Genomic DNA, 72,089 nt, shown 5'->3' with positions numbered 1-72,089 from the left:
CCCTCTTAAATTGACTCTGTGATACTCTGGGCATCACGGATTGGACACTGGCTTGGTTGACCTCTTTCCTTTCGTATCGGCCTTCCCAGGTTCAAATGGACCCTTCCTTCCCCTTACTCTCTGGCAGTCCTCCTTGGACCCCCTCACCCTAATGTGAGGAAAATAACTTGGGTATCATCTTCGACTCCACTCTCTCCTGCTCAGCTCTTATCACTGACCAGGCCAAGAAGGCTCACTTTCAGCTTCACCTTCTCAGAAGCAATCTCCCTGCCCTCACCTTCCCCAGAAACTCAGCTTTTCTAGAGCTCTGGTTTTCTCCAGGCTGGACTACTGCAACAGCCTCTTCATCAGTCTGCTGCCTCTTTCCTCCCTCCACCCTCTTCAACTAATCCAGAATACGATTGCAAGACTTATCCTTAGGCTCAAGCCCAGGGACGGCATCATTCCAGCCCTAAAATCTCTCCACTGGCTCCCGATGGCCGCAAGGATCAAATCCAAGACCCTCTGCATCATCCACAAGCCTTTCTAGGGCCTGGGACCACGCTACATCCAACTTTATCTCCCTAAATAGCGCCCTGCTAGAGTCCTTCGCTCCTCACGCTCTAATTCTCAGGTGAGATGTACCTCCAAGCAGAGAGTGGGGGGTAGAACTCTTTCTTCGACAGGAGCCTCCCTCTGAAATGGTCTTGCTGCCCCTCTTAGACTTGGGCCAGATCTTCTTAAGTTCTGTAAGCTTCTCAAGATCTTACTTTTCTCCTCCTCATTCCCTATTCCCCTTCCCTGCTAATGCCCCCCACCGGCTTCCTGGTCCCTTCTGAGTCATACAAGGACCAGTCTGCCTCACAACCCCCACTCTACCAGCACTTACTTTCAGGCACCCTTCCCGGACTAGACTACTGAGTCTGGCCCCCCCTCCTCGCACTAGTTGACCCCTATCCCTCCCCCAGCTCACTTGCCCTCCAGACTCCCCCTATCACTTACTCAGCCCTTGGGGCCCTTTCTCCCCTGTATCCCTACCGCCCCTCCCCTTACCTTCCCTTCTCACTGACCTGCCCCTCCCCCCTGCACTTCCTATTAGCTGCACTTGCACGATCCTAATGTCACAAGGCCTAGTAGGACTGTTTACTGCTGTTTATCCTCCTATGTTCACCCTTAGTCTTGTGGCACCTGCAAACAATTTCTGGTGTATACCATACAAATGTTCAATAAATAAATAAAAAAATAGATGCCCTGTAAATAAATGTCTTAACCCAGTGATACATGGCTAGACTGGCTTCACCAAAACACCAGTCTAGCCACATAATAACACGTATCATGCTTGCTTTATTATAAATGCCCAGTAAAAGAAAATGGCATGCCATAGTGAGAAGTGGCTAGACTGGCTGTATCAAAAGGCCAGTCTAGCAATGTAAAAACACATATTGCACTTGCTTCTTCATGAGTGGATGCCCATAATAGCGCAACTACTGCCATCCACCACTGCTCCTCACCCCCCACCTGCCAAAGTCTACTGCTCAGTGCCGGCCCAGAACAAGCACACGTATACGTGCACAAATTCACTCCCTCATTCAAACGCTTACATGTAAACCATACACTCATCAGTCACATGCACACCCAGCCATCCACACATCATACACTCACTTATTCATACATGCATTACATAAAGCATAACATACACTTATATCCACACAAGCATACATACATGACGAACATGGAACACTCTCGCATGTACGCACCTATACACTTAAAACAAGTAGTTTATTCTTATCAGCTGTTTCCCCCAAGGGCTTCCTCTCCCAGCGCAGGCTTCCGGCTCCCTGCCTTCTAGCCTCCACCGCGGTGACAGGACCCATGAAGCAAGAAGAGCTTGCTTGTTCCTGACCTGCTCAGCGGAGAGCCGGGTACCGCTATTCCCATGTTGAATTGTCGTTGAACTGACATTAACTCTTCCTCTTTTGAGCATGCCACTATGAAACACCTGCCTCCTACTCATCTCACTGTTCTGGCTCTCTATCAACCCCTGGTTCTCTTAACTCCTTTTTCTCTGATCTGACCCTTCTCGTTGAGTCACTATCTACCGACATAACCCATTGTCATGCTGGGGGACTTTAACCTTCTCAAGCCCTCTGCAGACAGCTGCTTTGAACATAAAATCCTTCATTCTACTCACTCACTCCACGACCAGCCTTCCCACTCCGGTAGGAACTCTCTTGACTTTCTGATTCACTATCCTCTCTGACCCCTTCATTAACCCCTCGCCCTCAGATCACTCCATTGTTCACTTTAACATGTTGGTCCCTTGTTGGGAAAGGGAAACGATCTTCCCAGAACCCCCAGCGCTTTCGTATGAAACAGGCTTGTGAATGTACAGTAGGGGTTAGGGTAGGTTACAGCGGGGAGGAGGATGTCGCTAGAGGCCATAGTGTGGGGAGGGGTGTGCATGTTGTTGCCCTGATATACATGGGGAATCAAACACCATCTTAGATAGTAGCAGCCAGCCATATTGGAATCAAGGCCTAGTGTTGTCCTGAAGCGAGGGCCTCAGACCCAAATCACACACATAGAAATAAAGTGTATGCATGCGGTAATAGGTTATAGCTTGGGCACCGGTGAGGAAGGCCAAAGTTGCAGTGATTTATAGACCCTTCATTGTCTCATGTTGCTAACATTTCGTATCCCAGAAAGAATGCACTCTGCAAAGACACGATGGGTTGAGAGCTCACTGTGGAAAGAGATCCCACTAGAAGGAGGGCACGAGCCTCTAACCCTTCCTGTCCTAGCTCTAAGTAATAGTACATGAAAGTCCCAATTCCAAAACCACCAGCATTCCAAGGTACCAGTCAGTTTCAGACCACCAACCATGAAACTGTTAGACCCTCAATCGATCAGCAAAGAACTAAAAACAGGGATAAGCTTCTTTCACCATAGGTCGCATGGTTGGTGCTGCGAGGAATAAAACAACATAGCTAAAACGAGGGTGGGGAACTATGGTTTGGCACCAACGTGTTGGGGAATCAAGCTGTAGTTTGCAAGAAGTGATGGCCTTGATGTATCCTCTTAGTCAATGTCTGCAGTACCAGGTGCCCGTCAGGTTAGAGATGGAGCTTGTATTGTTTTTCTTCACATAATTGCCAATCAGTGGTAGCTTCATGCCCAATAATGCGAAAGGAGGAACCCACATGGAAAAAGATGGACAGAAGGGGATGGGACCAATGGCCTGGCATCCCTTATGGAGCAGGTGGCCTATGTATATGGTCTCGACCAACCAGTCGCAGGTATTTGCCCAGTATGTAATTTATGTCACTGATGACGCTGTCTGCCGCCATAAAGTATTGTCCGTATTGATTGTACCAGACGTTCCATGGCAGCAGAGTTCTTTGCTGGTGCATTTCTATTTTTGTGGAAATAAAACTTTGTATTCCTTGCACAAGGTGTGCTAGGCCTTTTTCCCTAGTGGGTTGTATTTTTTCTCATGTGAGCTTTGAGGGACAAGCCATTTTCTTCTATATTTTTGGTGACTCCGACATGATCCCAGCGACCCCCGCGAAGACGTAGGCTGCCAGGCCGCACCTATGGAGTGGCCATGCCCACCTACAGTGACCAGTGCCTAGCGTGCAACCCGCAGTGGTGTACAGTAGCCATTTTCACAGAATTCCTGTCTTCTCTTTGAATCGGGGCGCGGCTCCTAGGAGTGCAGGCTGTTGGTGGAACCCCGTGATGAAGGAGCTTGGGTGAACACGCAAACGTAAGTACACCTTTTACGAGCAACAACAAAAGAGGTAAGGGTGAGTGTGGAAGGGAAGTGTGTATGTGTGTGTGTGGGTGACGAGAGAATGTGAAAAAGGCAAAGTGGCAGGCTTTGTATTTTTATATTACTCTTATTAAGGTGATTACAAGGAGGAAAAAAGGAGTGTGGTAACCTCTCTGAGCAAGGGGAGACAGTGGTGCCCTTTCTTACTGTGATAAAAGGGTAAGAGCTCCATATAATTTTCCTGTGCCCAATATATTTCGGTTGGTGGAAAGTGAAAAATGAGTGGTTGTTGGTTTAGCTTATTATTATAGTTTATTGTTTTAGTGTTTTCAGCTGTTATTGTGAACTCGGTGGAGGCCAAGGGAAGGCCGGTTGAAAATATTGTGAGTGTGCAGTGTGAGAATGGTGGGACTGAGTGAAGAAGGTGGGAGGGCGTGAGTAGAGAGCGACCAGGAGGTTGGAACGGAGGACTGGTAGAGATGGTTACGATAACACTATGTGCGACATATAACTAAAAGGTTCTGTTGAATATATTGTCAATATGGGGAAGTGACTCCGCTGGAGTATATGTATAGTGTGTTACCATTGTACAAGGATAAAATAGAGAAGTACCTCAAGCAGTGGTTGGTAGAGACCCAAGGGAGAATGCCCCACCCCTGGCTAGAGCACGGTTCTAGAGATATTAATAATAAATAATAAAGAGATATTAGAGCACATGAGCACATTTCTAGCCGCTAAGAATAAAGATAAACAACTGCAGTTAAAAGTGATCCTAGATCTGTGGAGAATGGAGGAGGATGTAGAGGATACCACCAGGTGTATGCCTTGGTGCGAAGGTAGTGCCCCACCAAATGTAGTAACGACAGCAGTGCCAGAGGAAATGCCATGGTCCGCGGCTAGAGAGGGGCTCCATCCACTCACTGCCCACACAGACAAAGAATACAACAATCCAACATATGTGCCTCCGCCCTGCCACCGCTCCACCCACATATCGACCAAATTCAAACAACACTACACAGCGGGAGACCAAATCACAGAAGGAGTTAGAGATGGCATTGGAGGCTACGCAAGGATAGTTGACCCGGTAGATGGCAGTAAAAGAAGGGGAGAACAAACAAGGGTGTGGTTTGGATGAGTGGAGGGCTGGGGACATTTTGTTCAGATTGGACAGCACCGCCATTAAGGATGTGCATGTCAGGAAATGTGGGAGCAGAAATTGAGGGGCAGAAAGTGCACGTTATGGCACAGTAAGAGATGCACCAAGAGGGACAGGAAGGAGACTGGAAGAGTGTGGAAGAGTTCCAAGACGAAGGAGGTGAGGCGCAAGGGGCCCCAGAAATTATGCCAAGGGTAAAAGGTTTGTGGGGTGAGCGATTGAGGAGCAGGTTTGGGCGGTTAGCAGTGGCAAGGAAAGAGGGAAGTGGCAAGCTGAGAGCATGGGCGAGGATTAGTCAAGCAAATGATGTTAATACACAAGGGACCTGGGAGGGCGAATTATGTGCCATGGGTGCAGATGGATAAAAATAATGTGTTCAAGGTGCTCCCAGCCCTTACTGCCCGGGGCTGGGAAGTGGCTATACACCTTCAAAAAACAGACAGCAGGGGTTCCTTTGGCGGTCAGAGACATGAAAAGCCTAATTGTTTCAATTGTGAGGGATCAGGCTGGGGACGTGAGGGTCAAGGCAGGGTACCCTGGGGTAAAACTAGGTCTACATGAGGTTAGGAGCGCTGAGTGTTTGGTGAGACAACATCATTGTCACTTTCTAACGTTGGAAGGTTGGTTTTCACTTTTCCAGTGTACCGTTAGATAATATTGGCTCACGAGTGACACAGGATGTGGGTGTTATTCTGTCTGGTACATGGTCCTCAGAGAAGTTTTGTTTCTGTTGTGCTTTTGTAGGCAAAGACCTGGCCCTTTTGAAGAGTGTGTACGGAGCGGCTAGGAGTCTTACTGCCACCAGACCAAGCAGATAGGTAGTGTTTTGGCTTGAGGAGTGTTGATTGATAATTGGGTGCAAGGTTTTGGTCCTTTTCTGACATAGGGTACACTCATTTGTGCCTTTGCAGTGTTGTGGCGTGGGCAATTTATTGATGCCCGTTCCTAACTGACATCAGTTCTACTTAAGAGGAGCATGACTGCATTTATGCTTTATGGAATATACCGAGCACAGGAAGCAGGTATCTATGATCAAACATGGGTGCTTGATGACGTACTAAATTGCACCTATCAGATTGTTTTCCATTTATGGTGCAGTCTGTGATAACTGTTATAATTGAATATGGTAGTTTTTTAAAATGTTGGTGACTCTTTTCTCTCTCTTCTCTCCAGTGTTTTTAGTTGGAATAGGTGTCTGGTGTGGTTGATACGCTGTGGAGACCATTTTACCCACCTATTGATCATTTTAGAATTTGTGGCTGTTTAGCCTCTGACGAATGTCCCAGTACTTGTGTTTGGAGACTGAAACATGTTGAGCTGTTGAAATAACCACACAGTTTTGGCCACTGTAAATTTGTACTAAGGCCGTGTGTGGGTTGGACTAATAATGAAAATATATCTGTGTCTTTATGAATTTGTATTATATGTGTTGATGTGTTTAGTGGGTTTTATGTGGTGTTACATTTTGTGCAATACCTGTTTTAAAACATGAATTTTACAATTTTACAATTTTACATATAAAAGTATATGTATAACATTGAAATGTGTTGGGTGTAGGAACAAATATAGGAGTATTCACCAGCATTTGGTGTTTGAAAAATATTTTTGTGATTTTTCTCGCCCTGATATATATGAATTGTATTTCTACCCGGATAATAGAGAAAAAGGGTTTGTTGTTTTTGCCACAGAAAACCTGGTTGTTTACCTGTTTATACATGACTCTGTGAGGCCGTCCTAGGTCTCATAGGTTGTGCATTTAGTTTCCCCATTACTGCTTGAGTGATTTCCCTGTGTGAGTGCAGGATTACAGCTGGGGGTTTTGGGTGGTTATGACACACTCATACAAATGTCTGGCATATAGCGAGGACTATATTAAAAAATGATTTGAATCTGCTTTAGCATTGGCGGGAGCTAGTAATAATGAAACACACATTGATAATGATCAGTGGAATGAACTGTCCCAGTTAAGAAAACGTCTAGTTAGAACAGAACTACATGGAGCAATCATGCTTTAATACCTGAAAAATCACTGTCTTCCTCAAGGGTTAATTTTTGGACAACAAAGATTTCAAGATTAAATGGAGCCATATAGCCAACAAATGTGGCCCTGGATTGGCTCTTCCTGATTCTAGATACTGCCAATTAAGTGCCCAAACAGATAGAAATAGATCTGAATACAATTCAAGAAGATACCAAAGAAGAACTAGATTTGGACACTTTCAAAAAGAAGTTATACATACACCTTAAGGAAATAGCAGATTTAAAAAATGACACTACTCTTGAGAGAGTAAAAAGAATGAAGACAGATATTCAGTTCTTCAAGCATGAGGGAGCTTTTCCATACACCACAAAGAATCACAAGTTTGGTAATAGTGTTGGCGGGCCAAAGCGCACAAGGAGGGTACACTTCCGCAATACCTCTTAAAGTTCCAGTAAAGATGGGACGGGTGATAATACTAACAACACACTTAGTACTAGCAGTGTAGGTGGAGAACAAGACTCAAGACCATCGAGAGGCCGGGGCAATAGAGGAAGGAACATGTTGAGAGAGGCCGAACCTCTTTTTTTGATCAGGGCTCCCAGCGAGGGAACTGGCACAATGACAACATGTGTACACGGAGCCAACAACAGTGGTAGTCAATATGTCTACCTACATACTCAGCAAAGCAGAGGAAACCATCTTTAACAAGGGTTTGAATTTTGTGGCAATCTTTTATGCACAAAATACACCTACAGCAATTCTCTCAAGATCAATTTGATGTTGTCTCTCAGAATTGTAGCGGTCTTAGGAATCCAGCAATTTTTATCCCCCCCTGTACACACACATTCTGCTGAGTCTGTAGTCTTAGAAAAAAAAGGTTTTGGAAGAGGAAGATACCGAGAGACACACTCGATCCAATTTCAGCAAAAGCCAGAGCGAATTGATGTCCAAACTTGCGCTAAATCATGACATCATTGTACGCCAAGCCGATAAAGGCGGCGTGATTGTCATCATGAATAGAAAGGACTACATACCAGAATTTGTCAACCTATTGTCAGATAGCAATAGTTATTGTATCTTGGCAAGGGATCCCACTTCAGTTATGACCGTTGAGGTCCAGAATAAAGTGACGCGGGCCCTAGAACATGGTATGATAGGGAAACAGGAGGCAGAATTTCTCATGAGGAGTGAGGGCAGCACCCCTGTTTTTATACTCTCCCTAAGATGCATAACAATCCAGTCAACCCCTCTGGTTGCCCAATTGTGCCAGGAGTGAATTCTATTTTGGAGCCATTGTCCAGGTACGCTGATTACTATCTTACACCATTAATCATTCTGGTGAAAAGTTATTTAAGAGACAGCAAGGATGTGATTAAAAAGATCGAATGGAAGCTTTTTCGATCCCAACCCACCTATTAATATGTCTTGATGTACAATTGCTCTATGTGGTTATGCAGCAAAGGGCCACACTAGAAGTAGTAGAAGAGACATTATTAAGAAGAATGGATGATCTTCCGATCAGCAATGCATTCATTTTGTGGTGCATTGAATATGCTCTGACAATTTTTTTTTCCCCAATTTCAGGACCAATTCTACCAACAAGTAGAGGGTACTGCCATGGGAGCAGCCATGGCACCGACTTTAGCCAATCTCTATGTGTAATATTTTGAGAAGCAGACAGTATATGAAGACAATAATCCCTTTAAAAGGATCTCAAACCATTATGGTGACTCTTTTCTCTCTCTTCTCTCATGTTTTTAGTTTGAATATGTGTCTGATTGGTTGCAACACTGCGGAGACCACTTTACCCACCTGTCGATCATTACAGAATGTGTGGCTGTTTAGCCCCTGAAGAATGTCCCAGTACCTATGTTTAGGGACTGAAACATGTCGGGCTTTTGAAACAACCACACAGTTTAGACCATTGTAGATTTGTACTAAGGCCTATGTGTGAGTTGGACTAGTAATGAAAATAAATCTGTGTCTTTGTGAATTTGTATTATATGTGTTGATGTGTTTTGTGGGTTTTATGTGGTGTTACATATTGTGCAATACCTGTTTTAAAACATGAATTTTACAGTAAAAGTATACGTATAACCATGAAATATGTTTGGTCTAAGAACAAATAAGAGGAGGGGGTGGAAGTCACTAGCATTTGGTGTTTGAACATTTTTTGTGACTTTTCTTTCCTAATATAGATGAATGGTAAGCAAAGCAACCATAACTCGCGCAACCACTGTGCACTGCTAAGACAAACACCCAGTACATGAAAGATGATATCACAAATGTCATTGATGACATCACTGACACATTTCTGGGGGGTTTCAGTTTTATTGTAACCATAACGTTCCTTTAACAAAGTTTTTTCATAGAATTTGATAGGTATTTATTGGTGCAGTTTCTGGGTTTGTCGACGTTCGTGAACATCTGACGTCATTGCAGACTTTCCGAACAGTGTCATGTGACAACGTGCGCGATGCATGATGACAAGTTTGTGAACGCGTCCGCACTTCGTGAATGGGTCCATGATTTGCAAACATCTCAAAACTGCATTACCATCTGATCTAGAAAGTTTTTAAAGTGTCCCCTTGCAGAGCTCGGACACCTATTCTTACTCATTATCCATTAACAATCTAGTACACAGCACATACTCACAAGAATATTAGCAAAACAGCTATTTATCTTAAAAATAGCATCAGCTATTCCCATCCCTCCTTTCCAAGAGCCACCACCACCAGCTGGAGGACCTAAACAACGAAAGAAGCGCAATACTTCAAAAGACAATGAAGAGGACCAGGAAGGTGAGGTAGAGGTAGTGCCTACGTTTAGCACCCAGAGAGAATCAAGGGTGTGGCAGTTCTTTACCACTGTTGGGAATGTACCAAAGGCTAAAGCTACCAAAGTGAAATGCACTGAGTGCAGTCGCAGACAAACTGCGCATTACTCCTACAGGACCACCTCCATACGCCGCCACACCAAATCCAACCACTGCAATGCTCTCAGAAAGGCTGTTCCTTTCTTAGGAAGTAGTAGGCTGTCTTCCTCTACCTCATCTTCCTCGACTAATACTGTAACCACAAAGCCCAATACTGCGGGACACAAAATCCCACCAGCTACCTTTCAAGCATTAAAAGAGGCTTTTGATCCATATCGTTTGAAGAGAACAGCACTCTGTATAAACTGCAACACACCACTCTGCAGGGGGGAGCAATTTCGTAGTGCTTTTGAAGCTGTAATCAAGGAGCATGAGAAACACTGCCCGCTACCTTTAGATTTAACACACGTGCAACATCTTCCTCTGTCCATATCTGTGGTTGATACCCCTTCCCTCTTTGCCCTCCCGACATTACTTTCTGGCCCCTCCTGCAAAAAAAAAAAAAAAAAGAAGAAATTTTTCAGTAAAGTAGTTAGATTCAATAAGATTCTCCAGCATTCCCATTAGCATTTTCCACTATGCTAATGGAAATAATGGACAGTTGTATACTAGAGAAAAAGCACAAAAACAATTTTCTGTCTGAAATTCTTGTCACTAGCATATAATAAACACCATAATTCATTGCCCTTTATGACTATCCACAGTCTCTGTGTTCCCGTCTGCCCATGCCATATTAGAAAAAAACTACATTGCACATGCACACATCACACAAGACAGCCCTTTTACTCTTTTATTGCCTGATTTAAACCATTCACACATCCTTTCAGGTCCTTCCTCGCGCAGGTTTGCTGCAATCCCATCCAGATTTGTGAGCAGCAGCCACAGCAGATTTTTTTCCCATTTAAACCTACAGCTTTGGCAATGCTGCATTCCCCAATAAGTCAATCATAGTAGACATTCATCCTTGCCGAGGGCCAGGCCCATTGTCCATGCACCAAACTTATATCACTATTATTTGTGCTTACATTTGGACACTTTGAAAAAGAAAACGCAAAACAGATTTGCAAAAGCATGCTTTCAGGTCCTTGGTGATGCTTCTCACGCAGGTTGGTTGTAATTCAGTACAGCACTTCACGTTGTAGCGGCAAGCAAAATATATTTTTACATTCACACCTAGGGCTTCAGCCATGCTGCAAGCACCAATAATTAAATCTGAGTACATGATTATCAAGTAATTACAGGGTGGTAAAATTGGTAGATCACTGCGCTTCATCTAGTATTTTAAACGGATTACCCTGCTTCTGGTGATGGGGTTCTTTTGTGAAAGTGCCCTTCCTTCTTTAAGTGTTATGTTTCGAATAGGAGAGTGAGCCCTGTTCAGCTGAGTGCTGGGTTGTCCAATAAGTAACTGTTGTCGTAATAAAGCAGTCTTAAAAACCATTGTTGGTGCTATATTTGTAGTTAGAAGTCAGCCAACATGTTTTTCGACTCCCTAGGGCCTTTCTCAAGGCAAATGGATTGTGGGCCAGTCATTGCTGTGAGGTTGTGGAAATGAGTCTGGCATGCTAGCCCAATATTTTGTATCGTCGCAAATAAGGGTGGTTAATGATTTAAAGGAGTGGCCTGGTGACCACGTGCGCCCCTTGTTCGGCGTGCTCAGTAATTATCTGCTGATTAGCATTGTCTTGGAGTGTGTGCAGCAGTAGTCACAGTGATCTGTTGATACAATCCTGTGCAGCACTTTGGGCTGTAGCCAAAGGCAGAATTTTAGCCACAGGCAGATTTTTTTCCCCATGTAAACCTATCCCAATTTTCAAAATCGTTACCAGATAACCAGTACCTGGTGGCAATGCCCACTTTAACCCCATTGCCAGTCCCTCGTGGTCATAGCCAGCTGGCAGATTGTCTGTGTTATGGCCTGTGGCCATGACTCAGACAATCTGACCACTGGCCATTGCCACATGCCATAACTCAGACAATCTAGCCACTGCCCCTGACCACAAGCTATACCTCAGTCACCAAAGGTACAGCACTGTTTTTGTACCTACATTATGTCGCTTTTCAGAAAACAACTTGCCAATGCTCCATCGACGAGTTTGCTGCAAATCCGTCCATGTTTTATTTTTTGAAAAGTGTCAAAATGTACATACATAGAATAGTAATATAACTTAGCTCCCACTTGAAAAAAATCCATTCAGACTTTCCACAAACATTCAAGGTTGGGTCTATAATCTTTTTAAAACCTTTTGTGCACATTCGTCAAACGGCAACAAAGTTATAAGCCATCTAAAAATGTTCAAACCCCTGTCTACTTTTGCCCCCTCTTCACAAAATCTCACCAAACTTTGCAGAAACATTAAAATCTCGGTCTTAAATCTTTTTGCAAACCTTTATGCAGATTTGTAAAACAGCACCAAATTTATAAACCTTTCAAAGATTTTGGGACCCCTCTTAAATTTTGTTCCCTCTAGGCAAAACAGCACAGTACTTTGTAGAGTCATTCTAGGTCAGATCTAGAATGATATCACAATAATTCATGCAGTTTCTTGAGTAGGGCCAAAGTTATAAGCCATCCAAAAACTGCTTCTCACCAATCCTGTAATGCAAAAATATGTATGGATGCCCTCGAACATCAGAGATTTCGCGAACATCACAGGGCTTCCCCATGAACAACCACATGTTTTTTGTTTTTGGCTTTTTATGGCCATATCCCATCCCATCCTCATCACCCCTCAACTCCCCAGAGATTGTTTCATTAGTTTTACAAGTGCAATGTTGTGTTTTTTAATACGTTTTTAATGCATGGTCAGCGGACAACAGCGGTTGTCCGCGTATCCAACATGGCAACTGTTTAAAAAAATGACACACTTCACGTTTTTTAATTGACCAATCAGCGGGTGCGTATGATTTGTTTATTTATTAGCATTTATAAAGCGCTCAACAGCCCTGAGGCATTGCGGCGCTGTTACAGAGATACTTGCTGGTTACATAGGATACAAACCTTAGTTACATGACATACAGTGTTCAGATGGACAGCAACATACAGAGAGAAAGAGAGGCGGAATGGGGAGGAGAGCAAGGGGCGAAGGGGGTAAGGAGGGAGGGAGTTAATTGAACAGTGTGGTTTTGAGGGTTTTGCAGAAGGTTAATAGGGATGTTTCAGCTCTGAGTGCATTGGGTAGGGCATTCCAGAGTTTGGGTGCTAGATAGGGAAAATCGATGACTCCAGCATTTGCCCTTTTATATGCGGAATTGGTTGTCATGGCTACTTCTTCTAAGGCACGTGGAGGTGTCTCTGGTAATGGTTTCAGAAAGGTAGGATGGGGCAGAGAGACTGAGGCACTGGTGCGTTAAGGTGAGGATCTTTAAGTTGACCCTCTCTTTAACTGGGAGTTAGTCGGCGGCTCTCCTAGCTTGCATGATGTGGTCTCTTTTGGGAATGCTGAAGGCCGCTCGAAGTGCATTATTTAGTACTATTTGGAGTCCGTTCAGATTTTTAGCTGAGGTTCCTGCAAGGAGAGCATTACAGTAATCCAGTTTTGCTCCGATAGTGGCTCGGGCAATGGAGAGGCAGTTTTGGCTAGTTAGAAATGGGTTTATGGCATTTATAAACATGGTGGTGTGGGTCGAGGCGGAGGCAATGGAACTGACCTGTTGATTCATTGAGAGGGTAGAGTCAAGGAAAACTCCAAGGGTCTTTACAGAGGAGGAGACGGATATGATGGTGTTGTCGATGGTAAAGTTGTCATATTTTTGGTTGAGTTTGGGCAATATTTACTTGGGACCCAGGAGGATGATCTCTGTTTTGTCCCCATTTAGGCATAGACCATTGGATGCTATCCAGGTTTGGATGGTAGTGTAGATTTGAAGGAAGTCTGCTGCCTCTTGGTCATATGAGCCAGAGAGTGGGAGGAGTACTTGCGTATCGCCGGCATAGTTCGTGTAGGCTATGCCGAGCGAGTCCAGTTTGTCGAAGAGGGGCTTCGTGAATAGGTTGTAGACGGTAGGTGCAGTGCAGGATCCCTGAGGAACTCCACAGTGGATGGTGGTGGAGCTGCGTGGGCCTGATCGGAGTAAACCTTCATGGCTCTGCCCTCTAGGAATGATGTTATCCAGTAGGTGGCCTGTTTAGAGAAGTGGGCTGCGTTAGAGAGATGGAGGTGAGGATGTTGTGATCAAGAAGGTCAAACGCAGCAGAGATCTAGTAGTAGGAGGGCTGGTTTGCCTTTGTCCATAATCTCAGTGATTTGGTTTTTTAAATCTAGGAGGGTGGTTTCTGTGCTGTACCTTTGCGGAAGCCAGATTGTCTTCTGCCTAGAATGGCGATAGATTCAAGGTAGTGTTGGATCTGAGCGTGGGCAGCTTTATCTAGAATTTTGAGAAGGAAGGGGACTGTGGTGATGGGCCAGTAGTTGTTGGGGCATGAAGGATCCAGGGAAGGTTTTTTTAGGAGGGGCCAGACCCATGCTTCTTTTAGTCTTCGAGGTACAATTCCTGTGAGAAAGAAGCATTAAGGCTGTGATGATCGGGGTCAGTGCGCCGAAGCACTCTTTGATGATGGCCAGGGGGCATATGTCCCCTTTACATGTGGATGGTTTAATGGGTTGAGGGAGATCTGATACGTCTCTGAAGGAGAAAAGAGGGGGAGCGGGATAGGGAAGAGGGGAGGAAGGCGGGGCATCCTGTCTGGTTTTTCAGTGCTAGGCGTTGAGATTGAATTTTAATTTGGAGAAGTTTGATTTTGTTAAGGGGGGCTGCCTGGTTGCTGGAGCACCAGGCTTCGTCTTTCGTGATTTCGGTTGGGCTTGTGGAGGGGGTGATGAGATCTCTGAAAATGGAGAACTATTTCCTTGCTTTTGGAGTTAGCTTTGGAAATCGGTAGGTTGAAGGCTTCAGATTTGGCTTTATATATGGCTTTTTTGTTTGCTGCTGAGATGTTTTTAAATTATTGGGTGAAGTCATTAGGCAGGGATTGCCACTTGGCTAGGGCCAGGCGTTTGTTGGAGCGTGGGGCAGATAACTCTTCCGTGAACCAGGAGTTGGCATGCATGGATTTCTTATCTTTTTTTCCTCAATTGGGGTTATAGCATCAATAGCTTTAGTGAAGGTGCGGGAGTAGATGTTGGCGAGAGATGAGGGATTGTTGGCAAAAGGTGGTTTGAGTTCAGGGGTGTCTAAGAAAGGAAGGAGGTTAAGTTTGGTTAGTTGTTTGGAGTTTCTGACTTTAGCCGGGGGAGCATACGAGAGTACTTTGGAGGAAGGCTTAACAGGGATCGTGAATTGGATGCAGTAATGATCCATCCATGGGAGGGCCGCAATTGTGGAGATGGTGGATGAGCAGTTGTGGTCTGCAATCCAGTCTATGGTGTGGCCTTTACATTGAGTAGGCTCTGTGACTCTATGGGCGAACCATAAGTCGGTGAGCTCCTTGGCTAATGTGGAGGATGTTTTGTCCTTTGGATCATGCAGGCCTAGGTTGAGATCCCCAAGTAGGACTGTTTTAGTGGAACTCTTTAAGTTGTTTGCCAGTATTTGGAGGAGGTGCCTTTGGTAGTCTGGGCCTGTACCAGGTGGTCTGTATCTGCAATTTTGTTTATGGTACAATTGCATAGAGGAGGTCCGCGTTGTTTTCCCAGTGTTGGTTGCAGAGTCTGATGGGGAGTGTCTCCTTTGATATGAGAGCTACATCTCCGCCTTTGGATGAGTTACGGTCCTGTTTCAGGATGGTGTATCCTTGGGGGAGGGCGAGAGAGATAGCCCGGCCTGATGCCTCATGGAGCCAGGTTTCCGTGATGGCAAGTAGGTCAAGATCATGGGAGGTGATCATATCATTGATCTCGAGGGCGTGTGTAGGGAGGGAAAGAGCGTTGATGAGGGCACATTTGAGGGCAAGGTTGGGAGTAATCTTTTTGTGGGTATGAGAGGGATGAGGAGTGGTGGTAGGGCAGGTGGTGGTAGTTATGGGGGAGCTGGAGAGGGAGGGTTTAGAGCTGGATGTAGTAGGCAAGGCAGAGGGGTGACTGGGTGGGGCGGTCGGCAGACAAGTGTCTGCTGTAGGAGTAGGTGCTTGGCAGTAGGGGGGTGGAGCTATGGTGGTGGTGCAGGAGCATAGTTGGATGTTTCTATAGTTAGTAGTGAGAGCGAGGCTGGGGTGCGAGTTAGGCTCTAAGTGTGCCCTGAGCCTGGTAAGCCTGGTGTGTAAGAGGACCCGATCAGTTGGATTGGCAGCAAGGTAGGTGGGTAAGGTGGCCTTGGCTGGGGTCTTATGATGATGATGTAATGGCCAGAGGTGTGTATATGCGGGTATCATTGTGTCAGAGTGCCAGGGAGCGGCTAAGAAGAGGGTTAAGGAGAAGAGGAGGAGCTGTAGGAGGGTATCGGAGCGTGTTGGCTCGAGCGCTGATAAACTGGCTTGAGAATCGTGATGGGATACACTTGTGGATGAGGGAAGTGCACCAGAGTGTGGATACCAGAATAGGTGCACAATGAGCAGGGAGTGTAGAGCTGGCCAAAGAGAGGCACAGAGTAATTACAATTAAGGTTATTCCACAACGTGATGCAAAGCAATCAGGAGTACCATTTTTTCATAGTGTGATAAATGCATAGACTGGGCAGGGTGTGGTGCAGTGAAGCAACGAGTAGTTGACAATGTTATTTTTCCAACGGTCGTGTGCACAATGAAGTACACGAACCTGACAACGGAGCGTGGTAACAGGGTTAGTGGCGTGCTAACTGGTGCGAACAGGGCCTTTTTCTGCGGGCCTTCTCTGTGTCTGGCCAGCTTCCGCCTGTCGGTGGATGTGAGCTCAGTATGAGCGTTACACATTGCCTAGCAACGAGATTCAAGCTACGCTGGATGGCAGACAGCCATCTTAGGAAGGCGCATATTTCAATAGGCGATCCGTATATGCGGCGTGGGTAAGATCCCCTTCTGTGGATGTTAGTGCTGGGTGATGTGCGAGAATGCACAGCAGAGCTTACCTTGATAAAGGGTAGGTGAAATGGAGGCCTCTCTGAGGTGGCCTTGCTGCTCCTGTAGCAGGGCCGAGGGTCGCAGCACAAGTCCCTCTCCGCTTCCTGGAATCAAGATGCTCACGGACATCATGCCGGCCCCTGATTTGTCCAGGAGGGTGTCTGCGGATCGAATAGGGAAGTGGGTCTGCAGACTGAGCCCAGATATCACTTATTGTTTTGGACCTACTTTTTGACCGTTTAAAAAAAAAAAAACTTGACGGAATTACACCAAATTTACAAGAGCACACTTTCAGGGCCAAGCCGCTGCTCCTGCTGCAAATTTGGTGAAAATCCATCCAGCGGTATGGGCTGTAAGTGTGAACAAATAATTGTTTCCATTGTGTTTATGTGGAAAACCGCACATCTAACCCCCACTGGACAAAACCTCACCAAACTTCACAGAATGAATCCACATTTTTTGCAAAGTTTGACGAGTATTCATCCGGGGGCGGGGGGGATGGAGCAAGGTTATAATCTGCCCAAAAAGTGGCCTTCCTACGGGTTGAGCAACTTAACTATAACTACACGGCCACTGCTGCAGGCCGTCTAATGTGTATATATATATATATATATATATATATATATATATATATATATATATATATATATATATTCCGTGAAAAAACATTGTTAAAGCGATGTTATGATTTAGTTGTACTAATAAAAAAACTATCAAATTCAGTGAAAAAACATCGTTAAAGGGACGTTATGGTTTACAAGTAAAATCAGTGTAATCGGTGTAGACACAGGGACCCCTAAAACTCTTTTCCAAAACATACTTTCAAGACAACTCCAGAGAGAGTCTGGGATATTAAACATAACCTCTGCAACGTAAATCACTGCGGGGACCACGTTGGCTCTCTAAAATGTTACAACTGGTAGGATGGAAAAACGACTGAACCTTCTATTCAGCTCACAAGCTTGGCTGGTAGATGTTTTCATTTTTTCCAGAAGATAAGTTGTCATTGGAGCTTCAGGTTTGGTATTACTTAACCAGACACCCAGGTACTTAAAAGATGGTACCTGTTCGATCTTCTCTCCATCTAAATACATGGAATAATGTTTTTGCCCCTGGGTACAGTTGCCAAACAGCGTGGTCTTAGTTTTCCCCTTGTTGATTTCGAGGTCTTTCTTTTTGATGTAATGTTGTAAGGAATCCAATTGCCTTTGAAGACCAACAGGGGTTTGGTCAATTAATACTACGTCATCCGCGTATAAAAGACGAGCCAACTGGACTCCTCCGACCTTAGGGGGAAATTATCTAGTAAACACAAAGGCTTCGGGCATGTCCGCCATAAAGAAGTTGAAAAGAGCTGGGGCTGTAGGGCACCCCTGCTTAACTCCTCTAGCGGTTGGCATTTCACTGGAAAGGGTCCCTGCCTTGTTCAATGAAACCCTTAAAGAGGTGTCGGAATGCATTGCCATAATAGGATTAAGTATTCTTTTTGGGCACTCTCTCTTTTTTATTTTCGACCACAGATTAGGTTGATTGATTTGTTCAAAAGCTTGGACCAAGTCCACAAAAACCATATATGTATTAGGTTTATTTTTCCCAGAGTTGTCTTTAAGTATTTGTAATAAAAGAATATTCACCACAGTACTGAAAATGGTCAAGGATAACAGAGCTATAAAGTGTGCAAATAACATCGAGGATAGGGGCGATCATTTTTGGGATTTCCTCGGTCACCTTTTTTATGAATAGGGACCACTATCGCTCTCCTCCATGAGCTTGGCAGCTAATGGCTAATAAAAATTTGGTTGAATAGAATAGAGATGAAAATGGCCCTTTTGTCAGGGAACTCCTTGAGCATGCAGTTAGACAACGGTGTCCTGTCACTCTATCGAATGTAAAAGTTCCGAAAGGCAAACGTTCTTTCGAATGACAATTTCTTTGAAAAAAAATGTCAAGTGGCGTCGACATGGGTTAGGGTTGGGGCTTGGGTTAGAGTTGAGGGGTTGAGGGTGGGAGAGTCGCGTTTGGGAAATACCCCCAATATACACTAAAACCTTGAAACGTTACATGGAGCTGTCCAACGCTGAAATTACAGCACTGGACAGCTCCATGCAACATTTCAATGTTACAAAAAAAAGGCATTGACATGCTACTTTTAACATGTAAATGTGCATTTCAATTGAAACCAATCCATGACTATTGTTGACGGATTGGTTTTGAAAGAAATGCACTTTGCATGTTAAATATAGCATCTCACAGCTTTTGTTTTCGAAACTTTTGTTTTGAAACTTTTGTTTTTCAAAACTTTTGATTCAAAACTATCACTATGAACCTTAGACAACCCATCAGGTCCTGGCACACTGGAGTCTTTCAGCCTCTTAATACGTCTTACAAGGTCACGCTCATAAGTATGGAGAGGTTAGGTATATGAAGCCGATGGGAGTATGGAGCGGATAGGCGTATGGAATGGATGAATATATGAAGTGGATGTATATTCAGAGTAAATGAAGGTATGCAGCCAGCAGATCGGTGTATGGAGGGGTTGAGTGTATGAAGCTGAATGGAGTATGGAGCGGATAGGTGTATCGAACAGATGAATATATGAAGTGGATGTATACTCAGAGTAAATGAAGGTATAGGACAGATGAGTGTAGAGATGAATATATAGAACAAGATATTACTGCTGGATGCGTGAAAATCACAAGTGATTAAAACGGATGAGTGCAGAGAGGAAGAGTGCGTGGAACGGTTAAGTTCGTGGAGCGGGTGAGTCCGTAGAGGGGGTGAGTCAATAGAGGGGGTGAGTCCGTAGAGGGGAGTCTGTAGAGGGGGTGAGTGCGTAGAGGGGGTGAGTGCGTAGAGGGGTTGAGTGCGTAAAACAGGTAAACACACAGCACGCGTGAGGGCATTAAGCGTATGAGTACCTGGAGGGATCAAGTACCCAGAGTGAACTGATGCGTCGCGTAGAGCCAACGAGCACGCAGAACGAACGAGCACTGACGCATCCAGTACTGATGAGTGTGTAGAATGGATGAGTACGTTGAGCTACTGAATGCGTAGAGCATGAAGCAGTCAGGAGTGCATGCCTGGGGCAGTCAAGAGTGCATGCCTGGGGCAGTCAAAGTGCATGCGTGAAGCAGACAAGAGGGCATGAGTGGTGCGGACAAGTGGACAGTCGTGTGGCAGACAAGAGCGCATGCGCGGAGCAGACTAGACCGCGCAGGGCAGACCAGAGTGTATTTGGATGTATATAGTATGGTTTACAATGCAAAGAACGTTTGGAAGAGCATATAACTCATCATATCACACCACCATGCTTACTCTCTCCTTTACATCACCACTCAACTAGAACACATAAATACTATGATACCATTCGGTATAACTGTAAAGCCAATAAAGCCACTACCCTAAGACTTCAAATTCTACAAAATAATGCTCTCAGAGCTGCATTAGGAATAAAAAAGAGGGAGCATATCTCCTCGACTAGGCGGCAACATAAATGGCTCTCTACGGAGAATAAAATCCAGCTAAAAATGATCTCATTAACCCATAAGGCCTTAAATAATGCAGCTCCCAGCTACTTAATGGACAAAATAAAAAGAAAAACTTCTAATAGACCCATGAGAGTCGCCAATTCCAATTGTTTGGCAGTACCTAGATTCAGACTCGCCAAAATTGGTGGCGCCTGCTTCCCTGTGAAAGCTGCTAACCTGTGGAACGCCCTGCCACCTAACCTAAGAGCTGACCAACCCTTCCCCCATTTCAGAAGGAACCTTATCAAACACATTATCGCCAACAACGACTTAACACCCGAACACTCACAAGTGTAGTCCGACCCAATGCACCCTGACGTGACATCAACCTTTATGCTTATTACCGCAAATCCTGTATATTGCTAACTGTACATTCATGTAAATACGGCAAATCTTTATCTGTACATTCTTGTAATTTGTGCAATATGGTGTAATATTGTAAATTCATTTATATAACATTGTAACATTGTAAGCTTCGCATATACTTGTTGCTGCGCCCGGTAACCTAAGGGTCTGGTGCGCAATATAAATAAATAAACAAACAAACAAACAAACAAACTGTTCTCATACCAACATCCGCCGCTCACCCCACATCATTCTAAGTTGACACTGCTGGTCTCACACCCCCCAGCCAGGCGTTCTCCTCAGGCCTAACGCAGCCGCAAGCATTCTGGATAAAACCTGCCTGAACGAACACATTCTCCTGACCTCTCAACCACCACACCTACCGCTAAGAAGCAGCTACTACACAGATATCGCTAGAGCTGTACACATACCCGGTGCTCACATGCACCTTTTGACTCTCTCTACTCTATCTACTGATTTGAACTTCGGTTCCCAAGGGTGTTCAACCTACCAGCGCCTTCAGACCATACCAATGGTATATAAGGCACTATATAAATGCAAAATAACGTAATATAACATAACCATAAGCCAGGACATGCGGTGGAGTCAGTGGTTTCGTTAATGTCACAATTCGAGGAATAAAGGGTGCTGAAATGCTTAGTCCAGAATGCCTCGCTAATAGGGTAAGATTGGTCTGGATTGGAAGCTGATTCTTTGGGTTTTAACAATGACCAGAATTTCTTGTGGTCTTTGCCAGCTAATGCTTTTAAAATAGATTCTGAGTCGTTCTGCCACCGCTGGTGTCTGATGGCTAAAATCCAGTTTTTGTACATTGATTTAGCAGAAAGGGCTATACAGTAATCCTTAACAAAACCGCACTTAGTTGCTATGTGTAACAAATTTTGCACCTCTTTTCTAAGAGCCACCACTTCGGAGTCAAAAGTATGCTGATGGTTTGGAGCGAAAATGCTCTTCTTAGGGTGATAAAAAAATTGTTCCAGAAATGGTGAATATTCCACTGAAGAGCCTATGTGTACCAGGTGTAAGAGCCCTCCCCGTCTTAGACGTGCAATAAGAATAAATGAGACACACCCCTGACGGGGAATGAGGCTAAGAGAACAGGTTGCAAGAGTTCAAAAAACGTTTTATAGAATTGGCATCCAAAGAACTCTGCTGCCCGAGAGCGCTCTAGCAAAGCTTCAATTACATCACATTATAAAGAGAAAAATCGCCATAGATGACGCAATTTACATAGGGTACTAAGTCAGCGCAGGATTGGACAGTCATTATAGCACTATATGGTTGTAGAGACACTGTTCCATCCAGATTGGTTGCTCCTTTGGCGGGAGGGTGTACATCACGTGGTCCGGCTGTCAGCGTCCAGAAGGGGTGAAGGTCAGGTTGTTGTGAAACGGGTTGTCCACTAACTAAGCTAACATAATACATCTTTGTGAAGCATGCACTAAATAATGATCATTGCAATTCTTCTGAACAAATCATTGTAAACCTATCAACTTCATTCATGTATTTACATCATTAATAACTGAGGCTTATATGGAGCATCATGTTAAGGGTTTTGACCATCATGATAACATTGATTGAAGCGAGGGTCTGGACTCTTAAAGAATCTAAGGCATGTTGGTATTTGTTAGTAGTGAGAGACAATATACTGCAACAGAGGTCTAATGTTAGTTGGGGGCCCGCTTAGGTGGGCACCATGGCGAGGTCGCATATCTGGTACTTCAAGCGAATACCTTGCAGGGACACAGGGTTACACTGGCAGTAATTTTCCAATAGCGAGGGTGAGGGTGCATGGACAGATTTTTGGAGATGGATGAGCTACAGCGCTTGGCTCAAGCCAGTTCACATGCGGGGTAGTGATCTCAGAGGAAGAGTGAGATGTTACATTTGTTCTTTGTTGCAATTACCTCCGGCTTGAGCGTGAGAATGGAGCCGCTGAGTTTTCCAGACACAGTAAGAGAAAAGATGGGGGCCATGTGTGCTGTGTGCGCGGCGCTGCAAAGGGGAGAGTAGACTTTTCGTATTATCGCAGTAAGGCCTAGTTACCAAGATGGAGTTAAGGGGGCACAAAATGGATGCCCTGTGTCCTACGCAATGGCCCCATCTACGCAAGTGCCAACTGATGCTGGCATCACATAAGGGCAACGGGGGTACTCCCCACCATTGGAGGCACATGGTCCAAGTTTGTACTAAGGAAAGGAGGGACGGGGGGCCTACTGGCCCCTCACTCCCACACATTCCCCCCTTTCGTTACATCTAAAGTAAAGAACTATTAGTTCTTTTGTTCTCCCTTCGATAATACTCAGCTTCAGCTATTGCTTCATCCCAGGCTGGTGTACCTTTTATGGGCATCCACACCCTACAAACGCTTTTCAGACTGTGCCCTTTCCTTGCATATTCATCAGGGGTGCATCTTATATATATTCCTCCATCCCCATCCAGGTCCACCCACACTTCATTGTACCATTGCAGCTCTCTTGGTTCTTTTATGGTGGTGTGATATAGGTTGTCAACCCTGTCCCCATTCTGGCGGTATACCGCTGTCATGCAATATTTTGGTGGGTTAAGTTCCCCAGTTTGCATTTGTGCATCTATCATAGTTGTTACTGTTGCCTGTCGGCCCATCGTTACCATCATCATAGCTGAATTAGGCATAGATTTTGCACAACATCGGATAAACTGCATTATGAAGACGATGATAGGAACGAAAATTTTCATCATAGTGTTGAACCAGGATGGTATCCAGCTGAACATGTTGTCAAACCAAGTGCTTGGTTCTACTCCTCCTTCTTTCGACATCCTTTCTCCCAGGCTCTGTACTGCTGAGATCACATGGGAAAGTGTTCATTATCTGCATCTTCAGATGACACAAATGTGCAACATACGCTCCCGATTTTACGGCAAACACTGCTGTCCATCGCCGTGGGGAGATCTAGGACGTACCAGTTCTGCATTGTCATTCGGCGCAAAGCACGGAGTTCCACTTTTATGACATTGAACCCTTCTTCAGTGTCATTGGCAAGTTGGATCAGCTCCCAGCGGACGATCTGTAACCACTTGGTGTTAGTTCAGGCCTGGAGTCCTGGCGTTAGGAACGAAGCAAAGAATGTCTCTGCGGAGTTGAAGAGGTTATACATCAGCGGGATCTCAGCAAGGAGAGCAGATGATTCAGAGGGGATGTAATTGGATGATCTCCTTTTGCAAGAGAGTTTATCTTTTAAGTCGTTTCTGACAACAGTTCATATGCTGGAGGCTCTGTTAACACTGGTGGGGGCGCTGCTGAAGTGTCAGCCGTTTGCCCTGCTGTCGATATGTCAGTTGATTCTCCCTTTCCACCTTGGATGTGGCTTTCTGGTATTACCATCAGAGCCAAATGTAGGGTGGCTAGGGCGCAAGTGCCCTTCCACGACGCCGGGAGATGCAGGTATGCTTGTTTGCCATAGATCCAATACATGTCCATGAGGGCCGCCGTGCCTTTCTTCATGTCTGGAATTATTATTGTTTTATTGCATTGCTTGTTGGCACCCATGGGCACTTTTCCTTCTCCGTGAAAGCATAGTTCATGTGGTATTTCTTTTTGCGTCTTGATTGGCTTTTCAAGTGCGGTGACCCACGTTAGTTTGGCAATGTGCTGGGACCAGACGGCGGCACACGTTTCTTTTACCCATTGAAAGTTCTCTTCAGTGAGTCCTCTGAGTGCCTCAGCTTTGCACTCAATTGTTTCATCATGCCATTTGTTTTCCGCGAACCTAGTTCCTTTTATGACGAAGAATGGTTCCTTGATGCAAATTACTCCTTGGTGTCTGCTTGTGCATGCATGTTCTCTCATTCTGCAGCATCTCTATTGTAACTGTGTGTGCTTGGAAGGTGCTCCAAATTCTACACAATACGAGATAAATTAAACATTGGGCGTCTGACAAGGGTACCTCTTGTGGCACCAGTATTTTGGGCGTCCCTGATGCGTGCAGTATGAGTGAGCAGACATAACAGCTCTCATTTGTGGCTTGTTTTGCTGTGGCACTCATGTCTGAGTACCATTTATTTGACTGGGCGGGTGGCGGGGTCCTTCTATTTCGTCTAATCCCAGGCCATGGTAGATGTCATATCTCTTTCCACCCGCCCCCCTTTTTCCTCTTCTTTTCCCCCTTTGCGATAACTTCTAACCTTTCGGTAGTATATTGGGAACACCCCAGCCCGTGCTGTGTCATTAACATTATTCACTGTGTGTTCAGCTAGTGGTTCTGGTGATTCATGAGTAGCAGCAATATAAAGTGAGGTAGGGTCTCTGGTTTTCGGTGCATTTACATTCATTTGGTTGAGTTCATCTGGCCAAAAATAGTCACCATCATATACATTGGTTTCATTGTCACTATATGGGTTTTTAGCAACAATTGGAAGGAGGGGGGCTGTCACTGTGTCATTAAAGTGCATCATATTGTAGTTTGTATTAGAATCATAATCATTATCAGAATAGTTTTCTTTCCACATTGTTTTTACCCCCGTCCATATTAGTACCGACCCATCTCATATTAGCTGTGTCCCACTCCCCCCCTTATTCATATCATGGACAACACATAGGATGGTGTAGTACCAGGCCATGAAGAATAACATTACAGACAACAAGACAGCAGAATACTTTAAAGCATACTCAACATCACTGTATCTATTGGCTCTATTGGCAATCCTATCGCTAACTAACATTAAGCCATTGTCTGTGAGCGTGCTCCTTTCGGCCATTGTGTTACCTGGAGGGGCGATATAAAATGGTTAAGTGACGAGCATACATTAATTATTTACACTACATAGTTCACTACCATTTGTGATATTATTCTTATTAGTCTCTTACGTATTGCTATAAATCTTTCAATTTAACACTTTTCTACTCATTGTACATTTCACTAATACTGAGCTGCTGGCATCATGTATTCTTTATGTACACAATTCATTTTACCTTTTATTTAATCTGATGGTGAGTGCAGGACAAGATACTATAAGGGATGTTGTAAAGGGGACACAAGAGCGAGAGATAGAAAGAACAAAATAGAGAAAGCGAGAGAAGAAAAAGAGAGAGAGAGAGAGAGAGAAAGTCATGCAAGCACATTCATATTCATTGTTTGTTTTACTCTTGTTGCAATTACTTTTCCACTTCATTGACTATTTAAGTGTTGCTTATTTGATCACACTGAGGGAGTGCACTATCGCATGCCTTTCTCATGTCTGAGAGATGCACCCAATATTTCAGTCCCTTGATGTTTACTGCTGTGGGTGTGCAATAAATGACCTCATAAGGTCCATGAAATCTGTGCGAGTTCCATCGCCGAACAAAACTTCTTACATATACATTGTCGCCTGGCATTAATGGGACACCTGGACTATCTGGGGCTAGCATTACAGTGTCCATCACAGCATTCCCAGTAAAGGGTGGTGCAATTTGTCGTGCTATGCTACGTACTGCGCGCGTCATCTGGGTAAGGTATTCCTTAAATTCTTCCCCCAGCACTGTAGCAGCCCAGTGCGCATCTGATGCTTTTCATATTGGGGAAAGTGGCATGTGAATACGCCTGCCTGTCACAATTTCATGGGGGCTTAAATGATGGTCTTTACTTGGCTGCGTTCTGAGCTGGAACAGTGCTAGGGGCAGGCAATACACCCAGTTTTTCTTGCATGTGTTGCACAATTTTGACAGTTTACTTTTGAGCAGGCTGTTGATATTTTCCACTACTCCGTTAGCCATTGGGTGATAAATAGAACACAGTTTGTCCTTAACCCCTAAGAGCGATGTCACTTCCTTGAAGAGGTCATTCACAAAATGTGTGCCGTTGTCTGATCTTATTACATCGCAAATTCCCCACCTTGAGAACACCTCCCGCACCAAAAACTTTGCAGCATACTTCGAGTCCGGGTGGGGACATGGTCCTGCCTCCACCCACCTTGAGAAGAGGCATACCACTACAATCAAATACCTTGCCCCATTACATCTCTCCCCCAGGTCCGCGTAATCAATGTGGAGCTCTCTGAAGGGCCCCACAGGACGCGATAGAGTTCCTCGCAATGTTCTAAGGGTCATCCCTGAACTGTATGTTTGGCATGAGGTGCACTCTATCGTGAATTTTGACAGATGTTGCTGCGGTTGGGAACAGACCAGTGCTCTTGTATGTCTGCTGCGATATGTTGTTTCGCTACATGGGTCGGGAAATGCAGCTGCTGGAATGCTACTTCCAATAGTTCCACTGGCATTACTACCTTCCCAGACACTTCCTGTCTCCAGATCAGATCTGTCGGTGATTGCTTACACCCTCGTTTGGCCCATAACTTTTGCTCTTCTATTGGTGCTCTCCTCTGCAATTCTATTATTTGTGTTATTGGTGTATTGCTATATCCTTCTTCTAATGGTTGTGCGGTGGGTCTGTTTTGACAATGCATTCAATTGTTGGAGGTACATTGAAATACGAGGCATCTTTCACTGCTGCATCTGCTGCCGCGTTTCCCAATGAGATCCCCATCTGTGTTGTTAGTATGGGCTTGGCATTTCACCGCTACTGATGGTTCTGCTAGTGCTTCTATTAGTTCATTTAGTAATGTAGCATGTTGAACTGGCGACCAATCTGCCCTTTGATACCCTCTCCGTCGCCATTGCGATGATCGTGAATGTACAGTTGTTGTGGCATATGCTGAATCCGAATATATAGTTATTGCACATCCTTTTGCTGTGTGCAGCGCTTCAATTAATGCCACCAGTTCCGCCGCTTGTGCGGAGTAATGAGAAGGGAGGCGTTTTGGACAATTGTTTCATAATTATCTTCTTCCATTCTTACCACTGCCATCCCCACATGTATTTCCCCTGTTTCAGTATCTATGGATGCTGACCCATCTATGAAGTATATTTCCCCTTCCTGCAATGCATTCTCAATTGCTTTAGGGATATTGGCCCTCATTACAACTGAGGTGCTAAGTGCACCAACTTTACCACCATGGTGTAAACTACGTTTACACCATGGTGGATGGCGGATTTACCGCCCCATTACAAGGTGAGTGGGGCGGTAAATCCCCATTTCCCATTTTCCCTTCCCCATTCCCATTTTTGCCCCATAGGGCATAATGGGAGTGGGGAAGGCGCTAATTACGGCACCGTAAATTACGGTGCCGTAATTAGCACCAAGGTGCCTTAGCACCATGGAACTTAACGCCTGCAAAAAGCAGGCGTTAAGGTGGGAATCAGGCGTTAAGGGTTAACGGTGGCGTTAACCCTTAACGCCTGAGTTGTAATGAGGGCCATTGTCTTCCTCTCCCTCGTATGTGGCACAATCGTGTTCCTGCGTGTCTTCTACAGTGCATGGTTCTGTAATGAACGTAGCTGAATTTACTGTTTTACATCTGACCACATGCACATTTGGGCTGGATATTATTAGTTCGTACGCTGTTGCCCTCTGTGTTGTTAACGTTGATTTGGATCTTTCCAAAATTGCAAAGAGTGAATGCTCTGCGTACAGCGTCACTGAGCAACCCATTACAATTGTGCTGCTTTTTTCATTGGCAAAGGCCGCTGCAGCGAGAGCTTGTTGGCATGCGAAGTGGCCTTGCATTACCGCATCCAGCGTTCCGCTGTAGAAGGCCAATGGATTGTGGTCTAGTGACGTTTTCTGTGTCAATACTGCAGTCCTCAGTGTGCCGTTGCAGTGTGAAAATAGTTTAAATTCCCTGTAAAAATCTGGGTTGGCGAGAACTGGTGCGTGTGCGATCAGGTCTTGTAAATTGAAGTACTGCATCATCATTTCATTTGTCCGTTTTATTGGGGCATTGTTCTTTTGGGACTCTTTTAGTGCTTGTTGCAATGGGTGCGTGTAGGCTGTGTAATCAAGTGTCCAGGCACGGCAGTAATTACAGATGGCGAGAAACTTTTGCATGTCTTTTACTGTTTTCGGTATTATAATGTGGCGTATAGCAGTGTCCAGTCAAAGGATCGAAAATAAAGGATCGAATGACCTTTTGATCGACAGTCAAAGGATCGGAAAAAAAAGAGTCTAATTTTTTTTTTAATTTATTATTATTTTTTTGGGGGTTGGTAAAAAAATGTTTTTTGATAAAGTAAACAGAGGGTTTGGGGGGACCCCCCCAGCCCCAAAAAAAAAAATTCAACCCTTTTTTTCAGTCCTTTGACTGTCGATCAAATGGCATTCAATCCTTTTGTTTTCGACCCTATAACTGGCAACCGCGTATAGCAGCTGCTCTGTCAGGAAGTATTCTTTTGCCATCTTTGGATATTAGTTGCCCTAGGTACAGAACCTTGGCTAAGCAGTATTGCAATTTTCCTTTATCTACCTTATAACCTTTTGTAGCTAGCAAATTCAACAGTTGTACAGAGTCTTCTCTACACTGTTCTTCGCTTTTGCTGCAGATGAGCAAATCATCTACATACTGTATTATCGTGCTCTCTACATCAATATTTCCAAGATGTTTGTGTAAGATCCTATTGAAAATACTAGGGCTTTTACAATATCCCTGTGGTAACCTGCATGTTCGTATCTGATCCCCCTACCGTGAACGCTGTGAGGTACTGGGAGCTTGGATCGAGTAGTATTGAAAAGAAGGCATTTTTCAGGTCTACCACTGTAAAACATGTGACCTCTTTAGGTATGCTGCACAGTATTGATGCTGGGTTAGGCACTAATGGGAACTCTTTCTGAAAGACATCATTGAGTGGGCAGAGGTCTTGTATCATTCTCCACGCCCCTCCTTTTGCTTTTTTGATCGGAAAAATCGCAGTATTACATGAAGAGTTGGATGGCACTATTATTCCTTGTTTTAATGGGGCACTTATTGTTTCTCTGATCCCTTCCCCTGCTTCTTTTGATAGTGGGTACTGCTTAACCCTTGGAGGTATGGCACCTGGCTTCAATTTTATCTTAATGGGTGTTACTTCATGTAATAACCCTACATCATGGGGGCCTGTTGTCCAAATCTCTGGCAGTACTCTTTCCATATCTTCCTCAAATATTGTGGGTGGCACATTGACACTGGCCATGAGTGGGTTGTGTATCTCCCTGTATTGGATCATGATGTCGCATGGTATACTTATTTCCATTATTATTTCCCCATCCCTCTCATTGTCAGTGAAAAGCTCTTCATCAGTTAAATCTTGCAACATTATGTTTGGGTATATACATAGAACTGTTCTCCATTCGCATCTATGTGTGTCCAGTCCTATCACCGCAATAAGTTTGCTTGAGACCTGAACCCCCTCTGGATCAATAGACAAAATGGTTCCTGGCACAACATCTGTATTTACAATTGGACAAAAGATAAAATCTGAGGGCACCCTCCATTCCTTCCTTGTTATTTCTGACACCACTCGAGCTAACACTCTGATGCCGTAAATGAACATGTCCATGTCAATGGGCACCCCTCTCACTGCGACTTCATTTGTCATAGTACTGATCATTAAATTGCTCATACGGGGCATACTGCCGGGGTTGAGCATACTATTCCCCGCATGGTAAAAGAGATAGTCATGTTTAACTTACTCAACAAGTCTCTTCCCAGCAAATTGATTGCGCGTCTTCATGACACAGTAAGGGTGCGCGCACTGTTTTTCCCCCCACTGTTATGTCAAGATCTTTTGTGTAAGGAACTTTTAAAATAGCCCCAGAGAACCCCTGCGTTTCCAAATTTCTTCCCGAGAGAGGAAACCGCCCTTCCACGAGGCATGATTTTTCCGCTCCTGAGTCTACCATGAAGATAAACTGCTTGTTTCCTGTCTCTGCTCCCGCTAGTGGTTCCTCTTCTGCACGTAGGGTAGTGGATAGGACTGGACACGCAAGTGCTCTCTGTGTGCTGTCCTAATCTGCATAAGTCTCAGTTCCTGGCACTGAGAAAACGTTATCTCCTACTATCTGTAAGCGATATTCAATCAACACTACAGCTAAGTCAATGCCTAGTCTGGGATGCTGAGGAAAACCCTTATTGATGTATTTTTATATCCAGTTCAGTACTCTGGATGACAATCCTTGTATAACACCCCCCTCTTAGAATCCCCCTGACCCCACTGAGCCAAGAAGTAGGTTTGTTTTGTAAATTAAAAGGTTTATTTGAAAATTTAAACAATATATATATATATATATTTATATATATATATCACTTCTATAAATAAATTGATAATGGATATTACACTTGTGAATATGAGCAGTAGTCAGCAAGAGGTAACTTATGAATAGGAACAGAAGAATAAGGTGGGAGAGAATGCTTTATACGGTTCCAGGAAACACAAGGTGGAATAAAATTCAGTACAGAAATAACTTCACTCCCCTCCTATGCTATACAAGAAATGGAAGGAGAGCACACAGTCTTCAAGAATCCCAACAAATCACACTTTATAATGCAATACACAGTTCCAGTTCTCCCAGCAAGCTTAGGGAAAACAGGGATGAGTTTTAAACACAGGCGAATTACTTTAATGTGGTTTGCAAGGAAGTGAAAAGGTGCTAAAATTGCTTTTAATTCCCTCTAGAGGTTCAGGGTAGGTGATGGCTACTTTATATTAGTTCAGGCTCACTTTAACAATACTCTATGAATGATTAGCAGATTGCAAACGAATTTTAGCAAAGAGAGGCAAAAAGTTGCTGATTTCTACAGAAGAAGAAATCGGGCCAAATTGCAAATCGCGGTAAATTTCGTGAGTGCCTGTCTCGCGATTACAGAAAGTATATAGGGAGTAGGAAGTCGGTTCTAGGTCTGTTGGAAAGCCTAGATTCGAAGCTTTCAGATGAAAGTTAAATCTCGTTCCTAGCACAAACGGTTCCGGAGATACGGATGATTTAATAAAGGTAGATTTTCGGATTTAAAGTAAAACTCAAAATGACAGGTGACAGCTTGCAGCCTCAGAATTGACAAGTGACAGTTGTGCAGCTTTAAAAATGACAGATGACACGATTTCTAGGAGGCTGGGTTCTGCACAGTTATGGCGGATACTCACTCCTAATTTTGAAATGAATGGGCCTCGTCACGGATCTGGTCAACTGGAGTGGACTGGGCGGTTCTGCTCACAGCGTCTGGGTCAGCTCTGCTCTGCTGGTCTAGCCTCTCTGGATACGGCGGGTCAATCAGGCACCGGTTCTGCTCACAGCGGTCTGGGTCTGGTCTGCGGTTCCGGCAACAGTTCTTCTGGCTGTTGAATAGTTTGGTTAGGTTTTCTGGATTCTGAAGGCCTGCTGAGAATACTTTTGCTTGCAGTGGGCCTTCTAGGTTCCAAGTTCTGTAGTCTATGTTTAGCTTGGAAGTCTAAGTGTTGGATCTCTGTATGTGAAGTCGTCGGTCAGCATGCTCAGCCGCAAATGGAATTGAATGTGTCTACCTGTCCCAGCAGTCTCTTTTTATGTGTTTTGAAAATGGGTGTGTGCCTGGACCTAGCTAAGCCTGCCCCTCTCTACTCACTGGCCCAGCTTTCCTCTCTCCCTTGATTGGGGGAAGGAAATAGATTGTCATCATGATGAGGTCTGTTTATGGGTCAGAGGATCCTCCCCTTGTCAAATTGCACACCAATCTATTTCTGATCCAAATACATATTTATCTATGTACCATTTTTCTCATATTATAGGTCCAGTTAACATATTTTCTGTAGCACCAAACCATCTGATCCCTGTCTCTGTATGATGTCATGTACACTGATGACATAATTCTCCCCTTTTCATCCACATAACGACCTCTAAACCTTTCCAGATTTTACACAAATGTGCACCAGGGATATGGGTTACAGATGATAACGTGTCTGATTTTTAACATGCATACATTTGGAGTAACAACCTTTTTTTCCGCTACTATCCCCAGGAACATACCAAAAAATGTGCACAGAAAAATCACAAGAATAATGATATTATTTATATAATTTTGACAGGTCCGTACTATGAATTATCCATCTTTTTAAAAGTATGCCCTGGTCAAAAAGGGGTGTGGCTTCCCACATCACATGGTGGAATAACTGGTTTATCCACGTCCCCCAAGCCAGCTTGTTCACAGAGGCACAGCTGCCCCCCAGTTTCTCCCAAGAGGAACCTATTTTACGACGCCCCCAATATAACATTTGCCTGAGTCCAGGACAAGGCTTTGTGCAACCTCCTGCGGTGCCCCTCCCCTAATCTAATCAGAGAGGTGTCAACTCCTTTTGGCAAGGGGCAGAAGGATGCAGCTAGGCCTGGGAAGAGTGGCTGAGCAGGTTTCAACTCCTGTCGGGGGTAGTTGTCAGGCAGAATCCAGTTTCATTAAGCCAGGTTTCAGCTAAATGTCACTTTTTGTTCCCAGTTTTCTACATTCAAATCAAACTGACAATTTTTACCTATACATTAAATAATTACTTCCTTCAAGTCATTTCAGAATATAGTTTTACATTGTATCCACCTCTTAGCAAGTCTTTCCTTGGCCTGGTTTTGTTTCACTTGTTCAGTTTTACACAAAAGTCTGGTGGTTTTAAAACGCCGGCTTTCTGATAGTGGTGAGTACCGGTATTGCAACCATTTTTGGGATTAAGAAAATGAATTCCCCACGGTTCTGAGTTGCTTTTTGGCAATCAGCATTGCCATTCCCAATGGTTTCAGGCTACTGTGTTTGTAGCCCAATGGTGGTTTTAGGCAGTGCCCTCCTGTGCTCACAACATAGGCAAAAATGGGTGGCATCCTATTCTTCATGTTTTCCCTGTGCACTCTCTGGGGAGTTCTGGCCATCATGATGTTTTCCATGCCAGTACTGCACAGTTTTATGGTAGGGCTTGGATGCATGGGTAAAAACATCCCACATATCGCTGCGCCGTGAAATGGTACAGGTGCACCATTAGCTGCTATTGCAAAAATGTTATTGTTCGCGTTCCCTACTGTGTTTTGTCTGGCCATAAGCTGTTGCGCTCCCCTCTGCTGTGGCTGCTGTTGCGGGGGTGGCTGTCTTTGCTACATTTGGGGCTCATTATAATATTGATAATTTTGTCCACCCCCTCCCATAGGTAACCCGTAGGGGCTACCTGGGTGTGGATGTCTGTATTGCTGTTCATTTCCCAGGGGGGCTGTCCTTGAAAGTAACCCCTGGGTCGCATTCTACAATCTCTTGAATAGTGCCCCCATCTCCCACAATTCCAACATGACCCTTTTGGTCCTCCTCTCATCCCGGGCCCACCGAACCCTCTGTTTCCCATTCCTCAGAATCCCCCTTGTGGCCCCCTGTACCCACCTTGTCCTCTTGTTGATCTCCCTTGCCATTGGGGCCCACCATATTGTTCTTCTCCGTTCCACTGATCTTGTCCTCCTGCAGTCCATGTTGCGGCCATTCTAACTGGTGCATTTCCTGCTCCGTCATCCCCTTCGCTGCTTCTATCAGTTGACGTGGTTGCATTCAGCGCTGCGACCTTCACTAACTTATTCTGTAATAATTTTGCTTCGTCTGCCAACCTTTTCTGCGCTATCTCCTTTTCTCTTTCTTTGATCCTCCTACAGTGGTGTACAATTATGCTTTGGATCTCAGGCCAGCCCTTGGCTTCTATCCCAGCTATTTTATCCAAGGCCTTCTGCACCTCCTTCGAAAGCCCCTTTTTAATTATAAAATAAAACAGGGCAGTGGATTGATCCCACGCCGTACCCGTTTCATTTCTCCACAGGTCTTGCACCCAGAGGATGAATTGCGTAGGCTCCTCCTCCTCTACCATCGTGCACTGCATCACTAAGTGTAAATCTGGAATGTCTACAAACATTCGCCGCAATGCATCCCATACTTGTGCTCTGACGTTATCAAATGGCGATCCATCATGGCGGTCACAACTCATGGTCACTCCCGGGAACCCCGCCTTCACCCACACTGCGTCTGCTTGATCACCAATAGCGGACACCAACAAACTTTTCACGTACCCTATTGCTAATGGGACTCCTGCTGTGTTCTTTTTGAATGCGTGTATCCATTTCCCCGCCCTGCCCAAAAGTGTGTGGAGAAGCTTCAACAAATTGTTCTTGTCCATTTGGTCCCACAGATGTAGTGCGGCCTTCCTACCCCTTTGTGTATTAAGGGCATTTGCAGTTTATGTTTTCTACCTGTCTTACTTACCGTTCCCTTCTTTGTCTTATTCACCAGCATGTTTCCCCCTCGCTGTCTTAACCTGCCCTGCCATCTTGGTGGCACCCTTTCATCTAGGTCATCGAAATGGAATGGCTTTGGGGATCCCACTGCCGCTACCCCTTCTTCATATTCATCGAGATCGCTCCATACCTTATACTTCTTCTTCTTCTTGTTCCCTATCTTCGTCTTGTCCTTCCTCACGCTGGCTGTCTGGGGTTGTTGGGTGTATTATTCTCACCGGCTTTCCATTTAAATGGAACAGAAACTCTCCAGATTGCAACTCCTGCTCTTGCCCTTTTGGTATTGGTGCCGATTGTTAGGGCGCCGATTGTGATGGTGCTGGCGTCGCTGGCACCCATTCTCCCCCGACACTTGGTGGGGGCATAAGATTTGTTGCTGCCAATGGTGGCACTTCTCCCCCGCCAGCAACATTTGGCCCCTGTCACATAATGCTCATTTCTATCTGCGCATGTGCAAGCTGTCTGTCTAAGTCCCCAGTTAGTCGTGCTAGATTCACTGGTGGAGCGCTAGTTGGGCCGTAAAGCCCCCCTCTGTCATATGGGTGTGGGGCAGTGGCTGCTGCCTCCGCTGGGGTGGTCGGGGTAGTGCACGTGGGCACATACTGGGGCTTGCTATATCCTACCGCAGGCCTTGTCATCAATGGGTATATTTTAGTTGTATCACTCTCAGATGTGGTTGTCGTACATTCTCCTCTTGCTGTCCTACCTACCACTTCTGACATCTTCTCTTTCTCGGCCGCTTTGTCTGTACTTACCTCATCAGCGGGCGTTATTTCCTCAAACATCCGCCACAAATCTAACACTTCCCTCCTGTTCTGTAACTGTTTTCCCTTGTATCTCGCCAGCAAATGTGTGGATACCAGATCCAGCACCCTTTTATCAAAAAAACCTCCTTCTGGCCATATGGGTGTTAAGCTATCCCCCTTTATCTCTGCCACCCATTGTTCATGATACTTCTGTATCTTCTCGCTATACAATGGGAGATGTTGGCAGATGTGCGCTAAAGGTGTTATTCCCCCCATGGTGATACAATGTCCTGCGTGCACACACAGGCACTTGGTTGACACTCTTCTCACTTCAATGTCTTATGCAACCTTCTCCTTACCTTTTGGTACCAACACTTTTTCAACAACCTTTCCCCCTTTTCACTTCTTACTGAAACCGTAAATTATTTCAATTATGGACATTTGTCATTTACCATTACTTAAAACATTTTCGTATACATTGCATTTTCAATTTTCTTAATCAACCTTAATTATCTTTTTCAACTTATATGCACATAAATCTACCACACTGGTGCCACAACCACTGCAGGCCACTATTCTGCATGCATTAAACAAAGAAGTGGCTGGTTTAAATGCAATGATACTTCAGTTTCTCTAAAACAGAGAATACCAGCAAATCTAACAAATGCCTACTAAATGTTCCTTAAACCTAAATTTAGTCACTGACCTGTAAAACTATCAACAGTTAGAATATGCCAACTGGTATCTAACTGCATCCATAATACTGCCATGCTACTTTTGAATAGCAAAATACTTAGAATATGCCAACAGGTATCTGCTTCAAAAAATACCCTTCAGAACTATAAACTATCAACAGTTAGAATACGCCAACTGGTATCTAACTACATCTATACTATAACAATGCAGCTTTTAAAATGCAAAACAGTTTCAGTACATCAACAGGTATCTAAGTACTTCAAAAATACCTTTCATTACACTTCATTGCAAATACACCATCACGATTGTTCTTACTCCAACACTGCTTGTCTGTGCTCTTTAAACATTACCTGAAGTACTGCACACTTCAAACAAACATAGGGCCTCATTACCAGTCCGGCGGTAACCGAGCCAGAAAAACCAGCAGGTTACTGCCAGACCCGTATTACCATTCCGCTTCCGTGATTCCCGGAATCACCGGGGCATTACGACCCCGGTGACCCAGGAATTCTGGAGGCGGAATTGTGTAAGTCCCCATTACCATGGAGCCCGATTGGACTCCATGGGGGTGGGGACAATGGAATCACCGGCTCCGTCTATGACAGAGCCGGTGTTTCCATGTCCGCCTGCAGGCGGGTGGTGTTAAACCCGCCAGGGCAGACCTGGTAGGAGTGACACTTCCTGCCTGCAGGACTCTTAATCAGCCAGTCCGGAAAGAACGGTGGCAGAGGTTTTACCACCACCATTCGTTTCGGACCGGCAGGGTCGTAATGAGGCTCATAGTGCCAAACTTAAACTCACTTAAATGTAATAGGGTTTTTTAAATCATGTATGGATTTGCAGAACACACAGTAATGTTGTTTCAAACATGGTACTTACAATGTACTGATTATGAGGGTTTATAAAGTACATGAATATGTGAAATTGTATGCAATGAAACATTTTAAACTAACCTGCCTAAAATATTATATTGTATACTGTGTTTCTTTCACACCATGTTCATTACCATGTACAAAAAACTCAACCTATACCTTCAATGGTACAGCAATCATGCACTTCAATTGTATTATGTCACCATGTTACAAATACTGTATACTGCCCCTACGCTATCTATAGTCCTTGGGCTGCGACAATCCATATTCCGCCCAGGCCACAGCAATGAGACAGCCTTACTCAATCTCAAAAATCAAATGGATGAGGCTAGAAACACAGGCAACACTGCGCTACTCCTAGACCTCTCCGCGGCATTCTATCTTGTCGATCACAATGTCCTCTTCCACCACCTTACCTCCACAGCGAACTTCTTACAAAATGCAACTGCCTTGATCACATCCTTCTTACAAGGAAGATCCATGTAAGTCTTCTCCGACTTAGCGTCCGCCTGTCCTACCATTATGTCATGCGGTGTGCCTCAAGGGTCATGCATTTCACCCACACTCTAGAATATTTTCACAGGGCCCCTTGTCTACATCCTGGACGCACTAGGTATCTCCTACATGAACGATACACAAATCCTCCTCCTCCCACTGACAGGTGACTATGATTCTGAAGCTAAAGCCATCAACACCATATACTCGACTATCCAAGCCTGGATGGCCCTGATCAGTCTTTTTCTCAACAGTAACAAAACTGAGCTTCTCATAATTGGGTCCTCTGAAGCCGTAAATTCAGCCATTTCACTATTGATAATAACACAATCCCAGTCTCTGATTCAGTGAAAACCCTTGGAGTATACCTAGTCTGAAACCTCTCCATGACCAGCCAAGTCAATGCCAGAGCTTCTGTCACAACTACCTAACCATTGCCAGAGCCATTACAGGGTCAAGACTTGAATACTGTAATGCCCTTTTTCTGGGCACATCATCAAAAAACATTGAGAAGCTGCAGGTTATTTAAAACAGCGCTCCCTGTGCAGCACTGGGCATCCCCAAAAGGGAACACATCACTCCAGTCAGGAAACAGGCACATAGGCTACCTATTAGAGAGTGCATCCTCTTCAAGACCCTCGCTTTGACCCACAAATGTGTCCTCCAAACTGCCCCTCCTTACCTGCACCAAAGAATGCACTGATCTGCGACTACCAGACCTACCAGGATGCCCTACTCCAACATGCTAACAGTTCCCAGAATCAAGAGAGTCAGAGCAGGTGGAGCCAGCTTTCCTTATCTTGCAGCCCAGCATTGGAACACCCTTCCTCCAACACTTAGAGGAGAAAACTCACACATTGCCTTCTGCAAAGCAGTCAAGACTCTACTCTTAACCTAATGAGGAGGTTGGGGGGTGGGAGGCACTACTAGAGATTCGTGATATATATTCAATGGAAATTTGTGCTAGTAATGCAAATATGGAGCTAGTTAGTCTAGAGAAGTAAAAAGAAAACTTCAGGTGCAGCTGGGCAGATCTCGAGGCCACTCGGGATCGAAGATACAAGGAACAGAAAAACACTCTCTGGACGTTGCCGACCAGAAACCCAGTGTTGCACTCCTAACAGGAAAAAATCCCATGTAAAGTTTTACACCTCAGAGGGGTAGACCCTAGAACCATGACCAGTCAGTCTTCCCTAGAGGTTGAGGCGATAATATTGTGGTTTAGTAGCGAGCACTCAACAAAGGCTCATGAGCAATTTATAACTCTGTAACCATTACAATGTAACCATATGTTAATATTTCTGTCCGGCTGCTGGAGTATAGAGAGAAAAAAACAACCTGGACACTAACTCTGGAAAGGTTGAACAGGTTGAACATGTAAAAACACAAGTATTTATATAACAAAGTTATTTGAGATCACACTGTTAGCAGCACCCTCACTCACCCATTTGCTACATATACTGTTTGCCAAAATGTATTATGTATGTATGTAACAAATGTGTAGTGACTCCAAAAAGCATTACTGACGCCCACTGTAAATAAGCCATCACATGTAACAGCGCCTCGATGCCCTTGGGCTGTTTGCGCGCTATATAAATCTAAATAAATAAAAACATATATATAATTACTATACACACATTATTATAATGGTTGTATCCAGTGGGCAGATTCAATTTCTATACACATATTATTGTAATGACTGTGGCCAGTGGCCAGATTCTTGGGTGCATGGGACTATTGTGCTGTGGTGGTTGTGGCCAGTGGCCAGATTCTTGGGTGCATGGCCTACAGCCTGTGGCCATGCACCCATGAATCTGGCCACTGGCCACAAACATCACAGCATAATATGGCCATGCATCCAAATATCTGGCTACTGGCCACAACCACCACACCATAATTAAACTATAGATAACAAGGACATACAATACAACTCGCCCTTAACCTCCTCCTCCCAATTCAAATGACGTCTGCAGAAATCGAAATGGCCCGCCAACCCTATTTTTCACCTATGAAAACATCCCCATATCATTTATATTCCACTCCCCTGCCCAAGCCCTCTTTCAGTCACCAAAGTACCCCAAATGTCTTTCTCAAGCTGTCCGGCCAAGACTCTGTCCGCGGACTACCGCGCCACCCATACTCTCTTTTTCCACCTATACAAAGAGCCCCATATCATCTTTTTTCCACTCCCCCACGCTTCCCAGACCCTCTTTCCAACATCAAATGACCCAAAAAGTGTTTTCCAGACTTTTTCCTCACTGATCTGTCCGCGGTCAGTCGCTGCTGTCCGCAGATCAAACATGGCAGGCGTTTTGTAAAATACGACGCACCTCGCATTTTTTATTGACCAATGGTCATGCTCGCCCGATGTCCGCAGACCTCACGCCGCCCTCTGAACCAATCGCAAGCCCGTACGCAGAGCACACAGAAAAGTGAGTCCGCGGACCAAACCCAGATATCACAATTTTTTAAAACCTATTTTTGCTCCATTTTTAAAATAACTACCGGACACATTTACACCAAATTTACAAAGGCACGCTTTTGAGACCAAGTTGCCGCCCCTGACGCAAATTTGGTGAAAATCCATCCAGCGGTTTGGGCTGTAGACGTAAGCAAAAAACAGAAATTTAGGACCCATCTATAACTTCGCCCCCCTTGACGAAACCTCACCATACTTCGCAGAATCAATTTGACGGGCGATATACTTTTTTGAAAAGTTCGGTGAGGATTCATTTGGAGGGGAGGGTGAATTTATAAGCCACCCCAAAAAGTGCTCTTCCTATGGGTTAAGCAACCTGACCATAGCTACAGGGCCGCTACTGCAGGTCTTGTCATACATACAGCAACAAGTATACCTCTTTGATAAATAAAAACGGCTGCTATGCATTACTTGCACTGAGAGCGCTCACTCTGTGTCTCTCTATCTCTCTCTCTAGTATTTTCTTTTCTATTGTTTAGTCTCCAGTTATTTATCTTGCAATGGATGTGCATAGGTTCAGCAACTAAACTACATTTATAACAAGCAGTGTTTTCTTTTTCATCAAAATTCTCTTGTAACTGTGATTTCACCAAAGTATATATGTGTAATGCATTGTGCAGCTAGTCTATTTTCTATGTTTGGATTAGGAATATATTTAGGATGTCGTTTTATATGGAGTAGAGCTCTGAAAAGGGGGGAAACAAAATGCAACTAGTATTCTCTGATCGCTTACTAAGGCCCCTCTGGGATTTATAACATGTGACAAGTGTACAACTGCAAATGCAAATATAACTGACACAAATAATATTGTGGCCGCTGTCCATGATAAACTATTTGATGTATTTCTAAATAATACTCTTGTCACCCAACAACATATGGGAAGTGTTTCGAATCTGCTCATGTTATCCTTATTTCCTAATGTTTACTCTAACATACTTGTGTATGACACCCTCTTTTCTAGTGGATCAAAACGTTTTAAAAGATAAATTAGAAGGCTTAAATGTGATCAATACCAATGACTTGGTTTAGATACAATAGAAGATGTGCATCATCCAGAGTTAAGCAATAGTGGGTACGCAGACATAAGCTCTGTGGGGAAAACTGAAGTTAATGGAAGTTGTTACGTGTGCTCCTTGTTTCCGCATGCGTCGAGAGCCCCCAAAGTGTCAATGCCACAAGAAATTCTGATTGTGGTGGCCCACAATTGACATTGTTCAGGTTGCAAAGCACTTTCCAGGCACAAAGCTTATGACTAGAAGTGGCAGAGCCTGATCAACTGCAATGCATCCAAAAGGCTGGAAGAATACAAACTGCTTTTATAACGAAGGGAGTGTTCTCGTGGGGGTCAACAGCAGGTGCAACAAAACATTATACAATCCTGATCTCAAAAAAAGGGCAGCTGCTGTTATGGATAACTATTGGGTTATGTTATGTTATGTTATGTTATTTGATCATTTAGAGCGCACGGTCACCAAAGGCATCTTGGCGCTGATGATGAGAAGAGGAAGACCACCGGCAGTAGGCCACTGAGAAATTAGAATAGCAGGGCCTTCCAAGATTTTCAAAAGGCTAGATGGTTAGGTGTAGCCTTGAACATAGGTGGTAGATTATTCCACATTTGAGCCGCAGCAATCGAAAAGGCCCGGCCTCCAATGCGTTCATAGCGGTAGTGGGGAACTACCGGAAAGCATTTGTGCACCTCCCGCCAGACTTGAGGGGAACCTGCTCACTGGCTTTGTTGCACTCAGCGCTCCTGGTGGTCCCTGAAGAACATTTAAAAGTGGGACCAGGTGGTTGTTGGTTCAAACAACTACACCAGGGTCCGGCACCCCCATCACAGTGTCACTGCAGCAACATATCTTTTGCTTCCTGCCAGAGACGGAAAAGAGAGACATATTGCGGAGGAGGAAAAGATCGAACTATCTATCGCAATATTCCTCAAAATTACTAAAGAAAATACCAGATCAGTTCCGGATGTACAGCAAGGAAGAACATTTTTTTGCATCGCTTTTGTTACCTGGGGTGCAGACTGCCACGAATGCCAAGTGGATCCAGATCGTGTAATGGTAAATGATCCAGCTGGCCAATGACACAGAGCAAGGCCTCCACGTGACCAAGATGGAAATGTGTGCAATCAGGCTGATGACACTGCAGAATAGGTACATACTGGACCTCACTGCCATGGAGAGATTGGGTCTGCAAAAAAGTTGGTGATTCATGCTGTACCTACGTACCTCCTAACAACGCGCAAAACGGGTCCCTTACCAATATACTCCTACTCGGCACTCACATGCAAACAGAAGCAGGAATACAAGAGACTGATTGGTTTGATTAACTTTTTTCTTGGGCACCATCCCGGATGCAAGCAGTCATGAAGATGTTGGTTCCGGTTGTCATGTTCGTATTGGTAATATTCTGCACCTGCCAGCTGGGACTTCGGTATCATGCCAAATCGATGCCTAGCATTGCAATGATGATGGTTTCAATTGGGGTACAGGAGACTCTACGGGGTACAAAAGGTAGCCCAGTTCAAACTGACGATCCAAATAAGCTACGCATGGTTGTGATAGAGCAACGTCTTCACCAGCAGTCACCACCACAGTGCCCCGACCTGACCCCGAGAACTACACCGAACACTGGGTACACTTAGCAGGGGACGATGGATACATATATATGACATGTACCCTTGAGCAATATGCACAGGCGGGAAAATGTTTACGGGCTGTATGTGAAGCATCACTGCCCAAGGAGTGGTCACCTCAATATTTAAAAGCTGATAGATGGGAAAGGGAAAAAAGGCGTCAAAAAGAGGGGGTCTTACATGGGAGTTCATTAATGTAGTGGTATCAAAAGGGGGGAATGTTGGGAAGGAGAAACGATCTTCCCAGACCCCTCTGTGCTTTCGGGTGAAACATAAGCCTGTGAATGTACAGTAGTGGCTACGGGAGATTACAGGGGGTGGGGGATGTCATGTGCATGTTTTTGCCCTGATATACATGGGGAATCAAACACCATCTTAGATAGTAACAGCCATATTGGTATCAAGGCCTACCTTTGTCCTGAAGCCAGTGCTGCAGGCCCTAGTCAGACACATAGAAATAAATAGGCCGATTCATGGAATAAATGTGCGCCGAAAATCCCGGCGCAGAGGGGCCAATACGTGCGCTGCGCCGAAAATCAGCGCAAAGCGCAGGGAAACCAGCGCACGTCGATTCATGGAAGTCCGTGCGCAAGAAAAGCAGAGGACGTGCGCCGAAAAAGCGCGCGGCGCAGGCCGGCGCACAGGTCAACCAACGTCGTGCGCCACGGCCACTGCGCCATCACTCCGAGCGCAGCGCACAGCTCTAAAGTAGGCGGAACACAGGGCGGGACACTCGGAATGGGGAATAAAATGGGGCACAACACTCGGAATGGGGAAGAATGTGGGCGGCACGGGGAAAGTTCAGGAGGCAAGTGCGCGGAACGCCCACACGCTCGCATACAACACGTATTCATGGAATAGAATAGGGCAAAAAAGCGCACGCTCAAAGCAGCGCACAGGCACAAACAGGCACAAACACGACCGCCACAAGAAAGCAGGCGGTAGCGTGTCTGCGCCTGCAAGAAACGTGCGCTAAAAGGCGCGCCAACAAATAGCACCTATATACAGACATAACCAATGTACAATACTGTTGCCCTCCTGGACAAATGACGTACAAAGGGGTACCCACAAACACAGACACGCGCAGAGAGAAAAAATAAACGTGTGCGTGCATACCGGGGTGCGCGGTAAGTTCCACACGCGATATGGGCTGGGCGGGTACGTGGATTGCAGGGGTGCGCGGGAAGTTCCACACGCGATATGGCAGGGAACGTGGATTCGAGGGGTGCGCGGGAAGTTGCACACGCGAAATGGGCGGGTACGTGGATTTCAGGGGCGCGCGGGAAGTCCCACACGCGATATGGCAGGGAACGTGGATTCGAGGGGTGCGCGGGAAGTTGCACACGCGAAATGGCCGGGTACGTGGTTATCAGGGGCGCGCGGGAAGTTCCACACGCGATATGGCAGGGAACGTGGATTCGAGGGGTGCGCGGGAAGTTGCACACGCGAAATGGCCGGGTACGTGGTTTTCAGGGGCGCGCGGGAAGTTCCACACGCGATATGGCCGGGTACGTGGATTTCTGGGGCGCGCGGGAAGTTCCACACGCGATATGGCAGGGAACGTGGATTCGAGGGGTGCGCGGGAAGTTGCACACGCGAAATGGCCGGGTACGTGGTTATCAGGGGCGCGCGGGAAGTTCCACACGCGATATGGCAGGGAACGTGGATTTGAGGGGTGAGCGGGAAGTTGCACACGCGAAATGGCCGGGTACGTGGTTTTCAGGGGCGCGCGGGAAGTTCCACACGCGATATGGCCGGGTACGTGGATTTCTGGGGTGCGCGGGAAGTTCCACCCGCGATATGGCAGGGAACGTGGATTCGAGGGGTGCGCGGGAAGTTGCACACGCGAAATGGCCGGGTACGTGGTTTTCAGGGGCGCGCGGGAAGTTCCACACGCGATATGGCCGGGTACGTGGATTGCAGGAGTGCGCTGGAAGTTGCACACGCGAAATGGCCGGGTACGTGGATTACTGGGGCGCGCGGGAAGTTCCACACGCGATATGGCAGGGAACGTGGATTTGAGGGGTGCGCGGGATGTTGCACACGCGATTTGGCTGTGAGCTCCCAGGCATTACCTGTACACCCTCCACGGCCCCTGCAGGCAGCACACACCACAGGGAACTACCCTGCACACCTGCTCATGTCTCCCACCACCCCCACCCCCAGCACTGTGGGCAACCTGCCAGCAGGCCCCCACCCATGGCCAACCCATGTCTCCCACCACCCCCACCCCCAGCACTGTGGGGAACCTGCCAGCAGGCCCCCACCCATGGCCAACCCATGTCTCCCACCACCCCCACCCCCAGCACTGTGGGCAACCTGCCAGCAGGCCCCCACCCATGGCCAACCCATGTCTCCCACCACCCCCACCCCCAGCACTGTGGGCAACCTGCCAGCAGGCCCCCACCCATGGCCAACCCATGTCTCCCACCACCCCCAGCACTGTGGGCAACCTGCCAGCAGGCCCCCACCCATGGCCAACCCATGTCTCCCACCACCCCCACCCCCAGCACTGTGGGGAACCTGCCAGCAGGCCCCCACCCATGGCCAACCCATGTCTCCCACCACCCCCACCCCCAGCACTGTGGGCAACCTGCCAGCAGGCCCCCACCCATGGCCAACCCATGTCTCCCACCACCCCCACCCCCAGCACTGTGGGCAACCTGCCAGCAGGCCCCCACCCATGGCCAACCCATGTCTCCCACCACCCCCAGCACTGTGGGCAACCTGCCAGCAGGCCCCCACCCATGGCCAACCCATGTCTCCCACCACCCCCACCCCCAGCACTGTGGGGAACCTGCCAGCAGGCCCCCACCCATGGCCAACCCATGTCTCCCACCACCCCCACCCCCAGCACTGTGGGCAACCTGCCAGCAGGCCCCCACCCATGGCCAACCCATGTCTCCCACCACCCCCACCCCCAGCACTGTGGGCAACCTGCCAGCAGGCCCCCACCCATGGCCAACCCATGTCTCCCACCACCCCCAGCACTGTGGGCAACCTGCCAGCAGGCCCCCACCCATGGCCAACCCATGTCTCCCACCACCCCCACCCCCAGCACTGTGGGGAACCTGCCAGCAGGCCCCCACCCATGGCCAACCCATGTCTCCCACCACCCCCACCCCCAGCACTGTGGGCAACCTGCCAGCAGGCCCCCACCCATGGCCAACCCATGTCTCCCACCACCCCCACCCCCAGCACTGTGGGCAACCTGCCAGCAGGCCCCCACCCATGGCCAACCCATGTCTCCCACCACCCCCACCCCCAGCACTGTGGGCAACCTGCCAGCAGGCCCCCACCCATGGCCAACCCATGTCTCCCACCACCCCCAACCCCCCATCCACCTGGGGCACCCTCCACCAGGCCCCCACCCATGTCCCCCTGGCCCTGACGATACACAATAATGGCAGTAATGACCAGCATACCCAGCACAAACACCCAGGCAAGGATTGCATGCACCCACATAGTGAATGCAATCACATGACACAACCCCAAAGGCAAGTAAGCAAAAGAACACATGGCCGCCACACACACATACACAATGGGTGCAAGTCAATGTCAAAACCCATATCATGGCATGTAAGAAACCAAAGAAAAAATGACACAAGTGTAAGATAATATCAAAATGTATTAAAAATAAAAATAAAGTAAACTCTGACAACTATCTGGTAAAGCAAATAAAAGGTCCATGTCCGGGAACAAAAATGAGAAACCAAAAAACAAAGGATAGAAAAAAGAATAGATTTTGTCCAAAGTAAACACATGTAGAATGAAATGAAAGATAAACCATTACGACATGGTGTGACCAATATGAAAGTTAAAAAATTAATCTCACAAAAAATAACTATATTTACAGGATTGTTCAAGGGTCCATGAGCCCAACACCACAAATTAAACCTAATACTAACTATCTAAAAAAATATGTACAAAGAAGTGGCCATTGTCCAAGCGGTCCAAAAAAAAAAAATTAAATAAAGGAAACCTAGCACTAACTAACTAAAAAACTATATACAAAGGCAGCGGGCTAGTCCTGCGGCTCACTTGGTGATGCTGGCCAGGGCATCCTCGAACTCCACGTCAATGTCCTGGAGGCGGGACTCAGTCCTGGCCCCGAGGTCTCGCAGGGACAACCCCATGTGCTCTCCAAATTCCCTGCGAGCCTCCTCGAGGCACTCAGCCCGCCTCAATGCCTGATGCATGGAGATCTCCGCCCTGGCCATGGCGAGCCGCTCCTCTTCCGCCCGCTGCCGCTCCGCACCTATCCGCTGGCCAAACTCCTCCCACACGGAACACACCGCCATGCCAGGGTTGCCCTGCCCTCCGGCCGATGCCTGCCCCTCCGATCTTGATGGCCCTGAGCCATGATGCCTCCCACGTCGAGCCCGCTGCTGCCTGCGACGCCACTGCCTCTGCCAGCACGACGGCATCCAGGCTGATGGTAACCACCGACGCCGTCGTGCACGTGCCCTGCCCGATGATGCCGGCACATCTTCCATCTGCTGGGGTCCACTTGCTGTGTCGTCCACCCCTGCTGGACCTCCGACTCCCAACTGTGGCAGGGATGGGATCCCCACCGAGCTGGCTGCATTGGTCGGGGCAGGTCCACAGGGGGCCATGGTGGCATCTGGGCCGGAAGACGGCAAGGAGAACGACTGGTGGATAGCCTGCACAGAGGAGGAGAGGGCCGTCAGATTGGCCAACACATGCAGGAACCCCCCGAACATGGCCGATCCCAATTGGGCCACGTCGGCACGGTGCACTTCGTGATGACGTGCGTGCTCCTCCCGGGAAGCACGCACGGCATCACGAATCACAGCCGTGCGCATCGCGACCCCAATCAGGACCTGCTCCACGCGGCCAGGGGTTCCCACGGCCGCAGGTGGAGGGGAGTCAGTTGACATGGACATCCCCTCTACCTGCGGACGGGCCTGGGACGGGGCATCCCTGCTGGTGCATGGTGGTGCACTCACAGGGTCAGGGACAGCGACATGCACAGGCCCCTCCACGGTGACCTGTGCTGCCTCCTGCCCCTGGCCCTGGACTGCACCACTTGCACCAGCAGGGATGCTCCCACCAGGGCCCATGTGTGCACCAGTGTCGGCCTCCTCCTCCTCTGTGCAAACCACCAACCTGGATGGCTCCTCACCGTCTCCCGCCGTAGCAGGCCCCTGTGGGGGCTCACCCACCCCTTCCGCTGCAGCCGTGGGGGCATCCCCGCCGCCTTGCTCCACAGCGCCGTCTCCGCCCTCTTCTTCACTAGCCGCTGCGTAGAGGGAGACAAAGAACACAAGCATCAGGCTACTGTACAATGGTCCCCTAGACAGGAAGCAATAGCAGATGAGCACCCCTGTCAAAGTACACTTCCATCATGTCCCTCCACAACACATGGGTCAGTCCAGGCAAAACACACACAGTAACAGGCATGGTGCATGCCATGCACATTTCCATGCATGTCCAATTGACTCTTGAAACATTCAATGAAATGTAACTCACATGCATCATGGCTCATGCATATCACATGCACACACTACACCTCAGTCACATCCATCTGGCCACAATCACACCAAACACAGGCAATACAAGGGTAAGGTGGGTGCGTCACTGAATCTGTGCATTGTCACACACATGAGTCATGCATCCATGGCATGCACAAGTCACAGACATGCAGGTCAGGCACACAGACATGGCTACCATATATGTACCTGGCATCAGCACCCATCCTCACCCCCATCCATGTCCAGGTACAGAGACTGGCATGCTCTCATGTCCCAAATCTGCATAGTGCTCCCCATGCCGCATTTCTACACATGCAACAACCATGTGGGTCACACATCACTGGTCGCACATGCATTACCATGATGTCCCAGCACACATACATGCATACATGGCACATGGCACACATACAGGCAAGTATCATAGAACCAGCACACCGCAACATGCCCTGTCTCACACAGTGATGCTTGGACACTTACCGCTCAACTCCAGACGGGTCTCCCTCTCAAGGATCTGGGCGTGGAGCGCTGGGCGTACGCGTTCCAGGACCCTCTTCTGGATGGAACTCATGTGGCCCCGGCCCCCCTCCACGAGGCGCCGGGCCTTCACAAGGGTCCTGGACCTCAAGTCCTCCCAGCGCTTCTTGATCTTCAAGACGTTGCGGGTTGCCACCCCCTCCGCGTTGATGGCAACCACACAGTCGGCCCAGATCCTCTCCCGTCCTTCCTTGCTGGCGCGGGACGATCCAAAGAGGGCATCATACTGCCCCAGGACATGCTCCACCAGGACACCAACTTCGGTGGCAGTGAAGCTGGTGCCCCTCTGCCCCTCTGGCCTGGGGTTGCCACTGGTGCCAGATGTAGAAGTGCCCGACATGGCAACCCCAGAGGCAGGTGTGGGTGGGCAACTGGGTCCTGGGGCTGGGCTGTGGAGCGATGTAATCCCAGTTGGGAGTCTTCAGTTCCAGCAGGGGTGGACACAGCAACTGGACCCCTGCAGATGGCTGATGTGCAGGCACCAAATGGCAGGGCACGGTGGCAGCAGGCAGGCAGGCAGGCAGGCAGCAGCAGATAGCACGTGGGAGGCTGCTCAGGGCACTTGGGGGGCAGTAACTCGGCCTTCGGGGCAGGAGCGTGGTGTTCCGTGTGTTTTCGGGTGGCCAGCTTGATACGGAGTGATTTGGCACGTGAAATTCCTGCACGTCAGCGTGAAATCCGAGGAAAGGCCCTTAGCGCGTAAGTGCGTCAGCACGCATACGCGATTCTATTGGACCAGAGTCCCTCATCGCGTAAGCGCGTCTGACGTGATCCGCACGGGCGTTCCCCACTCAGCACGTGAAGACGGAGCACACGTGGAAATCCTGCACGTCAGAGTGTCATCGCGTGTAATTGGCCAAAAGTGCGCGTACACGCCATTGGCCTATGTACGTGTATTTCATCGCGTGTAATTGCCCAAAAGTGCGCTTACACGCCATTGGCCTATATACGTGTATTTCAGGGGCGCGCGGCCACTTACACAGGCAAGTACGTCAGCGCACCTGTATGCCTGCAGCGTGGGAATTTCCACACGCGATTGGAGTGGGAACCCGATTCCAGGGGTGCGAGGCTCACACGCTGCCTACTACACGCGCAAGGCATTAATTTGCGCACTTTTCAATAAACAAGCCAGATGCCAGGATGAACATACCGTTCCTAGCAGCAGTGGCAGTGGGCTACCAAAGGAGGATGAGGAGGAGAGTCAGGGCCAGAATATTCACACCCAGAACCAGCCTATTCGGGATGCCTGATGACCAGGTGTATGGGAGGTACAGGTTTCCAGCACACATCATACTGGACCTGGTCAGTGAGTGGGAGGATGACCTCACATCACCCACCCTGTGCTCCCAAGCACTCAGCCCCCTGCAGAAGGTCCTGAATGTACTGCACTTCTTGGCCACTGGATCCTTTCAGCGGACAAGTGCCATAGTGGGTGGTGTGTCACAGGCCACGCAGTCACGCTGCCTACACCAGGTCTTGAACATCATCACTGCACGGCCTTCAGTCCGCAGGCACATATATCTCCCCAGGACTCATGCAGAAAGGCGGACGTGCATCCAGGAATTCTATGGTGTGGCTCAATTCCCCAAAGTGCTTGGTGCAATTGACTGCACACATGTGGCTCTACGTCCACCCAGGGCAACAGAGCACATCTATAGAAACCGCAAGCACTGGCATTCCATCAACGTCCAAGTTGTATGCAATGCCAAGGGAATCATCACATCAGTATATGCCAACTATCCAGGGTCCACCCACGACAGCTTCATCTACAGAATGTCTACCCTATGCCGGGACCTAGAGGCTGGCCAGCATGGAGATACATGGCTGCTTGGTGAGCATGAATGCCACTCCACATGCATGCATGTCAGATACTGGGTCATGACACAACACCACTAATGATACCCATCACCACCTCCGCAGGGGACAGTGCCTACCCTATCAGCCCCCACATGATGACCCCAATCCGGAACCCCACCACGCCACCCCAGGTAAGGTACAACACAGCCCACATTGCTACACGGGGCATAGTGGAGCGCACATTCGGAGTGCTCAAGTCACGCTTTCGCTCCCTTGACCGTTCTGGCGGGCAGCTGTTATATGCTCCCCGAATAGTGTGCAGGATCATAGTGGCAGCATGTGTCCTGCACAACGTTGCAACACGCCGGGGCCTGCCCGTGGACATGGTGGTGCCCCCACATCCACAACCACATGCACGCCCGCTGCGCATGGGAGGGGAAAGGGCACGGGGGGAGGCAGCCCGTACGCAACTGGTGGCCAACTTCTTCACCTAGGAATCACAGTGCTGGCTAGTGCACACTGCTCTGGCACATACCATCTGACAATCAATGATGACTCTACCTGACAATGTCTGAAAATTACTTGACAATGAACTGTCAGATACACATCAGCCTGAGATTGTTAACATGGAAGTGTCAATATGTGTGCACCCCTAGCTACACATACACCAGCTATGCATCACAACGCAAAGACACAACTCCATCAATCTAAAATGCATTGCCACAGGCGATTCACTACATGACAACATTGCCATGTCACCCACTCCCTTCACAGTCCCGCCACTGAGGACACCATGTCATGGTATGTGACAGCAAACAAACTGGCCATCACAACATGACACCAGTGTCACAAATAGCAGTGCCCCAAATGGAACATAGCCGCACTTGAGCAGCTAACCGCCCTGGAGCCACTACTACACACCTGTGTAAGAGTAATTTCTATCAAATTACACACCAACCCACCCTGAAGCCCACCCAAACAAGACACATTGCATGTAATCAATGGTAGTCTCATTACCTGATTCAGCTGGTATGTCCTCACCGTCCAGATGTACAGTGATGGCGCCATGCAAAAGTGTCAGTGCACATCTACCGACATGTAGTGTGACTCCAGAGAGTATGCCCTTGTGAAGATCTGTGTGAAATACCTGCAAAACATGAGCAACATATGTAAGTAGAGGCACATATCATACCATCATGCATAGTTAGGTGCAACAACAATGAACACTATGAATGTCTACACAGTATTGACTATGGACTGGCCAACAGCTCATGGGAGTCCAATGTCACCGTGTAATTTGCTGTCACTTGGGCACACCCTTTGCAAGCCCATGGAAAGGGAAGCAGGAGGGGTGTGGATGTCTGCTACCCAAGCATCGAAACCAAACTCAGGACAAGCCTGCATGTGCCCAGCCACAATACAGTGTATGCCCAGGTACCCACACAAGGCAACACTCTTGCAAAATAAAAATGAAAAAGAGAAAAAATGGCCATGAAAGGGCCGGCGGGGGGGGGGGGGGGGCCACCTATGAGGTCCGAGGACAGGATGCACGCCACAATCCACCTGTGTGGATCATGGGAAAGGAAAACACCCCATAGGCTCGTGGCCCACACGGCTACTCTGTTGTGGGAGATGAGTCGCTATGGCTCTGCCCAGACCCTGCAGCTGACTCTGGAGGTGGGGGAGCTGCCTCAGAAGATGGTGTGACAATGGGAGGCAGCCCACGCAAAGCACGAGTTTGCTCCTCCATGGCTGCAAGCAGGCGGGTCTGGTAGTTCTGGTTCTGGGTTATAATCATGCGGAGGTCCCCATGCAGTAACTCCCGGGATGACCTGACCTCCGCACGAGTTGCCTGCATCTCGGCCGAGAGCGTCCGTGTCAGACGCTCCAGCTGCTCCTCTGTCCTTCTATGGGATGAAGCCTCAAGCTCTAACAGGGTCGACCTGAGGTGACGGAGTTCTTCCCTCAGGGCTTCCCTGTGGCGCTGGGACTCCATGGAAAGTGATTCCCCCAGAGTCGCCAGTGCCGCCCGCCTGTCCATGTTGGACGCCAACATATCCTCCCTGTGTGCCTGGCAGATGGACTCTGTAGCCTGCTCCAGTCGCTCCATCAGCCTTTCTGGGGGGACAATGGAAGTGGCCACCCTATCCATGGCCTGTGCAATCATCTCGGATGATGCTGCCTGTTGGGTGGCCATACCGTAGATGGATTGCTCCCATACGGTATTGCCAGGTGGCATACGGCCACCACGTTGACGGGCACCACACCTGCCTGGGGCAAGGCGGACTGCGCCTTGCTGTGCCGGCAAGGCCTCAGGCTGCAGGACTGCATTCCCTCTCTGATCTGCAGCCCCAGGAACAGGATCAGAGATTGGGTGGTGTGGCCCTGCATCCGTAACCACCGGAGGCTGATCTGCCGACACTGACATCCCCATTGAGGCCAATGGCCTGGCTGCAGGTGGGTCGGACAGAGGAGATTCTCTCCCAAGAACACTCACCTGCGACTGCACATAGGTGTCATCCTCCGAGTCTACACCTGAATACTGCTCGGGGGAGGAACCCCCAGAGACACCCCTCGACAGCACGGCCTGCAGCACTTGTGGGTTTTCACCCACAAACACACCACGTCCCTCACTTGTGGTAGGTCGGCCCGGGTTGCCCTCCTGGGACGGCTCCACCACCACATCCCCAGCATCAACAAGTGCTTCGTCCCCTGCAAAGACATGAAAGAGAAAAATGGAAACAGGCATTAGCACCATGGCATGCAACAAGGGCTGATGAACAACATAGGCAGTAGTCCTACGACACATGTCCTACATGACTGGGAGTCCTCCTATGCATTCACCATCACTGGGTCTGTAGGGGAGGCTCAGGGCATACTATGTACTGATTGGAGAGCAACGCCTGCTCACCTTGATGCCTAGCACTGCCATCACACATTGGGCGGTGATTGCCATGTCAAAGGCACATGCCATCACACACATGGCATGTGACATAGCCACCAAGTGAAGAGGGAGAGGAGGGCTACTTTTTTGGATTTCAACCACTCTGGTCCTGACATTGCATCGTCACATCAATTAGTATACATGTTGTACATGGATCTGCTAGTCCAAATTGGCAACGATGCACAGTGCCTTGTCTAGATCAACATAATGCAGTAAACATTGTGATTCCACCTCCCCAACACCTGTAACGGAATAATTTTGCATTCGTGAAGCACCGGTCAAGTAATGTTTGTAGGTGCAGCGGAGCACTGAGGGGTGGTGGGGCAGAAGGGGATGCCAGTCAACAATACTACTGGTGCTGGTGTCATTCATGTCACGCAAGTGCAGGGGTGGGTGGCACAATGAAGTGCAAGGGGGAGTGGCGGCTGGAAGTGCTGTACAAGGTAAGTAGGACTTGACGTCAAGGGCAGATGGTGTTAGGCGCAGACAAGTGCTGGGGGGGTGGCCTATAGGGGTACAGAGACAATCATGCTGTGCTGTGGGCTCGGAGGGGACAGGGGAGGTACACACTGCCTCTGGCTCGGCAAGGTCCTTTCAGATTTCTATGTGTCCTGCAGAGTTGTCACATGCCGCAGATATGTGCCCTTGGATTGGGGATCTCATCTTGGTGAGAAGGGTGAGGCGCTATTGCCTTTGGAGCATGTGGCAGGCCAGTTTGCCAGAGGATGGCCATGATGCAGGACATTCCCTCTCTGCCACCCGGCACCTGTGGTTTGGGTTCCCAAGATCCGAGTCATGCCAGGACTCTGCATTGGCATGGGGCTTCAGACAGGTGGTCATGACCGTGGCTAAGACATCCAGTGTACCTGACATGGAGTGGAGCATGGAGTGGGCCCTGTCAGGATGGGAGTGAGCCTAAGGGGGAGCTGGATGGGGGGGACATTTTGGCAGCATGAGCCTCGACTGACACACACTTCATGGGTCGGAATACCAAGAAGGTGTGTGACAGTGGTGAGGGTGGCTTTGCCTGTGGGGTGTTGAGGGTGAGCTGGGAGGAGAGGAGAATGTGATCACTCCAGGAGAGAGGAGTGCAGAGATGGACGGAGAGGGGAAAGTCAGATGAGATCAGAGCATCAAGAGTGTGCCCTGCAGAATGAGTAGGGACAGACGGGAGTCTAGAGGGTGAGAGGGAGTTGCTGAGGTCACAGAAAGGTCAGGTGGGGGCGTCAACAGGCATGCAGGTGGATGCGTACCGCACCAAGGATGAGGAATTCTGTGTCTGGGGACATGAGTGAGGAGGAGAGGTGAGGACACTCAGAAAGGAAGTAGTACATTTGACCAGTTTTCCCAGACACAGTACGCACTGTTTGGAATGTCAAGGTGTGGTGGACAGAAACCTCACACAAGCCATTCCAGAGTGGAGTAGGTCTAAGTAGGTGTGACAGTGGCAGGAATACCCTCAGGGAAGCCAAGGGCACCCCCCCCCTGCACAGTGGTGGCGGGCCAAGGAGAGGGTCAAGGATGCAGACAGAGCTGGCCGTCAGACATGTTTCCATGAGACCAAGGATGTCAAGGTGCATAACCTCATGTAAGTGACAGTTATCGGAGGAATGCCTGATGCAGCCGCAGTGAAAGGAGTGTAATTGTGGAGGAGGTTGACAGCCTTGTAGGACTTACGGGGAGTGCTAGAGATCAGAGGTGCCGCATGTGTAGGAGTTGGAGTGGGAGGCGGAGAAGGTTCATGGGAGGGTGCAGGGAGGCAGTGCAGGATTGATGAGGAGAGAGGAGGGGGGACAGCAGGAGAGGTAAGGAAGTTGATGAGATGTGGGTAGCATTTCTCAAGGAGATTGAGGTTGGCCTAAGGGCCTTGGACTGAGACGCTCCCATTACCATGCACATCATTAGTGGTATCTGAGGATTGGAAGGAGGCCAGGAGTACACCCCAACGGGTCCCACCTATGATGGTGGAAGAGGAGCAAGGAGAGAGGACAGGGACCATGTGAAGGGTCTATGGGACAGGCAAAGGCATGTATGAGCAGATGTCAGTGAGAGTTAGCTTAGAGTAGGCTCAGATGCACTGGTCAGCAATAGGGTGGGTCGCATTGGAGGGCAGGCTGCCCTCATTTGACTTTTGGCAAGCAGGTGTCGTGCGTAGGGCACGATGGTCTGAACTGTAGAAGTCATGGAAGATAGACCATGAAGAGCAGCATGGAGTGTGAGGGAATGGGGCTCGAAACCAGACGGTACCAAAGGACCCAGGAAGGAGGTGGATGTCAAGGCTACATCCACATTATGACTGCATGTTGGTAGGCATTTATATACAGAGGACGCATTAGCATGTGGTATCATTGCATGTCAGGCATGTGAAGATGAAACTTTAATGGCTGGGGGAAAGGAGAGGAATGGTATGTAAGACATCTGATGAATAGACAGGGGAGTATGAGCAACAATGTAGTGACAAAATTACTAATCAAGGGCAACTTCCATGGTGTTGGCCCATATGTGCACTGTTGCCAGTAGGGATAGTGCTGTGGCCAGATGGTGTTGCACTGAACATACTGGATGAGGCACATGGGTGCCACTATCAACTCTGCCACACACCCCCTTGACAGGCACCCAACATGAATGCTTCACACACACAACATGCACATGGATGATACACACATGCATGTGCACTCACCGGATGATGCCTCGTAATCAGGGAGGTCTCCCACACCTTGGAGTTGTCCCTCGGTGACGTAGGATCCAGCTACGGACTCGTGTGGTGTGAGTTCTATTTCCTGTGCTGGGGACCCACCTCCAGTCACCAAGGTTGCGGCATGACTTGAGGCCAGCTTATCCTTTGCCCTGCGCTTAAGGTCATTCCAGCGCTTCTGGCAATCACTAGCTGTGCGCCTCACTACTCCAAGGGCACTTATTCTGTCAGCAATGGTCTGCCAGTGTGCCTGGCGTCTGGCATGTGTGGTCTTGGACCCTGCAACGATGACCATTTCCCTATCATGATCTGACACATACTGAACAAGTGCATTAAGTTCGGCGTCTGTGAAGCTTGGCTTCCTTGATGGGCCGGACTGTGCAGCCGTGTCTGGGGCATCAGCCTGTGCCGGACGTGCACTCTTCCTCTTGCGCTTGGAAGGGGGTGGGGATCCAGAGTGTCCTACGCCGCTGTGGACACTAGGGGCAGGAGCCGTGGTGGACTCTGTACTGGGTGTGTGTGATTGCCCACTCAGCATGGGAGTAGGTGCAGGCATTGGGGGTAGTGGGATGGGGTCAGGCCTGATCTGAGGTGCATGAACTAGGACCGACACAGTCTTGGCAGGGTGTATGAGAGGTGGGGTGGATTGAGCCACACCCTGGCTACGGGGGCCAGCAGATGACCTATCTGGCATAGATGCGCGTGCCCTGATGACACCAATGTGCACCGGTGCACGTACAGTGGACCTGCTGACCTGGATGTCAGCGATGGAATCACCCTCGGACAGGTCTGGTGCCACAATGGCCTGGTCCGACATGGGCTGATCAGGGTTGGTATCAGCCACATGACTCTCAACTGGGGGGGGGGGGGGGGGGGGGGGGCATGGGTGTCCCTGACTGTTCCTCCAGACTGGGGGGAACAGGGGCGCCCTGCAAGTCACAACCACGTCCCCTGTTGGATCCTCCACGGCCACCACGTGTGGCTCGGCCACCTTTGCCACCCTTACGGCTTGCACGCCTCCCAACCATGGCACTGATGGTATTGTGCGTATGGGAGTGGGTGTGCACAATTGTCCTGGGCAATTGGGTGTCAAAGGGGTTGGGTACCAGATGGTATTCGTACCCTAGTGCAGTGGCAAGGCTATATGACACCCCTGGGGAAAGATGACGGGTCACGCAACGCACAGGCACCCCAAAAAAGTTAAGGAACGTGCACAATACCCCTCCTAGACCACGTGTGCTGATGGAAAACCCTGCACTACGCTGTGGCATCCAGTAACACAATGAACGTATGCGTGTCACACGCGGCCTAGATTGACCTCTGAAGGGGTAGGCTACACACGGGGCAAGCACAGATGTTAGATACGTGCGTGACTCACCGTCTGCCAGGTAAAAGAGCGTGAAAAAATAGCACTTTTGGTTGGCAACACCCCCGCCAAAAGAAGAGGTGTACGCTGTCTGAGGAGACAGGACAACTGTAGAAGGGGACACTGTTTGAGGGAACAGGCCCAGGAAAACCAGTACAAGAGGAAAAAGAGAAAAGAGCTGTCAGAGGTAACAGGGAGTACGAACTGGAAACGCCGTGAAGTAAATCGCGTGTGAAACGACAAGAAGTACCGAATTCACCCACTCGCTCTCCACGAAAAGCACGTACAAGGAAATAGTGTTCAACACTACCTTTTATACAGGCCCACACGTACATCGTCACTTACGGCGTGTACGTGCTTGGCCCATTTTCACCAATCACACGCTTTGGCACTCCTGCGTGTAGGTATCTTTTCACCAATCACACGCTTTGTCACTCCTGCATGTGGATCCTTTTTCACCAATCACGCGCTTCGACACTCCAGCGTGTAGCTCACTTTTCACCAATCACACGCTTTGTCACTCCTGCATGTGGATCCTTTTTCACCAATCACGCGCTTCGACACTCCTGCGTGTCGCTCACTTTTCACCAATCACACGCTTTGACACTGCACGTGCAGGTAACTATTGACGCACATATGCTGGTGACGGGTTTTCGCGCGATGCGGGTTTTCGCGCGATGAGTGTGGGGTTTTCAGGTGCAAAATCACTCCCTATCAGGCTGTCCACGCGTTCTAACACGAAAGACCACGCTCCTGGCCAGGAGGCCGAATTTAAGTCCCCAAGAACCCTGAGCACGCTCCCACCTGCCATCGGCTGCTGCCTGACTGCCTGCTGGCCACGTGCCCCACAGTGCTGGTGGGTGGGGGTGGTGGGAGACATGGGTGGGGGCCTGGTGGAGGGTGCCCCTGGTGGATGGGGGTTGGGGGTGGTGGGAGACATGGATGGGGGCCTGATGGCAGGTGCCCCTGCACTGCTGGGGGGTGGGGGTGGTGGGAGACATGGGTGGGGGCCTGGTGGAGGGTGCCCCTGGTGGATGGGGGTTGGGGGTGGTGGGAGACATGGATGGGGGCCTGATGGCAGGTGCCCCTGCACTGCTGGGGGGTGGGGGTGGTGGGAGACATGGGTGGGGGCCTGGTGGAGGGTGCCCCTGGTGGATGGGGGTGCAGGGGGACATGATCAGGTGTGCAGGGTAGTCCACTGTTTTGTGGGCTGCCTGCAGGGGCCGGGGAGGGTGTACAGGGTACACCTGTGGGGGCCCACCCAGCCTATTCGCATGTGATAATTCCCACGCACCCCTGTGATACACGTACCCTGGCCAATCGCGTGTTGAACTTCCCGCTACCCCTGTAATACACGCACCCTGCCTGTTCGCGTGTGATGATTCCCGCGTACCCCTGTAATACACGTTCCCTGGCCTATCGCGTGTTCTACTTCACGCGTCCCCCTGTAATACACGTTCCCTGGCCCATCGCGTGTTGAACTTCCCGCTACCCCTGTAATACACGCACCCTGGCTGTTCGCGTGTGATGATTCCCGCGTACCCCTGTGATGCACGTTCCCTGGCCTATCGCTTGTTCTACTTCACGCGTCCCCCTGTAATACACGTTCCCTGGCCCTTCGCGTGTTGAACTTCCCGCTACCCCTGTAATACACGCACCCTGGCTGTTCGCGTGTGATGATTCCCGCGTACCCCTGTAATACACGTTCCCTGGCCTATGCGTGTTCTACTTCACGCGTCCCCCTGTAATACACGTTCCCTGGCCCATCGCGTGTTGAACTTCCCGCTACCCCTGTAATACACGCACCCTGGCTGTTCGCGTGTGATGATTCCCGCGTACCCCTGTGATGCACGTTCCCTGGCCTATCGCGTGTTCTACTTCACGCGTCCCCCTGTAATACACGTTCCCTGGCCCATCGCGTGTTGGACTTCCCGCTACCCCTGTAATACACGCACCCTGGCTGTTCGCGTGTGATGATTCCCGCGTACCCCTGTGATTCACGTTCCCTGCCTAGTCGCGTGTAGTACTTCCCGCGTACTCCTGATTTGGAGATTGCCCGCTTTGCTTTCCTTGTTTGCCTGCCCTGTGAAGTGGTCCGGGGTTAGCGCAGCCCTTAGCGATGATTTAGCGCTTTTGATGGCTTTTCCGTGCGCGAGGGCGTTCTTGGGGGCGTTACTGGCGCTGCTGCAGGCTCGCTGCGATTCTCTGCGCCACGGCTGTTTTGGGAGCTTGAAATCCATGAATACGCTGTGCGCGGAAATCTGTTTTAGCGCACGTGCCTGGCGCAGACTATCGCAGGCGCACGCTGTGCGCCAGCCGCGTGCGCTACTTGTGCGCTGGATTCTATGAATTAGCCTGAAAGTGTATGCAAGCGGTAATAGATTATAGCTTGGGCACCGGAGAGGAAGGCCAGAGTTGCAGCGATTCATAGGCCCTTCTTTGTCTCATGTTGCCAACTTTTCGTATCCCAGAAGGAATGCACCCTGCATGGCCACGAGGGGGTTGAGAGCTTGCTGTGAAAAGCAATCCCACGAGAAGGAGGGCACGAGCCTCTGACCCTAACTGTCCCACTACTAAGTAATAGCAATTGAAAGCCCCAGTCCCAAGACCCCCAGCATTCAAAGGTACCAGTCATCTCAGACCCCTAACCATAGAACTGTTAGACCACAAATCAATCAGCAAATATCTGAAAACAGGGATCAGCTGCCTTCACCATAGGTTCTGTGATTTGCGTTGTGAGGTGCTAGGTGGGATAAAACAACATAGTTAAAATGAGGGTGGGGAACTTTGGTAGAGCGCCAACGTTTCTGGAATCAAGCTGTAGTTTGTTAGAAGCAATGGCCTCTAAGTATCCCCTTAGCCCATGTCTGCAGTACCAGGTGCATGTCAGGTTAGAGATGGAGCTTGTATTGTTTTTCTTCACATAATTCCCAATCAGTGGTAGCTTCACGCCCAATGACGCGAGGAGAAACCCACGTGGAAGATGGACATAAGGGAATGGGACCAATGGCCTGGCATCCCTTATGGAGCAGGTAGCCTATGTATAGGGTCTCGACCAACCAGCCACGTGGGTTTGCACAGCATGTAATTTACATCACTGATGACATTGTCTGCCTTCATAAAGAGTTATTCATACTGATTGTACCAGAATGCTTCATGGCAGCAGAGTCTTTGCTGGTGCATTTCTATTTTTGTCGAAATAAAACTTTGTTTTCCACGAAAAATGTGTGCTGGGACTTTTTCGGTAGTGGGTTGTATTTTTTCTGGTGTGAACATTGAGGGGCTTCTTCTACTTCTCATCTCACCTCTTCTGTGACTCAGTGAAAATACAGGCATGACTCTCTTGCTGCTTACCCTGATGATGTGAGGACCTTTGTCTGATCTCTTCCCCCTATTAAGGCTTCATCCATTGACTATGCTTTCTCTGACTTTCACTATGCACGTATGACTCCATTTGACCAACACTATCCTACTCGCACATTCACACCTTCATGTCCCTGTTCTTCTTGGATCACCTCTGAAATTCAGACCCACAAAACAAACATGTGCTGTGACTTACAAAGCTTGTGAAAATTACAGACTCCTACAAAGATTTCCCTACTGCCCTACCATCTGCACTGGACTCTGCCAAATCCTCCCACTTCACAAACCTAGTATCCTCCTTTCGCAATCACACACACTTTTATCTACACTCCCAAGCCAATATCCAGCGCCTCTTGCCTCTTTGCTAATGACTTTGCTCCCTACTTTTCCTATAAAATGTGTGACACTCTCTCAGACCTACTCTCTCTCCCTTCCCAATCCTTCTTCTGTCTGCCACCTCCCCCACCTCTTCTAGGTTTATCCACAACCTCTCCTATTGAATGAGCACCCATCATTGGCAGTGCCATCCCATGTTGCGCTCCTATTGACCCTTCTGCTCCCCAATTGCTCAAAGAATTAGACTTTGCCCATATTTGCCATAAAATCACTTGCCCATATCTCTCTGAGCTCTTTAATGTCTCTCTCTCTCTGATGGACTTTTCCCTGCCACCTTCAAACCTGCAACTGTCTTACACCTATGAAGAAACACTCTGCTGAAACAAATGTTACACCAAACTATAGCTCAGTTTCTCTCCTTTCCCGTTATTCAAAGTCCTTGAGTGGATGGTCTTCAACCGGATCACTAAGCACCTTGAGGATAATGACCTCTGCAATCCACTTGACTATGGCTTTTGTAGTAAACACCCACTGAAACTGCACGTATGCATGTCTTCAACTTTCTCTCTAATGCTCTCATCCTTTTGGACCTTCTTCCTCTTTTGACACTGTCGACCACCCCTTCCTCCTCCGCACTCTCTAGACCTTGCGTTTAGCAAATCTGCTCTTTTCTGGACCGCCTCTTACATGGAAGATCGATCCTTTAAAAATCTCTTGGAACTCACAAACCACTGACCCCACCCCTCTACCTGTTGGTATCTCCCAGGGATCAGTCCTTGGACCTCTGCTTGTCACCCTCTATACCTCTGCCCTAGGAAGATTTATCCTATCCTTTGGTTTTCACAATCACCTTTTTGCTTATGACACTCAAATATTTTTCTCCTTTCCCTCCTTCACTGTGGACATCTTGGTACAGATCACTGTCTCACTGCAGTTCGTCACTGAACGGCTCTCAGCTGCCTCATGCTGAACTCTTCAAAAACAAAAGTCCCCTTTCTTCCAGCTTCCAATGCCATCCCTATCCTATCCTACCCTCTCCTATCTCCTTCCTGCCTGAGCAAGCTCACTCACCCAAGGCTCGCAATCTTGGAGTCCTCTTTGATATCGATTTAAGACTGCAACTATTCATCCCTACCACTGCCACTGCTGCTTCTCAACATTTGTAAATTCATCCTTTTCTTACTAACCACTTAACAAAAACTTGAATCTCCACTCTTGTCCACAGCAAACTGGACTACTGCTCAAGCTTACTTCTTGGTCTTCATCTTTACTCCTCCTGCTAGACACAGTTCTAAACTTTGCTACCTGAACTCGCCTCAATCTACCGAGATCCTCCCCCACTTCTACCTAACAACGTTTTTTCTCCTAGTCTACAAAGCTATCAATGGTCCTGCTCCTCAATACCTGTCTGATTATATCTCAGTTTACTCACCATCTTGTTCCCTCCAAACTTCATCTCCACAGAAAATCTCCTTCCTAGGCCCTCACTCTGCTTCCTCCCGCTTCCGGTCTTTCCCCCTACTTGCCCTGCTCAACTGGAATCCGCTGCCCATAAAGGTCAAAGCCAGTCTAACTGTGAATCTCTTCAGAGGTAAGCTTAAGCTTCACTTCCTTACGAAAGATGGAGCTCCCCCAGCTTCCGCAGCCATCTCTATATGTTATTGTACGTTTCTGATCAAAATTAACATCCCTGATCTTCGAATAAATACAAATACGAATCTGAAACAAATCCTTTTATGCATAGACTTTTCTCTACTTTCCATATTAGGTTGCTAATCGTTACATTAAAGAGATGCAAACTTATTGTACTACCTTGTGACGTTCCATTCTCTATGCTATATTCCTGTGATATACTCTGTATCATAATTCTGAGCTTTCATCTTATTAGGAATTTTCTGATCTATTTATCAATTTTTTCTTCTATTCCGTGACATTTGCATAACAACCCGCTTCTTGAGAGCATAGGATATGTTTTTCCTATGTCTGTAAATAAATCTTCAATTACATCTTTGTGGCTCAGTCCTTCCTCAATGTCCGTTGGTACTGTGAGGATTTTATCGATTGTTGACTTTAGGGGTGTCACGGTATTCGTTTTATGGCGGTATGATCACCTTCTTGCCAAATGACGGTATATTATGGTTATCCCGGTATAGCAGGTGGAGTTAAATAATCTTAAATATCATCTTAATGGTCATAAATTATCAGTATTTTGAAACTGGTCTCTGCACATTTTTAGCTGATCCTCCAGGAATCTAAGGCCGCTGCAGATTTGGTCTTTCATGGCGCTCACGCGTTGATCGCCTTGAATGAAAGAGTGACAAGTGGAAGTGTTAAAATGCACATTTTGAGCAATGAGCTTGCTGCTCAGTCACAGGTTGGCCTGCATTATTTTGGAACCATATGGCATGGGCATCATGACCCCTCGCTGCGATCAGCCACAAAAGTTTGTTTTGATAATGTTTTATCCCATTAAAGGGAGAAAAGTCTGTGAGGTCTGAAAGCCCATGTCATTTTGTTTCTTTTGTCAAAATGTCATAGCCAACACTCACCGAAAGGTTGCATATTGATCAAATCACTATAGCTTCTTTACCATCTGCCTGGTGTATTATAAAGGTCTGATGTTGGAGTCACCACTGACCATTTAATCCTAACAGGACAGCATCCAGTGGGCGCTGTTGAAAATGACAAAGTTTAAATACATATCAGCACAAATATGGCCTAGACCACCACAGCCCCATCATTACCATTTTCCCCAGGTCTGAGCGCATTAGAACCCTTGTCATGTGAGTTGAGACGGAGGAATGCTTTCATGGGTAGTGTCACAAATCGAGGATAGACCTGAGAAATATCTCACCCCCATTGCTCTGGATACTTCAAATTTAATGTAGAATCTGTCCTGCATGCTTGAGTCCAGTGCCATATGCAGAAGGCAGGTGAAGGATCAAGCGAAGCAACAACTCTAGTGCCAATGTGTAAATCTACACAGAGGACAGTAGGGGGGCAGTTTATATACTAGCACAGAGCACTGATAGGCCCAGTGTTCACATAGTCTACAGAGCTAAAGTTTTTTGTGTACATGCATCAGAAGAGCATCCAGTTCATTCCCCTCTTTGAATTCTGGGATGTGTAGTTCCCCATATTTCAAATTGGTGGGAAAACTACAAATCGGCTGATATTTAACCCAACTCTACTGATTACAGAGAAAGAGCAGTCACAGCATCAACGCTGCATTTACTAATGTGGCCTCACTTTGCCTATGCTCTTGTCTGCCAAATGCCACATCCCACAGTGCAAGATCCAGAATGCGCAGCACTTGCTTACTGCAGCCTTTCCAAATCAGATTGAATAGCTCACTTAATAGCCGCAGGCTCTAAAACGGTATACCGGTATAAACAACGTGGCGGTTATTATAGTTCAATTAAGCTGTTCACGGTATCTATAACGGTATACCGTTATACCGTTACACCCCTAGTTGGCTTATGCTTTCGGAATCCTCTTGTGCTCTACTCAAATGTCCGCTGGCTTATACATGGTATTTTAGTCTACCACATATACTTCTTTCCATAATTTGGCATGGTGCTGCTGGCAGTGCTATTAGTCTACATGATGTACATTCATATCCTTTTTTACTCGGTTTCAATCTGGGGATCATGATCACGTTTTTCCAATCCGGAGGTGGGATTCCTGTTTCCCAGGCGTGGTTATATAGCTACATCCAGTGTCATCTTAAGGTCATTTGCATTTATCTTCAAGCCTAATGAAGGATCCAAATTGTTGTCCTTAGTCAACAGATTATATTTTTTGTTGCGCTGCTCCATGTGCAGCAGAGATCTAACAACTCATCTAAACAACACATGCACTTTTAGCGGGTACGATCATTCCCTTTTTACCTACACATGAGATACACCAGACAATTCATCCACAGGAGACTTGCCATTGTTCATCTATGTCTCACAGATATTTTGAACTCGTGTTACTTTGAGATTCGGTCCATAGTGGAATTATAATATCGCTCATTACTGCATCTATGCACCAATTTATGCACACTTAGAATCACGGAGCGAGGCAATTTGTCTTCTACCCATAATTACTAGTGTATAGATCCATATGTGGTGGATAACTATTTGAATCAGTCACAGAACAGACCCTGTTTAACTTTATACAAGAAGTCAGAGCCACACTCGGAAAATAGGCCACAAGGCTCATCTTGATCTCCAATCTTTGGACGCACCACTCCTGATAGCCAATGACGATGATATGTTTATTTATCCACTTATAATATGGTTTGTTGCCTTTCTCTAGACAGATATTTGACTAGGAAATATATGCACTGAACTATTATGCACTGACATTAGTCTTTAATTTGCTTTGTAGATGAAATTGGAGATTGAAGACTGAACAAATAATTGAACTTTAATTGTTTTTGCTTCTGATGAAGGGAAAGTTACTCCCGAAACACGTTGAGCTCTTTTTAATATATGTATGGTATATTTTCTGTGGAATTGTTTTGCTTGTTATAATTGAACTGTGTGCAATAAACTTTTGATCACATTTATCAAATTGAATCTATTGAATGAGTCCTATTAATGGAGATATCTCATCTTTTAGATGATTGAATTCTACATATGTGATCTATCATTTAGTACACAAATCTTGACTGGTAATATTACCAGCTTAGAGGGTGTGCTGGGGATGGGAGTATCCACCAATTTAGGACACTATATTTTGTAAGTATTTTCCTCTGGTGGGCACACCACAAGTCCTGTCATATAGGAATGGGGTCCCAGTGTTCACTATATACATCTCCCTATATTGGATTACTCCAGTGACTATTAGTACTTGTGGATATTTCGCTGCGTAGTGCACTGGTGTGAAGAAGCAGACGTACAGGTCATTTATAGAGCCCACCCCCTCACCTCAAGAAAACACTGTGTTTGACAACTGGTATTATCCAAATACCACATCAGAGATATAAGAGATGTTATTCGTTCAGACAACCATATCGTATGAACTGATGCGGGAGACATAAGCCTGCAGGCACCACTGGATATAGAAGAATTATAAGTAAAGTCTGACCGATGTAAAGGGACTCCTCTACGGAGAATAGATACATGTACGCACTAAAACCGATGTACGAGTATCTAAAGAATGAAGTTATGATTGAAGTAATAAAGTAAACATAAATGCAGACATAAAGGAAACTATATACGCTGAGAAGATGAGTGACAAGAAACGTATATACGCAGAAATGCAAGATAGATATACCAACATAGAAGCTTGCTAAAGTAGAAAATAGAATGTGAGTAAAGCAGCCATGTTGAAAAATGGACATCAGCATTGTATAATAGTAAGCAAGAAGCCTTGAGAAGAGAGACCAAGGCTGCAGTGCTGACAGGTACTGCAATACAAATTTGTGCAGGAGCAAAGGATATTTGTTTGGCTCAGCATTAAGGATTCTGCAGAAGAGAAACTACATGGCTCAAAAGGAGTGTCATGTGCGTAGGACATATTTCTCTTAGATTAAGTAAAGGAGTGAATAATTGTGAGTACCAAGTATTGTACAATAAAAGACACAGAAAGCACATGCAGGATGGAGCAACCAAGTCTCCAGAGGCCAAGAAGAGTAATAGCACCTAAAATAATTGAATCAAATAGCACTAAATAGAAGGGCAGAATAGACAAAGTCATGGTCTCCTCACATGTTGTCCAGGACCAGAAGACAGGGCCTATTCATAAAGCTCCAGACGAAGATAGCAATGTACCTTCACTCCCTTTAAAGTTCAGAGGAAGAGAATATTCAGCAAGGTCATCTACAAAGTAGTCTTGGCATAGGGCCTAACTGATGAGAAATGGTAGACTAATTAGCTAAGAAAGGTGTCTGACGTTGTTCCCTAGCACCTGGGTTTCATTGTGTTCATGGTGCGAACGAGCCGAATGTCCAAGGTTGGTAAGAGAGTGCCACCAATCATGAGGGTCTATGTAATTTTGGACCATACATTGTTGCACGGGCCTATACGCTGTTGTTATTATGTTTTTATCTGTATTTTACATAGTTATAGGTGGTTCAAAGCGTCCCTACCAGATAAGAGGCATCCAATGATGATACTTACATTTGTACAAACTACATATATACATTTCCCCTAACAAATCCCTCCACCTAGTAGGTTATTACTGTTTGCCACATAGGATGACATCATAGCAGATGTATGTCAAGGTATAAAACCTTTTGTGCAACCCAAATGCATTGAGAGTGTGTGAGCTACAATCTGTTTGCTTGCCAGGTTCCCCTACTTTATTGAACTGATAATAAAGTCAAATTTTGCCATCTTTCTTGAGTCTGTCCGGTTATTTGTGCCTGAGATCATTTATTGTGGTAATCCCAAATCGGCATTTGGAACGCTCCAGGTGCTCTTGCACACTGGCTACAGACATGCCATTATTATGTATAAGCTAATATAACAGCCTTGACTGTAATCATTTATCCTCTCTGCTACACATATGACAGAAGGATATAGAGCATCACATAATGGGAAGATGTATAACCTTTTAGAAATACCTTTAGGTGGCGTATCTACATAGTATTGTTTGTTATTTGATACACGCCCAATGGACTTTGAGTTCATTAGCATTGTTTTCCAATGGGTGGCCTTAATGCATGAGCGCCCTCAAATGCCTTTACTAATTCAAAGGCCAGTTTTCTCCATAGAAATGCAGATAGTTTGGCAGCTCTGATTGTAGAAGCTTGTCAAGTTTAATCACTAAGGCGGTAGGTCATGAGTCCATATTTAATTTAATCTAACTGCTAACTTCACTTACACTGTGCTATTTCCTAGGCTTTTTATTTCATCTTGCTGCCTCTTGCAGGCAACCAAAATGCAAACAAACCTTCATAAAAGGAACAAAACGGGCTTAGTAAAACGTTAATGAAATCATGGGAGGACAGTTTCAACTTACACTACACACCAGCACACTAGGCCTCTAATATTAGGATAATATTTTAAACCATTTACAACTAGCTTGTGTCTGTTCCACCCAAATACCTCTTGGGAAAGTAACAGTTTAAGGTTAATAAGGTTAATACGGGATGTTGGCTTAAGCTCTGCGATTTTCTACATCCTTTGCCTTTATCGCTCTCTCCTTCTCCACAAAACCAACTTTCACTTTTATGACTATTCCACGCTTGGACTAGGCCTCTGAATTAAAAGTGTCTTGGCATTCCCAGATGCACCAGCCAGGAAATATCTGCAGTAATTTAAATGGATGCAACAGTTATATTAAACCTACAACTCTACCAGGATTCCCTAAGCACACTCCAAAACCCCTCTCGCACCCAACACTACTCAATAGTTAATAGATAGCCCTCCAAAACCTGAAACCAAATAACATGCTATCTCAACACATATATCTGTTCTCTTTAACTATCTCCAGAATACAATCCATATGAGTGACACACATCCATCCTTACACAAAGCACTTCCAATTCCGCAAATCTCCCAAGTCTCTTTCTTCTCTTCCCATTCTCCCCTCTTGCATTCCTCAGTTTTGCTCACTATTCCCCAAGCAGATTAAGGTCTACAGCACCCATGGGAAGGAAGGACACAATACACCATGGACAAAATTCAGGAGCTCTGAAACTACTACTGTGGTGATTTGGCGCAGAATAAAACCAGGGTAACATAAGGCAGTGCCATTTCATAAACAACATTTTTCAGTCCAAGGCAGACATCGTTCTAGGATTCAGACAACTGCATACATAGCTCACCTTTATTAGGGATCATCAGTACTGTATCTCAAGCACTGGGCCATGTTGATGAAACACCAGCAAAGTTATGTTGGGTTTAAAAGCCTTGAAAAAAACACATCCACCTGAAATGTGAAAGCAGAATTAGCTAATTTAGCCAAAGCACACACAGAACCGTGCCACCAGTAGCCATCACTAGAAGTGAACCTTCATTTCAGAGCCAGATGGACAATGCATTGTTGGTATGCAAATTACCTAAAATGTCATGCCTTTGCTGCAGGAAAATGTCTTTATCTGTAGAGCAGAGCCATTTTATAAATAGCATTATAAACCCAAGACAGAAAGCTCTGAAGGATTCCGACAACTGCATACATTTTATCAAGTGTACAAGCTATTGACCTTTGCTGTAAAAGGAAAAAGCCTCTAACTTGTAACCATCAGAGCATGATGCTCTGAATTGGTGTGGTTGGAGCATTGGGGCATGTTGAGTCAACAGCCTCAAAGTTATGGTTGATTGAATGCTTAAAAATGTTTGACAAAATACTTCCAATTGAAATGTGAAAGCAGAATTTGCCTTTTCAGCTAAGTGCACACAGCATATCACTATTGCTAATGACTTTGCTCCCTACTTTTCCTATAAAATTTGTGACACTCTCTCAGACCTTCTCTCTCTCCCTTCCCAATCCTTCTTCTGTCTGCCACCTCCCCCCACCTCTTCTAGGCTTATCCACAACCTCTCCTATTGAATGAGCACCCATCATTGGCAGTGCCATCCCATGTTGCGCTCCTATCGACCCTTCTGCTCCCCAATTGCTCAAAGAATTAGACTTGATCACTTGCCCATATCTCTCTGAGCTCTTTAATGTCTCTCTCTCTGATGGACTTTTCCATGCCACCTTCAAACCTGCAACTGTCTTACACCTATGAAGAAAAACTCTGCTGAAACAAATGTTACACCAAACTATAGCTCAGTTTCTCTCCTTTCCCATTATTCAAAGTCCTTGAGTGGATGGTCTTCAACAGGATCACAAAGCACCTTGAGGATAATGACCTCTGCAATCCACTTGGCTATGGCTTTTGTGGTAAACACTCCACTGAAACTGCACTTATGCATGTCTTCAACTTTCTCTCTAATGCTCTCATCCTTTTGGACCTTCTTCCTCTTTTGACACTGTCGACCACCCCTTCCTCCTCCGCACTCTCTAGACCTTGCGTTTGGCAAATCTGCTCTTTTCTGGACCGCCTCTTACATGGAAGATCGATCCTTTAAAAATCTCTTGGAACTCACAAACCACTGACCCCACCCCTCTACCTGTTGGTATCTCCCAGGGATCAGTCCTTGGACCTCTGCTTGTCACCCTCTATACCTCTGCCCTAGGAAGATTTATCCTATCCTTTGGTTTTCACAATCACCTTTTTGCTTATGACACTCAAATATTTTTCTCCTTTCCCTCCTTCACTGTAGACATCTTGGTACAGATCACTGTCTCACTGCAGTTCGTCACTGAACGGCTCTCAGCTGCCTCATGCTGAACTCTTTAATAACAAAAGTCCCATTTCTTCCAGCTTCCAATGCCATCCCTATCCTATCCTACCCTCTCCTATCTCCTTCCTGCCTGAGCAAGCTCACTCACCCAAGGCTCGCAATCTTGGAGTCCTCTTTGATATCGATTTAAGACTGCAACTATTCATCACTACCACTGCCACTGCTGCTTCTCAACATTTGTAAATTCATCCTTTTCTTACTAACCACTTAACAAAAACTTGAATCTCCACTCTTGTGCACAGCAAACTGGACTACTGCTCAAGCTTACTTCTTGGTCTTCATCTTTACTCCTCCTGCTAGACACAATTCTAAACTTTGCTACCTGCACTCGCTACAATCTACCCAGATCCTCCCCCACTTCTACCTAGCAACGTTTTTTCTCCTAGTCTACAAAGCTATCAATGGTCCTGCTCCTCAATACCTGTCTGATTATATCTCAGTTTACTCACCATCTTGTTCCCTCCAAACTTCATCTCCACAGAAAATATTCTTCCTAGGCCCTCACTGTGCTTCCTCCCGCTTCCAGTCTTTCCCCCTACTTGCCCTGCTCAACTGGAACCCGCTGCCCATAAAGGTCAAAGCCAGTCTAACTGTGAATCTCTTCAGAGGTAAGCTTAAGCTTCACTTCCTTACTAAAGATGGAGCTCCCCCGGCTTCCGCAGCCATCTCTATATGTTATTGTACGTTTCTGATCAAAATTAACATCCCTGATCTTCGAATAAATACAAATACGAATCTGAAACAAATCCTTTTATGCATAGACTTTTCTCTACTTTCCATATTAGGTTGTTAATCGTTACATTAAAGAGATGCAAACTTATTGTACTACCTTGTGACGTTCCATTCTCTATGCTATATTCCTGTGATATATTCTGTATCATAATTCTGAGCTTTCATCTTATTAGGAATTTTCTGATCTATTTATCAATTTTTTCTTCTATTCCGTGACATTTGCATAACAACCCGCTTCTTGAGAGCATAGGATATGTTTTTCCTATGTCTGTAAATAAATCTTCAATTACATCTTTGTGGCTCAGTCCTTCCTCAATGTCCGTTAGTACTGTGAGGATTTTATCGATTGTTGACTTTAGGGGTGTCACGGTATTCGTTTTATGGTGGTATGATCACCTTCTTGCCAAATGACGGTATATTATGGTTATCGCGGTATAGCAGGTGGAGTTAAATAATCTTAAATATTGTCTTAATGGTCTTAAATTATCAGTATTTTGAAACTTGTCTATGCACATTTTTATCTGATTCTCCAGGAATCTAAGGCGGCTGCAGATTTGGTCTTTCATGGCGCTCACGCGTTGATCGCCTTGAATGAAAGATTGACAAGTGGAAGTGTTAAAATGCACATTGTGAGAAATGAGCTTGCTGCTCAGTCACAGTTTGGCCTGCATTATTTTGGAACCACATGGCATGGGCATCATGACCCCTCGCTGCGATCAGCCACAAAAGTTTGTTTTGATAACGCTTTATCCCATTAAAGGGAGAGAAGTCTGTGAGGTCTGAAAGCCCATGTCATTTTGTTTCTTTTGTCAAAATGTCATAGCCAACACTCACTGAAAGGTTGCATATTGATCAAATCACTATAGCTTCTTTACCATCT

Source organism: Ambystoma mexicanum, chromosome 1p (assembly GCF_040938575.1).
Source record: "Ambystoma mexicanum isolate Mex_15411 chromosome 1p, UKY_AmexF1_1, whole genome shotgun sequence".
Taxonomy (NCBI): Eukaryota; Metazoa; Chordata; class Amphibia; order Caudata; family Ambystomatidae; genus Ambystoma; species Ambystoma mexicanum.
This window is presented reverse-complemented; position numbering follows the sequence as displayed.